Source organism: Ixodes scapularis, unplaced genomic scaffold, assembly GCF_016920785.2.
Source record: "Ixodes scapularis isolate PalLabHiFi unplaced genomic scaffold, ASM1692078v2 PGA_scaffold44__24_contigs__length_19508400, whole genome shotgun sequence".
In the NCBI taxonomy this organism is placed as follows: domain Eukaryota; kingdom Metazoa; phylum Arthropoda; class Arachnida; order Ixodida; family Ixodidae; genus Ixodes; species Ixodes scapularis.
Window position 1 is genome coordinate 675,791 of NW_024609873.1, and position 71,485 is coordinate 747,275.

Sequence of the window (71,485 nt, forward strand, 5' to 3'; positions counted from 1 at the left end):
ACACAGACCTGGTGCTACGGATGAGCCTATATGCATATTCCTTTCTTCTGGGTAAATGCGTTGTTTTTGAACGTTACTACAGTGGAGGTAATGTAGAACTTCAAAAGCTCCAAAAATGACTCCACGGAAATACCACACTGGTTTTGAAAGGACACAGTTCCATGATTTTTGAAGCATGCCCTGGCGGCCGCAAACATTTCTTTGTGTGGGACTGAATAAAACAAGTCTTCCACGTCAAGCGAAAACCCAAACACTGTCGTGCCATTTTGCTTAAGGTGATCTATCAATGTCTGTGAGTTTGAAATAAAAAAAGGACTGTTCAATTCGAGGGTTTTGAGGTGGAGTAGAAGGAATATAGCTTCCTGCAAAGGTCCTTTTTCTGTTACAATACTCGAAATGAGGCAACTTTCCTTATAAGTTTTCGTCGTAAAAGCACAATTCAAATCGGACACCTTTTGCTGCAGTAATCTGTTTTGTGAGTTGAGTCAAGTCCAATCTATTGCAAAGTTGGAGAGCCTTTGCTGCTATCACTTTGGGTTTAAACCCATCCAAGCAGTTAAAATTCTCGTCAATGACCAACCAAGCTATCTTAAGATAGACTTTTCTAGATGCCTCGACAAAACCTCCTTCCTTGTCTGAGATCAGCAGGTTTAAATTGTTTTCTCGGAAATGATCAACAATACGAGATATGTTCAATTTCCTTTCGCATGGAGGGCCTGCTCTCAACAATACGTCCACGCAGTCTGCTACGCAACTCCATCTATCATTTTCTTAGGATTTTAAAGCGATGTTGTGGATGTTAGACAACATAAAAAGTTAAAAACTCCTTGCTGTTTTGGTTCTGAGCAAAATTCTGGGCATTTTCATGCACCTTGCGTATATCTTCTGGGAGAAGTTCTCCACCCACCAGTGTGACAGACTCACCCTTCCGCTGTGTCTTAGGTGAGCGTACGCTTTTCAGATGAGGGACGTAAGATCCTCACAGGAATTCAGTGATCTGTCCGGTCGTATTCAAGAAGGTCCGGTATCTGGATCCGACATCTTTGTCGTTAGAGTTTCCACACCCGGCAAAAACGCTGCAAAAACGCTGCAAAAACCGCACTTGTCGTCACATTTCAGATCTTATAGGATCTTGCATATCCTCTTGTTATGTTGCACTGATGGTCTTGCATATCCGAAAAGGGCATTTATTTGTTGTGGCGACACATTATGTCTGATCGCGAAACAATAGAACCCTCTTTGCATGTAGAGATGGTGATGAAATTTACATAAAAAGAAACAGTCTACTGATGAAACATACGGAAAAACGGCCCATTGTAGCAGAAAGATACTGACTTAAATTTATTGTTGGGCAAGTTGGGTAAACATCTTAATTACAAAAGCGCAAACGACGTGGACAGCACAAAGATGTGAACAGGACAAGCGGCTACTATCAACTGATTGTTTGATGTATGATAAGAGACACACGAAAATGAGAAGATAAATACTGAATTAAAATTTTTATTGCATTCGCACGAAAAAATGTCTAAAATTATTTCATAAAAAATTAACAAAATTTAATTGAAAAATGAGACCCAAAGAAAAATAAAAGCCGCCAGATTGAGAAAAAAACAAAAAAAAAAAAAAAAAAAAAAACGATGAGGTGCTCTATCTCTTTCCCGGACAGTGAAATTGATGGAGTGCTAATGCACGTGCCTCCTTTTTCTATTCTAGTTTTTGCATCAAAAATTTCTCTGGCTCCCTTGCTCCAACAGCGATTGAGGAATTTTTCTTTGATTACATAGAGGAGTGCATTTACTGTCTCTGACATGTATGGCCAGGTGTCCTGAAGGTGACGAATGTAGGAAAAGATCATGCTGTCGTAGTCGTACCTTTACGCAGCGCCCAGAATGACCGATGTACACTCTCCCACATGTGCACGGAATTTCGCATACGATGCTGACGTTGCAGTTGACTTATCTATGTGCGTGCTGGACTGAGCATTTTTCTTGGCGTTCGTTCTGGGAGTTGATTTTCGGACGCAGTTCTTTTTTTACTTAATCAGGAGCTGATGCTACAACCTGTATGTGATATTTAGACGCTATTTGTTTCAAGTTGTGTGAGACTTTATGTTGGTAACGTATCACTGGCGGTCGGCGTGTCTTATCTCTTCTTCTTTCCTTATGAGTGGTCAGACTGTCTGCTACGTCGAAACTGATAATTGGACACCCATAAAACTTTAAAAAGAAAAATTAATTTGTCGACTGAGTGGGGACGTTTATCCATATCAAAGAACTGTTAGGTCGATCTATTTTTGTCCTAAAACCTTGCATTTATCATGCCACTTCAGCACACTCACTCGACATTTTGCAAGCGCACACACAACACGAACAAAGGGGAAAGTCACACTCTTAACTTCTTGACAATCCACGGTCCACCACTCGTCAAACGCTGGTAACAGCGACCTCTGAGAGATGGCAGCACGTTCCCCTGCGTCCTTCGGAATCCTTTTGATATTTGTTGTAGCAGGTTTCTCTCGTTCTCTCTTGTGGCCCCTGCGCAAATTGCGGTTGAAACAGGGCGTCCCTATTACGGTAGCTGCTCTGTATATTTTTGCTTTTAGCCCTCATTTTCTTTTCTCTTTTTGTGTGCGGCAATTGCATTTCCTCCTTTCCCACCGGCGGCGGTTCTGTATATCTCCGGTTTCTACGTGACCTGAACAAATATAGATCGACGCACAGAGCTCAGTACAGTGGCGGCACCCTGCGGCGGGTGTTGAAACAACTTTCAGGAGGACGGAGTAGCCGACAAGGAAGTGCTGTTCTGTTTGTAGCTAATGGATACAAATATCGTTTTTCGTTTCCGGCGATTTCGTTCCCAGCCGCACACATACGCCGGGCGCTGAATTGCGTATAAAGGTTTTTTTAATCGCGTTATCCCGCGTAGGTCCTGCTCCCCGAAAGCGGGCACCCGAGTCATCGGTTGCTGCTTCACTACTCTTTTCGCTCGGAAGACGTGATTCAGGCATTGCGGAAATCGGCTTGCTGCCTACAGGACAGACTTGTGAAGTAAACCGTTACAAGTGACAGATTACTTACAATCCGCTATTTCTCCAAGTGGTTCTTTCATTGAGACATTACTGTTTTGCGGCAGTAATCTGTAATGTAATTTTATTACAAACACTGGTAATGGGTTACTTTAATCACTCGTTACTTTTTAAAAAAAATGTAATCACAATAGAGAGACTGGAGCGATACGGGCAGGCACTCCTGGAGCGCAAGGATAGCACGTCCAACAAGATAGAAAAGCGTTGTGAAGAGGAGAATACCGGGAAAGGGAAACATAATTTTTGGTTTGACTAGTTACTAGAACCATTGGAAAAAAACGTGCAAGGCATGAACAAATATGCGAGAGAAAAAAATATCAAGAATACTACGCCGAATAGGCGTTGTCCTCTTGATCTCCTATCGGAGCTAGACGCTGCTTCTGAGCATGGGCACCGCTAGCTTTGTCTGCACAATTCCAGGGATCTTTTCTGGCCGCCGAAAGCTAGCAGGATGGCGGATGTGGTTGCGGCAAGGTGAACGGCGAGCACCTGCATTATTTCTCTTAAATGGCTGGGCGTCGGTGAAAAGTTTTAACCCAATTAATCGCCATCATTTAATCGATAAATTCATCAATTGGTTTCTTTCCTTCCCATCAAAACAGTTTAAAAAATCGAAATTACAATACTTTTTTTTTGTGCTGAATTTGTGATAAACGGCGCCATTTATGTACAATTTAGGATTTGAAATCAACCTTGAAGTGTGGTTAAGAACAGTCGAACAACACCCACATTCGTAAAATTTTTCCTTCAGCCACAGAAGCAAATGGCTCGATAATATCCGGCAATAGCGAATTCCCTTAAAATACCGGAGCGGCCAGGTAAGGTCTTTTTCTTTTTTTGTCTTATATATGTTCTCGGGTGTCGGTGAGAACTTGTAGCACCAAGCATGGCCGGATTAAGGAATTTGGGGGCCCTGGGCTAAGGCTGTTCATAAGGCCCTTAATGATGTTGATAATACTGATTATGATGACGATGGTGGTGGGGGTAAAGACAATGACCGCGCTTTATGAAATACAAATATCGTTCCTTTTGGGAGTTTTCTGTTTCGGCAGATTCGATGACTAGGAAATTAAGGTTTCACTGAGTGGAAAAGAAGCAAATGCGATTCTAGATTAGACACTGTTTCGTAAATAGCAAATCGCTCACCAAAAGGTGCGAAACGCAAAGAAATGAACGATTAGAGAAGACGTTAAGAAGTGTCGCTCACATTGAGCAGCTCCATAGGGCCTCGCAAGCTTCCATTGAAAAGTTGAAAATGATGACTCCGCGTTCCTATGAGCTTGTTTGACCAATGTATATATATATATATATATATATATATATATATATATATATATATATATATATTGGTATACCCCATATATATATATATATATATATATTGGTATACCCAATATATATATATATATATTTATATATATATATTGCTTATTGTGGATTTGCCGCCTTTTTGGAAGAAACTTTCATATGGAAGCGGTGCTAAAAATGTAAAAAAAAAGAACAAAAATAGTGTGCAGCATGTATGGTGCTCGTGTAGCCTTCGGCAACTATTGCTCAACTTCCAACCCACCATTCTCCGTAAAACGCGTCGATGGGGCCCCAGTACTATAGAGAACTCCAAGGCCGTCCTTGCGTCCGATTTCAGTTAGAAGAGACTTCAACGGGACAAGAAAGCTGGGATGCAACACTTACATTTTGTTGCTCTAGCACTGCCTTTTGCAACGAGCTCACAAGCAACTGCTCGTCTCAAGAAGGGAACTTCATGGCATCCCTGCTTCCCTGTTAAAAAAAAAAAAAAAGAAAAAAAGGCGGGGGGCACAACGCCAGAAAGCCAGGGCCCTGAGGTTCCTCTGACTAATGCTCAACCTTTAGGTCTGAGCCGTTTTAAACTAAATTTGCCTAGCATTTCTTTTTTCTTCAAATTTTCTGACGCCAGAACGGCGCCCCGTGGCAGCCTGGGGCCCTGAACTGCAGACCCCTTACACTCTAAAAAAAGCCCGTGGGTTCACTTTCCCGCAAAACACTCCGAGAGCCAATCACCGCAACTTACGGAGGCAGCTCAGAGAATGACGATGCTGAAACATATGTTTAGACCAAAAAACGCAGTCTGAGTTGTGACATTAAGCAATGCAAAACGTCACGCTTGCAATGCTTAATGTCACAACTCAGACTGTGTTTTTTGGTCTAAACATATGTTTCAGCATCGTCATTCGCTGAGCTGCCTCCGTAAGTTGCGGTGATTGGATCTCCGAGTGTTGTGCGGGAAAGTAGTCTCACGGACTTTTTTTTAGAGTTTACCCCGTATATTAAAGGGGCCCTCCGGAGCGTTCTGCGATGGTCTATTTATGGCGGTAACTCAGTCTACAGGCCCTAAGGATCCTAAAAATCATAAAATTACCGTCATGCGCGGCGGATTTCCCAATCAAAATTGCTATCAAAGTTCCCGGCACGCCCCCCTTTCTGAGATGACCCCGGAAAACGGGAGGGGCATCTCTTTACGCGTCAGCCAATAGCAAGCGAAGGATTCCGGCGTCACTGTGCGTCACCAACGCGGCCGATTGCCGACGCGCGAGGGAATCTCTCAAACACGCGCGGACCGTCGTCAAGGGGCCCGGACTTCGTGCTCGGCAGTCGTCGTTCATCGCACCGCACCGTCGCGCTGCTACTGCAATACGCATTCGCATTCCACAGATGACGAAAAAAAGTTTGACTCGTTGACGTGGAAGGATCGCAAAGCTGGCTTCGGAGTCGGGATCCACGGGAAGAAGGAACACGTGTCCCGCAAACGCACACCTGCAGACGCCCCGGGAAGCAGACGAGCCGACGCGCCGACGCGTCACCCCCTAGCAACAAGCTTGCGGGGAGAAAACATAGTTCGCTGGTTTTGGAGCGATAATTGCGGACTATGTTTCCCGCACCACACTCCCAGTTCACGTTTTTCTTAAACTCTAATTTACAGCAAGCTTAAAAAGTGTTGGAATAATAACGTTCGCATTCACCGCGAGATGCAGCAATTCCATTGGTCAAGTTTTAGCGATGGGCAGGGAATGGGGGATTGTCTTCCAAGAGAAAATAGTCCCGATATATTTCTACTGGCATCTGCTTAATAAACGGTTTTGTAATCTAAAACTTCGTATACATATTAACATGCATCTACAACGCAAGATAACAACATAAACAGACGATCGCAGAAAGCTCCGGAGGGCCCCTTTAATCCGTCCCTGGCACCAAGTGTGGTCACGAGCCGCAGCGGTCAACCAGCCGCGGCGGCTTGTCACCGCACCGTGACGCGCATAGAAGGTGGGTTAGGAAATGTCTTAAAGCTTACCGGGAGCGTATAGGAAAGGAAAAAGGTTGAGGACGATGAATACTGACTAGTGACAAGATCAAGTGGACGACAAAGAGCAGTAACAGAACAGCACCATGTGGACGGACGCAGAACGCCTCGTGTGTTTACGTTTTATTAGGGAGTTTTCGTTAACCATTTCCCCGCCTCCGCATGCTCTCCGGAACGGAGACATTGGGGAATTGTAGTAGACCGTTTCCGCAGTCCGCTAAGCACCCGGATAGCGCTCCGTAATCCGCCACAAGATCTTGAACTACGTAGACAGGGCTGGCGGCGCGCATGCGTAGCTGCGGCGTTTTTTTTGGGGATACCGTAGACGAGGAAAAAACGGTCTAATACAATCCCCTACTATTAGGGAGTTATAAGGGAATTGTAGTAGACCGTTTTTCTCCTCCGCTACGGTATCCCTGAAGAAAACGACGCAGCTGCGCAGGCGCGCCGCCAGCCTTCTCTGCATAGTTCAAGGTCTTGTGGCGGATTACGGAGCACTATCCGGGTGCTTAGCGGGCTGCGGAAACGGTCTACTACAATTCCCCATAATAGACCGTGTTTCTCCCTCCGCTATGCCCTCTGCAACGAAGAAACCGCCACTGCGCCTGCGTGCCGGTGGCGTTGGCTGTAGAGTTCCGGGTAGCTGAGGGGCTTAGCAGTGGGGGACACACGCTCTACTAAAACTTCCTAGTATGCATGCGCGGCACTAGCGTTGCCTGCAGAGTCCTGGATCTCGTAGCGAGTAGCAGAGGACGTTGCGGGACAGCGGAAACAACCCACAAAAACTCCCAATTCCTTAACAGATTACCCAAAACCTTAACGGGCAACACAGACGCAACAGATCCAGACGTATCGAAGCAGGTTGACACAAACACACGACGCATATTGTGCCTCAGTCGGCTTTATGAAAATTATCGAGGCAAGTTACACTTTTGCTTGTTTTTTTTTTTTATTTTCGTACGAGCGGCTGATTTTACCTTTAATAAATATGAATGTAGATTTTTTTCCTTTTATCAGTGGGACTTGTCGGCTCCGCCTATTTATGCACCTGGCCGGACCCTATTGCCGGACCACAATACAGTGCTGGTTTTTTCTTATCTTTTTATTTCCCCTTTGTTTTATCACAGTACTCTGATATATTTCTTTTATTTTGCCTAATTGCGGCCGACCTGGAAGGCCTAATGTTCTATAGAAAACACAATCGTTAAAAACAGGAGACAACTTGATCGGTAACATTTTCCCCGTGAAACTTGTCATATGTTGTTTAAAGCATACCAAGCTTTATTGTTGCGTCATATGGCTCCGCATGAAGGTCACTGTGTGTCAACTAAACGCGAGCGAAGTTCATCCATTTAGATCTAGAAATGTTCTACAAACGTTTTAAACAGAGGGCAAAGAACACTATGAATTAACGTTACTCACTTTTCTTGAACAAGTTGGCTCAACCGTGAATAAGGACATCTGCAGTTTCTTTTTACGAACCGTGAAGGGAAATGAGTGGACAAGGTCACCGCTGCTGCAGTGGTGTCCTTGTCTACTGCTTTACTTTTTTGTACTTGAAATTCAGGTGTCCACATTCACTATAAATTAACCCTGTAAACGTTTGAGTATAAGAGTTCTTCAGTTCTTATAAGTGTGTATCACTGTGAAATTCGAAGCAACTAAACTAACGCGAAAGTAACGTCCTTTAGTTTCAGAAAGTAAGAGTAACGGTATTTCGTGACATTTGGAGGACGGTCAGTAATATTTAGTAACGCATTTGTAGCTCTTGCCGATCTAACGAATAACGCTATTTTGTTACTTACTTTAGGTGTCTCATACAACAATGGATGGAACCGAGCAACCAGGTTCGGCTAGACCGAAATGGAGTCTTATTTGGGAGGTTACTGAAAACGCCGACATTGATACTTTTTTGTTATTCTCCCGAACAGCTTAGCATTTGCACCGCAAAAAAAAAAAAAAAAATTGAAGGGCGCGATTACATCCGCAGGTCTTCTTCCCCCCAGCTGGGTTCATTCTCGCTTTGTTTTTTGCGATGTCGTCGATTGCGAAAATATGTTTTAGGAAGTTTTAGGTTTCGCAAGTTTCTTGTTTTTAAGTGGAATTAGTGGCATTCATTAAACATATTTTTGCGACAATTTCAGAGGGACTACGCCGGTGACTTGGAAATAAAAGGAAAATCAGAGCCCGGAAGGGGTAGAGCGAGCCAGGGATGGGCAAAATGCGAAAATCTCTTAAAATATAATTCAAAAATAATTCTTCAAAATGGATTGAAATGATTATTCAATTACACTTTTGAGAATGGTGTTTAAATACTCGATACAAATAAAACAAAGGGTATTTGATCATCTTCCTATAAATTTTACACATACTTTTTATTCCCATAGTTAGATATCTTAGACGTATTTAACTTTTAAGCAAAAATGTTCAAAAAGCCGGGACTCCTAATGATAAAGCAAACTACATCGACTTGACAAAAAAGTACTAAGATTTAATGGGACGTTTCCTCTCTCAGCAGGGGACATCACCATTGAGTGTTCAGGGACACGCACTGATGATGTCTCCCGCATGATAGACGAAACGTCCGACTAAACGGATAATATTTGCATGTCAAGTCGATGTAGTTTGCTTTATCATAAAACTTTTAATTCCGGGTAAGAAAAACCCGGCCTATCAAGCTCCTAAAAAAGAAAAAGGTTTCAGCTTTAGTATTAAAAGTTTTTTGGAGAACGGTACAACACCAGGAAGAGCAATCTGCTCTGTGCGAGTTTAATTTCCCTGGATTAATTGAAGCAACAATCAAAAAGTCCATATTTCTATCCACCCTTGTTCTTCTCTTCCTTATTTTTTCGGTATTTATTGGCACAACAAAGAGAGCCAGAACCGTATTTGATTGCGAAGAAGAGTGGTCAGAATTCTATTTGGGCAATATTTTAAATACTATTTTTTATATTTAAATAAAATCGAGAAATGTATTTTCTAACGTGTAATTAAATATGAAATACAAATAGGTCAAAGTAGTTTAAATACGTATTTGAAGTACTTGTATTTGAAATACTGCCCATCCCTGGGGACGATCAAACATAAAAGTAACGCGTTACAAGTAATGAAATTACTCTTAATCCGTAACTTTTTTATGATTTTGGAAGTAATACACAAGTTCAAAATAGAATTGTGGCGTAATTTTATTTCTTTTAGTTACTATTAAGCTCCAGGTTATTCATTATTTGTACCACCTCAGGAAGGGAAAAGATAGAGTGGGAGACGATGCAACCCGTGCTTCTATAGCGGAGTGATGCAAGACGCGGGTCCGCTATGGTGTTTGAAATCCGTCTCCGACTGGTGTGTTCACCGCGTCCGAAAATGTGGTCCTTCAATTACATCTGTTACAAAAGTACCACCGCAAGCATCAGAAATATATTTTGAGAGATAGAAAAAAAAATTGAAATACAAACAGAGGAATAGATTTTACCAGTGCAGAAATACTTTTTAAAGCCATATTAGATGTCAACTCTCGTATTGTCACTAGGAAGGTACAAATTACAAAACAGAGATAAAGTGTTATTCCGCTACATATTTTTCCTTTTTTACGGGCGCGATAAAAATAAATAAGTAAACATACGACTGTATTGTTACGATCAAATATATTTGAGGAGTGGTAGCTTTCAAACAGACATGTACAAACTACTCAAAAAAGGTAGTTAAGTTAAGTTACTGAGTATCGACGCCAAAAGTAATTGGAGTAGAGTAGAAATTACGCATTTGTAATAGTAATTGAGTAAACTACTAACTACTCTAAAAAGTAGCGAGTTACTTTGAAGTTACTTTCGAAGTTACTTTTTTATATTTTTGTGGTAGCAAAATGAACAGCAGTTTTGATCAATGAAAAACCCTGCGAGCCTAAAATAAATACAGTCTATTTTTAGCTTGCGTTTTCGCCAAAATAGTTTATTCGCTCCCAGAAGCAATTGACTTTCAAAGTTCTTGATAGGAGAGTTTTCCCCTTTTCCTTTTAAAGACGTCCCCAGCCGAGGTAAAAAGACGTTCCACCGTGGCACTGAATAGAACGGCAGCGTTGTATTCGAGAAACAGGCTGTGCAGGGTCGGGTAAGCGAGTGTCGGAATCTTAGGTGTCCATGACGAAATATGTGAGGTTTGAGTCGGGTAGAGGGTCTTTTATAACAAACTTTCCTCCTTTTTCCTTTTTTCTTCGTCAAGTTAAGATTGTTGTGACTGGCCCCTCTTTATTCCGACGTCGTTCTGAGAGTACGCTGAGCGAGTGCACCAGACCGTCAAGGGTTCAAGTCTCGAGCCACGATGATGAGATCATCCGGACGACTGCGCGTCCAGTTGTAGTGCTAGTGCTACGCTACTGAAAAAAGAAATGTTTTGGTTTAACAGAAGATGAACCGAAGTATACTTCGCCGCTGACGCCGAGTCCAACAAAAGGATCTCCCAAGGGTAACTCGCAACCCTCGCCGGCGACTACAATATTCTGACGCTCCTGACACGCCTGAGAAGTAAATCGTTTTTAAGAAAGAGGAGGTCTCCCAGGCATGGATGGTCGGAAGGACACGAAGGATTACGTGAACAAGCATCGTCGCTCGTATACAGTTACAGCTGGAAGCGGGAACGTGCTCCCATGAACGGATTATCCGTGCCAGGGTTTGTGAGTCCGGCTTTGCAAAGGCGTATGCGCTGACGACAAGGCGACCATGGGAACACGCGCCCAGCTGCGAGGTCATTCCAGTGGCGCCTCCCGTGGAACCTACCGCTTGAGTCAGAACTCTCTAAAGACAGACTACAACTTTCGGAGTGTCCCCGTCTTTCACGGTTGCAGCTGGAAACGCGGTGCCTGCGATCATTACCGGATTAGGTCAATACCCGACCAAGGCTTGTTAAGCATCTCTTCCTGCGTTCTTGCGTGCCGGTGTTATGTTTTGGCTGCTCGTCGCCACCTTGACCCAAGGACGCCTTCCCGAACAAGGGGGCCCCTTGTTAGGGAATGCCACTTCATCTGCCGGCGTCTTATTCATGTCTGCGCTCAAACTTTCGTGATGGGCAAAATTAGCACTATATAATTTCGAAAGTAGTTAGTAATTTGAGTAGAAGTTACCTGAAAAAAGTAGTTAAATTAAACTACTAATTACCCAAATCAAGTTGTAATTGAAAGTTACCAAGTTACTCGAAAAACTAGTTAAACTACAGTAGTTTGAGTAGAGTAGTTGAACTACGTCCAAGTCTGCTTTCAAATAGCTTGTCGGCCAACAGTTGCCCATTTGGGCAAAGCTTCATATCAGCGAAAGACAGTATGCTTCAACGTGTGCCAACGAGCCCAGGTTCGTACTAAAATAAACGTAGGCCTCCTTCGCGCTGGGAAAGTTTTATTGGAGCGTGGAAATATAATTTCTTTAGTCTTCTAGGTAGATTAACGCCTCGACTTGGAGGTGGTGATTGGTAGGCGTCGTTCACGGGGTTGGCACTTCTAATGAAAAAAAACAAGTCCACAAGTGCATAATGATTAGACAAACAAATTCACTAATAACGACGTGAAGCTTGCAATAAAAAATGGGCTCTCTCGAAGCCGAAATATTTCTGGGTTACGATTGGATTTTTTTCTTGTAACATCGAGCTGCGGGAAGAAAGCGGGCCTTCACTAGGTTGGAATTATCGTTCAGAATGTAGCGCAGTTCATTTTTAGACATCTTGCACACATTTGAAGAAAAGTCACATAAGCCTCTAATACATTTTATGATCATCCAAATCACTTCAACAGGTCAGCATCTTCCAGCCGAATCCCGGCGCCTTTTCAGTAGTCATTTCAAGACATCGCCTTGGAATGAACTAGTGTTAATTTATTTGCTAATATTAGGGTATAATTTTCATCCTCATCCAGTAATTGGAACACGGAATGCAACGTAGTCTTGCGAAGCTCGTGCCCAACAATGACTTTAACGTTTTTTTTTTTAGTCTACGGAGACTTGCCAACCAACTGATACATACTGAAATACATATCTGCTATCTTTGCAAAATAGGGAGGGGGGTCACCAATCTCAGGGACATGATGATCGAAACAAATCATGGTCAATACTGCAGATTGGGCGAGTTGGTAAGGCATAATTACGAACCAGCGCACAGGTAGACAGTTACTCAAAATCCAAACACACACCAAAAATACAACAAAGCATCAAGATCAAGTTCACCATACCCTACACCTCCCTAAAGCACAAAAGAAAAAAACAAAAAGAAGAAAACAATCGCTTGAGCCTTTGCTTGATGTTATATTTATTCCCAGAAATTTGGAACGAGAATATTAGATTGTGGATTGTATCGCGCCATACCAGTAACACACAAAAGATATTTATTCCGATGCTGAAATACAGAGACTCATTAAAAATTGTATCGCGACACGATTATGTAAATGGAAAAGAGTATTTGTAGAATACTATCGCGATGCAATTGTATCACGATACTGTTCAAGCCCGCCTCGCGACCACCTTTGATGCATGGGCGGGATAGGACGCTAAACAGGCTAGTCGGGGACGGGTTCCAGGCAGCATAGATCCTCTAGCGAACTGAGTGCTCGAAAAGCAAAGGAATACGCGGGAAACACTGAGGAATCCACGCCTCACGGGCTTCTTGAACGATCACTGAGAGTGGGAGGATTCGACTTTGTGTGCACCCATGAATTTTTTTAGACAGGATTCTTATGCTCTCTGTATGATGACCATTTTGCTCTTTTTAGCTTTCCTTTCCATATGCGACTACTTTGGACTCACGCCTGATGTTATATAAAAAATGTAAAACACCACCATACCACAGTACTGGCATTTTTCGAAAAAACGAGAGCAAGCGCATCATTCTTACCTTGTCGCACAATTCATTAGGCTAAACAGGCATAAACAATGTCGTATTTTCGCCCACAATGTGCGAAGAAACGAAAGCTATAGGTGTGGCACGGTCGCGCAATGCGGGTGGAATTGTGCCGTCACGTACCTGAGAACGGAGGTGCGACGAGGGTAATTCTCAAAACTGTCACTGCTGCGTTGTGGGTGCCACTGACGACCGTCACCAGTGCTCCGTGAAGCAAGTGGGTAAGAGCGGTGGACGTTTCGAAAACCATCCAGCACTACGCTTGATACTGCCAAAGTGGGATTTCGCATAACGCGAGTAATGTTGGAAAACAAGTATTTCAAGCAGACACCACGATGAATCTCCCTTCATTGCGCAATTCTTGACGGGACGCTAGGGCTGCCCTTGTCGCTCTCCGCGCGCTGCACGACGTACGGGAAGTCGTGACTTTTCTCGCGGCAAGAGAGGAGAACATTTTTTTTTCTTTTTTCATTTTTTACGCGCACGCCGCGACGACAAGGGACGAGGATCAAATCTCTACGAAGTGTCGTCCACAAAACTATCACTTTAAAAAATATCTCTTCATGAGGCAGTTCTGGCTTTTCTGACAATTTTTATAGCAGCATTATACGAATACTTTCGTTTTAAAGGTATTGTCCGACAGGTAGAAGGTATTGTCCGACAGCTTCATCTTCAGCCGTTGCTCCTGCTGTGTAAGAGTTCACGCACCCGAGATGCCTTTTTGATTAAAGATCTCGCACTTGTATACCCAGTAGTGGTATTTGCATTCGCGAAGAGAGGCGAAAAGCGAATTTTAGAAGAAAGAAATATGCTAGGTAATAAGAAAGAAAAAAGAAAGAATAGTACAAAATGCATGAATAGAGCAGAGCTCTTTTTCGAACGGAAATGACTCGGATATACAACTGTTATTTATGGCGCATGCGGCGCTCGAGGTCAAACTTTCTGTATTATGTTCCTATTTTTAAAAAGTAAGGTGTAATTAAAGTAATCCGTCACCATATTTTGCAATGAAATTACATTACAAACTACTGTCGCAAAAAAAAAAAAAAGAAACGTGGCAATTGCAAAATTACTTGAAAAAGTAACGAATTAACGGATTACTTGTAATACGTTACTTTTTCAAGTAATTTTGAAATTACCACGTTACTGTTTTGCGGCAGTAATTTGTAATGTAATTTTGTTACAAAATATGGCAACGGATTACTTCAAATACTTGTTTTTTTTTTTAATATGAACATAATACAGAAACTGGAGCAATATGAGCACACAATTCAGCAGCACAAAGATAGTAAATTTAACAAAATAACAAACATCGTAAACTGGAAAATAACCGAAAAATAAAACACGATTTTCTGTATGACAGGTCACGAACCGCTAGAAAGATGCACAAGGTATGTACAAATATGCGAAAACGACGATCAAGAAGACAACGCTGAGCAAACTCTGTCTCTTTCCATCGCCTCCCTGGTGCTTTCTTCTTCTGGGCAGGAGAAAGCTATTCGTGTTTATTTGACTTTTAGCTTTTACACCGTTTCGCCCTTTCCAACTTCCTCAACGTCTCCCGCCACCTGTACAGATATCAAACGCGGGTCCGTTCATGCATAACTGACAGCGCGTCAAAGCTACAGGCCCGAGACAGCAGCTTTGAGACGTTGCGTTCACGCTAGAAAGGCCATTTTTAAAAGGGAGCTTTCGTAGATCAGTTCCTTACCTCCGAATCTCCTAGTGAAGATAGGCGCTGCTACTGAGCCAGATGCCTTAGAGCACGCGGGGGATACGATGGGGTTTGTTTCTTGACTGCAACAATAAAGATTTTGTGTTGATTTCTAAAGTGATCGAAGTCAGGACTTATTTTCACTCTCAGAAGCACAGGATCATTGAGCATGCACTTTTCACATTGGGCCTATTTCTCAGGTTTTCAAGAACGTACTAGATGAATGGTTTTGATTTCGTAGAGCTGCTTTCTTATCATTTTGAATTTGGGTTGTTTTGTTATTTTATTATCTGTAACAATATGCGACCAGCGCTTAGTCGTACATTCAGAAACGGAGTTTCTAAATCTGCTAGAACGCCGTAAGCACATGAAAAGAAGATATCGCTTTCCAAATCGTCTGCTTCCCACAACAAAGTACCCCCAAAAAATCGCCAGGGGACCCCAACAAATTTTTCGAAGGCACTCCCCCCAGCTTGCTCCTCACCTTTCCTCCTCTCTCTCTAATCCTCCTCCCCTTCCTTCTGTCCTCTCCAATCCTGCTCTCCCTCTTTCTTTCCTCCTCATCCTCGAGCGTAGTGCGCCGCCAGTTGAATCTGTACCACCATAAAAGAATAATTTATATGTACTCGGTGCCGTTTTTTTAAAAATAAGAATTAATATGAATCGAACGTGAAACAACCCCGGCCATAACCGACTTTCAGTTTATGTTCTTCCCTTCGCTTCACTTCATCATTGCTGCAGCAGGAAAGGTTATTGCCATTTTGGGTGCTACTATGTCCTTGTTTCCAGCATAAGTCTGTGGAGGCTCTTCAACGCCCGCTCCAGTGGCTTGACATCTCGGTAAGATAGGAGAAGGTCGGCAATGTCGGCTCTAATCTGGCGCGTGTTTAAACCGCCTGTAGGATTTTTTTTGTGTGTGTTTTTTCGTCATCGCTGTGTAACAGCCAAGGGACTGAGGACGTCGAGGTTTTCGGGCAGCTCTTCTTTTTTAGCTTCCACCATACTTGGCTGGAAGATAAATCTACTATTTTTACACCAAGAACGTTGCACTTGAGACTGAACTGATTGGTAGATAACGTAGATGTTGTGAGGGACCGTGCGACGTCCCTTTTTACGGCATTCGCAAAAATAATTTTCAAGCGTCGTTATCAGGAAGGCCGTATTTCGTTGAGCAGTCAGTCTGCTTGGACGCTGTCGTAATTAGCTAATTACCTACCTTGAATTTGTCAGAACCCATTGTCGAGTAATCATCGTGCTCGGCAGTAATTACGAAGACAATACGAAGGCAGTAATTACGAAGAAAAAAAGCTAGTCAATCTTTTAACTCCAGGTGTCTTCTGAATCTTTATCACCACTGTCTCCTGTAACCAAGAAAGGTCTTACTCTTTAAGTAGAGTATTTATCCACTGTTTTATTTATTCATTTTCGCTCCCCAATTCCGTCGCAGCCCATGTCGCCACTCGGCATGCCCAGCGCGAGAAAGGCAGAACGTTAAAACATGAGGACGACAGCGGACATCCCTTTTCGTGTTTTGCTTTCCTCCCACGGGAAGACCGTCGGCTTCACCAGAACTTTCAAAAGGTCCATCTGTCCTTTCGGAATATAGTCTCGCAGTAGGAGACGCCATAACCGCTGGACCGGGACTGCCGGGGTCTTTAACGTGCATCCCTAAGTAGCGATGACGCAACAGCTCGTCACCCTGCGGGATATCAGACTAGTGAGGCGTAATATCTATGGGATCCACGCTGCGGTTCATACACTGAAGAAGACGACTATTTTATCGTGTATAAAACTATCAATGTCGACAAAGAGACCCCGGGTGACGCACAGAAGCTTTCCTTCCGTTAGAGTGATTCATTATATTGTTTTGTTTTTTCCGACCACGAAAAGATGCCTTTTTTTTTTGCTTCGTTACCTTAGACACTTGTCTTTCAATGTCTCGTTTATTGCGTTGAATGCGAACATAATAGCTTTCATGAATTTCTGGGTAATAATAGCGTCAAATCAGTTAATTGTGCTGCAGCACTTAACAAAGACTTTAGGCCAGTTCAGTCACTTGCGTTTGAGTGCGTTTGACTGCGTTGCGTCGCGAACCGAAGGCGAGTCACCGGCGTTCCTGTGCTTCGTATGAAGCGTGGAGTACAATTCAAGGAATCATCTTGGCACGCGATATGCGCAGCAGGAATGACCTGGTTTTTCCCAACCGCAACGCAATCAAACGCAGACAAACGCAACTGCCCGAACCAGATAAGGCATGCAGTTTCGAACATACTCAACAATGAGGGCATTCGTTTGTCGTCTTTCTTTATCTTTCTCTCTGGGCTCCACATACGAAGTACAGCAAAGGACATTACACCATTGCACAGAGAAAGGTTCATATTCCAGCGCGTCTTCGCTCGTTCCGGAAGAACTTCGGGAGAGAATCGACAAGAACGCGCGAGCCACTACTTGAGCCAACACGATCCTCGTGTTGGAGGCCGGATCTGTACTGTTTACATTGTAGGTCAGTTTCAAAGCAAAAAGTGACGCAATTCTGCATATTGGCATGCACATCGATGCCAACATCGTTAATGCAAAAGTTTTGGAGAAACGCGCAAGTTCCCAATACTTTCGTTTTCTAGCTAATCTAATATTAATATTTTCAGAACGTCGGTTTCCGAATAATCGTCGGTGTTGCAACTGTCTCGTCAACGATATCACCCGCCGCGATCGGGGAGAGTTGTTTTTGACACCTGATGCGTGTCTCCACCCCTACAAAAGGCGCGTTCTTTGGTGCCAAATAGCTAGTAAAATTTACAACTTTATTTCAATGCTCACATGTGTTTCAGTTAAAGCATGAGGCACCAAATTACGCGTCAACACAGTAATTCCTCCTATTTCAATTAAAAAGTATTCATTCAAGAATCGGTCAACGCCGCTCACAAACCTCCAAATCACCCTCCGTTGAAACAGATCACCGTACCCGTCACGTCGTTTTCCTGTGACGGTGACGCGACGAGTGAGACAGCAAACGCAGCTTTCCCGGAACTCGGAAGTCAGCATAGAGCGTCGCAATGGCGCCCACAACGCCTGGCGCGGCTCCTCTGCGTCTACTGCGCCCGGAATCGATCGTCATCTCGGGTTCACCCGTGGTTCGCTGCGCTGCGACGCGAGACCCCAGCCGGTGGTCCTGCGGCTTTCTGGCGCCGGCCATCCTCGCGTGAATATCGTCGATTTCCGTGTTGCATTTTCTATCCTGGTTGGAAGTATCCCATTGCCTTTATATATATATATATATATTTAAAGCGCATGTTTTGTAACAAATGAGGAGTCGTGAAATAGCAAGCTCAAATCCGCGTGAGCGACCGCAAAAGACGCAAACTTTGCGTTCCGCTGCACCAGGAGGGATATATCTTTGGCAGGACTTTATTTCAAGGGCGCTACGCAGAATTCGATATTACGGTTGGTCCCTGAAATTAGGGCTAGGTAAATTGGACGTCTTTCTTTATATCCGGTACATTATTTGCTACCATTTTATTTTGTAATGCTCAGCGTCCGTGGTGCCAGTGTTTGCAACGCCACACTGTCATAGCCGCAGGTCCCAATATTTTTTTCGTAGTTACGTAATTGTATAACCGCAAAATAAACATCGCCAAGGAAAAGGATGGAGAAGAGAACGAAATACACACACGGACGGAGACCGCTCGTGTGCAGCGCTTCGTATGTGCACTTCGCCCTCTACTCCTTCGTTTTCTTCTTTTCTTTTTTTCTTTGGGCGCTGTATATTCTACCGTTAACATGTCCCACATACTCGCCCAACTTTCCGCCGTATTACGGAAACTTACTTAACCACCGCCCCCCTCCCCCCCCCCCCCCCCCCAACCCCTCCCTGACCCCACAAGCCACCCCCGTCGCCTCCTCATTTCACAAACACTTCCGATATCACTACTCGCACAGCCTACGGTGCCGCCCTGCAGGGTTCTTGACGCCAGCGGGAGACGGGGTCGGAAGCCACGTCGAGAAATGTATGCTTCGCCTTGGGTCGGAAGCGACTTTTTCGGACTCAAAATACGCCTCCCGCAAAGTTGTGAAAGGACCTTTTGTCGTGCCCGATAACTCCCACGAGTGACAGGTGCGGCGACGGGAAAGCCCGGAGCATTGACATCTCGCCTAGGGACAATCCAGACTGCATCGACGACAAAGAGGCGCAAGATGTAGGGACAAGCGGTCGCAGCAACGCCGACGCAGACGTTCGATCGGAGAGGCGCGCGGTGTTTGTTGTTTGCGCGTACTTCCATGAATATCGCTACGAATTCGCGTCGCAGAAATCTCATGAAATTCGGGTTTTGAAGGCTGGAACACGTATACGCGATAAAACAGGCAAAACTGACACGAAACTCGGAGCTTTAAAAAATGTTCCATATCATCTTCTAAAGACAATAACAATTAACGGGCGGGCTATAAATTTACAGCAAAATATATGCCTGTAACAAAACAGACAATAAGTTTTTTTTATATCTAAAAGTGTTTTATAGTTTTCTTCTTTTGAAACCAAAACGAGGACCAACTGCGAGCACATCTCGCATTTGTTATAGGCATTCCTTATTTCATTTCCCACAATCGCCCGCTGTACTTTTGTATTTTTTATTGCCTGTCCTTAAAGTCCCAAATACCTCTTTTATAAAGGGACCGACTTGACCCCATCATTCCAAGCGGCCGCTAAGCTGTAAAAAGCCAATTGCGTATTTGTTCGCAGTGGAAAAGAGACGTAAGCGACGAACAACTCACGCGTCCAGTTCCTTTCAGAGAAGAGCTCAGTCGTTGGATTGCATTGGATTCTTGTCTGCTTACCCTGGTCTCCTAAACCTTCAGGAATCGGACAGACTGAAGGGAGACATCCCATTTTATAATCGGTCGTCCCCCAATCCGAAAGGACCCCCCCCCCCCCCCCCCCCCCCAATCCCCGTCGCCAACGGAGAAAACACCCGTCCATCGTCTCCGGCGTCAGTCGCAAATTCCTCTTCATTGCGGAAAAGTCGGCCGGTCCGAGGGGGGGGGGGGGGGGGGGGGGGGCAGAGACGGTGTATGCTTTAAAGCATGCTTTTAAACGCGCACCCTGCGGTCATGCTATCATCCGAACGCACGCTTAAAAGCTCGCTTCAAAGGCTCCGGTAGTGCGATGCGCGGAAGTTCCTAATATTTATTACGTGGCTAAATATTCCGCGTCCGGCAAGGTTTAGCGTGCGACTGGGATCCGATTCGTTTGTTTGCAGAGCTTCGTGAAAATGCTGTACCGGTGGCGCTCTGACTTGTTCAAGTTCTATTTTGCGCCCGTTACGTGGCCTGCATCCGGTCGTTCTTTTCAGAGCGGTTTCTGCTTCCCAAGCAGGTGCCATGGACAATGTTGAATTCTCCGAATCGCGCTCGCGAATAGACACGTGTATTTTTAACACGCGAGGTCTCGTGTGACATGAGCGCCTTAGTAGGCCTACTTCATTATGCGATCACATTTTCTACATGATATTTTTTTCTTTTTTCGTTTTTGCGATGGTCTCATTAAATAAAATGGCGGCCGCTTGACGTGGGCCGAACGCCGCCTTCCAAGCTTCTCGAGCGAATCAGATATACGCAGTATTTTGCGGTCTAAAAACACAGCCGTGAATGTGGGTTAAAAAAAAAAAAACAAAAAAAACAAACACGCGATCTAAATAGCTAGTACTCAGTTAAGCACTAAGCTGACAGTGCAGTGGAAGCTATGTATTTGTTGGATCAGTCAAACGTCTCCTTTTCATCATGTGAACGTGCTCCCTGCGTGGATGTATGATCTTCGGAAGCGCGATTAAGTGGTGCAAGAGGGACGTACCACCGATCCAAGGAGTGTGTGGCCTCCACCAGAATGCCGGCTTAGAGATAAACAGAGTATATAGGCATGCTTTGGCAAGTCATAAAAGGTAATCCCACGTGACGAGGTGAGCTGGGACGCCTAGGAGATATGCGGATGTGACCCCGATGCCTCGTCTACGAGCAGCGGCCATACAGCAGTCACTCTAACAACAAAAACCCCTGGCCGAACATTAAAGCAAACGGCACCTAGCAGGGACCAACTCGAAAGTATCGGGCAAAGATCGGCACCTTGGCTGGACGTCTAATAAGGACCTTATGTTGCTCACGTTGCGATGAATCTGCTTCAGACTCGCTGTGTTTAAAAAATCTCGCCGCAGTTTTGAGCTTCCGGACCAGTGGAAGTTCAGCAGGACTACAGCCCATCACCTAATGTGACACTGTTTTGTATCACAGTAGCAGTCTGGCTATCCATGAATGAAAGTCACCCAATGCAGCCATCTTCAACTTTTGTTGTGTCATCTGTTCCGCATGTTCGGCTGCCCTATTGAAAGTTTGGTGGTATGGGAGGTATAAGGCGTCCGCTGGATGCATTTCTTCCGCAAGGATGTTTTGAATTCCTCACCCACAAGAGTTGGACCGTTCTGTCACAACAATGTCAACGGTAACGGACGCTGAAGGAGTGGTCACTGGAAATACCTCGGTCCTCTATGAGGCTGGGCACTTTATTGTTTGTCTTGTCTGTCGAAACACCGAAGCAGTAAGAAATTTAAGTCGTTTGGTCATGAGCTATTAGGAAAATTTAGAATATCTTAGGAATTCACGTACCCTGTGAAACCGTACATGGCGTTTAAGTTGCGTTGTGGAAGCGACCAAAGTTCCCACTGCTGTGCCATATGTTTTATTATTTTAAAGGGCAACTCCGGTCCATACTTTCGATTTTGGGATTATGGCTGTTTTTAGTGCAGGCAGCGCCCCTGAATTGCAAGGTGTATTTTTTCTCTCGTTATTGTTCGTAGTTTTAAAGATATCGACGTCTCAAAGTTTTGTTTGGGGCGCGGCCGACAAAACCAAAACTAGCCGCTTGAGGTTCCGGCAACACTGGAAGTCAGCCGCTATGTGGACGTGACGTCAAGATCGTTCTCGTTCACCTACCTCTGTTGCGCTAGCCGTCTAAAGATAGGAGGTAAGCTGATTTTGTTTTAATTCTGTATACGTGGTAGTGATCCAGCATATGTAGCAAGAGTTAGTGCGTATACCCAAAAGCTAGCGACTGGAAAACCCGTCAACTCGTTCCGTGCCGTACACGGCGGACGCCGCCGCGCGTGCGCTATGCCGTGCCGTATTCGTTGCTTCTATACCCAAAAGCTAGCGACTGGAAAACGAGTGAACTCGTTCGGTACCGTACTCGGCAGCTGTCGGCGTGCGTGCGGTCTCCCGCACTCGTCGCTAGGCTTAAATTGTCATCGCGGCTCCGTGGATGGAGCGGCGTTGCTTTACGCCGCGCTGCCAGTGACGTACAGTACTGGGGGCCCTCTCGCTTTCGCGCTGCGGGTCAGTCCCAGCCTCAGGCACGAAGCTTTGAGGCTCTCCGGCGCGGGCCGCGACGCCCGAACAGACGTGTGTTAAAGGGATACTGAACCGAAAATTCGAGTTTACAAAACAAGGCCGGGCGGATAGGCGGGAAGCTGCAAAACCAAGAAATATAATTCATACGGCGATATATCTGACGGATCGCCGTATTTTTTGGAAAAGAAGTGCGGCGATTGAACCCGGCCGACGAGGCCGACGCGACAAGGCACGTCACGATTCCCATACTCTCTCCTCCTTGCTTCATCCCGTCAAGCTGGAGAACCGAAGCGAGGAGGAGAGAAGCGAGGCCGCTTCTCCTCATTCTCACATTCTCCCGGAGGACAGTTACGTCAAAGAACTCGCTTGATCGCGCCCTTCTTTTCGAAAAGTACGGCCATCCGTTTGAGATATCGATGTACGAGTGATGTTTTGGAGTTCATAGCGTCCCGTTCAACACTTCTGCAGCCTTACTTTGCGAAATCCAAATTTCGGTTCAGTATCCCTTTAAGCTGTAGAAGTCTGTTTTTTCGTTCTCTTCTCCTCAGGCGCGTAAAAGCCAAATTTGTAAGCTACGACACTAATTCACCCATAAGTTCGTCCAGGTAGTAAATCTTTGTAAACAAAAAACAAAAAAAAACTTGCCGCACTGAAAAAAAAAAAAAAAAAAGAAAGTTCTTTGGGCAGTTATTTTTTTCTCAAAGCTAGCAAAAGTTTTTGTGGGTGATAAAGGAATACAGAGGAAGTTAGCAATGTGAGAACACTTTCTTTCCCTTCCGCATTCCCACCCCCACCCACAACATTTTTTTTATTCTTTTATTCATTTATTCATATACCCTTAAAGGCCCTCGTGAGAGCATTACATTATTGGAATACATAGGATTTTAAGTTTTCCTTCGTAACTTTGACTAAAACAAGTTTTTTTTTTTTTTTTTTGCATTTTTAAATATTATATTTACCTCCAGCCGAACTCGAGTACATTAGAGAGATGTAACTTACAAATCCGAACTTTCGCGATTTCTCTAAAGTCCCTTGTGGAATTCACAAGCGCAATGTTAATTAATACTGTTCGAACAATTGGGATGCGAATGTTTATATCGCATGAGCTTCACGCGCCGGCTGTTCGCTAGTAGTCGTTACGAACCTGAATACTACGCACGAGATTGCGTAGTAAACAAGCAGTCACGCAAAGCAGAACATTGTTTTCCTTTTCATTATAAACTTCAGTTACTGGAGCTAGTTAGTGGTTGTACTCTACATGCCCACCATTTCCCATTCAACAGACATTCAATGGAGCGTGAATGCTCAATCTTCAACACTGCACTTGACAATGACTGTTTTATTTATTCATCTGGATACTTTTATCATGTTTATCTTTCCTGCACATGTACGATGGGCAAAGAGCGACGGCACGGCATCCTTTTTAAGCCTCGCGACCCCTTCGCTGACAAGCCACAAGCAACCAACACCTGTGGGTTTCGTTCGTAACTCTCCGGCGAACAATGATCGGAGCAGAGCTTCGATCTGGGGGTCGACGTCCAAGGCTTTTCAAAGTCCACTCGTCGAACAGCGTTCACCCACACCTTCTCCAATTTTCGATCCGTTGGAAACTTGTGAAAAAGCACCTCCGGGTTGCGCAGCGGGTTGTTTGAGCAGCCCACAGCGCTACAAGTTGTACACGGCATCTTTCGAGGAACAGCTGGGCAGTCTTGGGCGCACCGAGTTGCTCGCTAAAACGAGTCTTGGAGTCCTCCCAAGCAAATAAACAAAAGGCTATGCCGAAGCTACACGGGCTAAAGGTAAAAGCAACGGCTAAACACGCAATCACAAGCCGAAGTAGCGCTGGTAGCGGCACAAAGAAGCGCGCGCGACGGCTGCGCCGTGCGCTCGTTCGGAACGGAGGAAAAAAAGAGAACGATGTTGACATCACGGCCCAATGTTGCTTTAGCGATCGGTAACCCGCTGGCCGCCCACTAAGGAGCAGCGGCTCGCGGCGGGTCGCATTTTTATTATCGGCATTAGTTGAGAATGCGGCGTCCCACGGACGTGAAATTTTGGCTGGGGTCGTATTTTGTGTCACTGAAGCGATACCAGTAATTTAATTCATTTTGAGTTTTGGCCGGAGTTGCCCTTTAAGGTTTACGATATGAAGGGTTCGGGCACCGAGTTGAATTGAGCCGATGACTCAGTTCCGTAGCGAATAGTAAGAGTGAGGAAGAACCACGGTGCTCAAGGACAGAGGTATTGACTTGCCTTTGAGCGCGGTGCAGCGCGCCCGACGGCGCCCCGGGAGACGCCCCGCAAAAGGCTGCATATATATATGTAACAAGAGCCCGCGACGCTGACGTAATAGTACGCTGTCGCAGACTTGTACGTAACGCGTTACAAGTAATGGGTAATTTATATTTCATTCATCCCCAAAACAACAATCACGTGGAACTACCTTCGATCGTCAGTTGTGTCTGTAACAGATGTCATTATGTTTAAGCGTTGTTTAACCAATTTTCTAAGATAAAATTTCTTATGTTCGTGTTTCTATTCTTAGGTTGTCATTTAGTTTTTTAGTGATTTTCCTTTTGTAACCCACTCCCCTATGTAATGCCCTCGGGCCCTGAGGGTACAATAAATAAATAAATGGATTACTTGTAATCCATTACATTTTACTGTAATATTGTAACGGCTAAATTACTTTCGTTAAGGAGTAACGGTCTTTGTAATTGAATTGCTGTAATCGATTACAAAATTACCCGTTCTAATCTTCCTGAATTTCTTTGTTTCTTTTTTTTTTTTGGGGGGGGGGGGGGGGAGGGGGGGGGTGCTGGAATCATTTAACTCTAAGAAACAGTCTTTTTTTTTTTTCGAAACCACTAACCACGAGACCTCCAGGATTGGTAAGCCAGTTCACTGTGCTTCCTTTTCCTGAGTACTTTTTTTTTTTTTGTACACCAGAGATTACTTTCGGGTATGGAAAATGACCTTATCCAGCCTCTTGTGAATAATGTATTTAAACAGCGCTCTTTTTTATATCTTTATTTTTATTTATTTTTTTCACAACAGGGATTGGGTGTGTGACGTTACTCACTCAGTTTTAAGCAAAAACGGTAAAGGTTTTCTTCTTTTTTTTTTGAAGAACTGAGCGCGAGATTCCAAGGATTATGCTACCGTAATAAAAAAAAAGTTGAATGGAATGTAACGTGGGAAGTAATCGATTACTTTAGAGTAATTTTTCGATTACTTTTTTGAGGCTGTAATTGTAATTGCAGTCGGTTACTTATTACAGCGAAGTAATTGTAATCGGTTACTCTTTTTTAGTAACGTGTACAAGTCTGACGTTGCTGCGTGGCCGTCAGAGGGCGCCACAAAATAAGCCGTCGCCGCTATCTTCTCGATTAGCCGTTTTCCACCGTTTCAATCTAAAACCCGAAAAAGAAAGAAATTTATGTATTTCAGATACTATTAGTCCTGTGTTAAGGACTCTTATAGGAGTGGAAAAAAATACTGCATCAAAAATAGGCAGCGGTAAAACAACAAAGTCACTTGCATTTCGTACATACAGATCTAAATTTCAGGAAGCGCGCTCAATATAGAAAAAAAATTCTTCAGGTCGGCTGCAAGACACAACACTTCCGGGCAGTGCATTCCACTCGCGTGTGGTGCGAGAGAAAAAACAAATTTTAAAACACTCGGTATTGTATCTGTATTCTTGTAAATGCCGACTGTGTTTATTTCTTGAAATTCTGGACTGGTGAGTGTATCGGGGCTTATCATGTACAACGCCTCGCATGACAAAGCACTAGTCATGTGCAGTGCGCTCGGTGCTATCTGATAAATACTGCCGACGTCCATTAAACTATGTTCTTATTGCTCTGCACACGATACTGTCGACTGACTCTTTATCGTCAATGATACATGGTGTCAGAAGTGGCAGGTGCGGGCCCAAGCGTAGTTGGACGACGCAGTGACGACGATGGATCTGCTCAAAGCGCCGGAGCCCTTACAAATGTCGGCAACCTCTTCGAAAACTGGAAGCGCTTCAAGCAGAAGGTCGAGCTGTTCCTGAAGGCTACGGCATCGGAAGAACGTCCAAGAAGTGAGGCTGCAAAAGCTGCAGTCCTGCTGAGCGTTGCCGGCGACGAAGCACACGACGTCTTCAACAACTTCAAGTTTGAGGACGGGGAAGACCAGGACGACTACGCAACCCTCATCAGAGAGTTTGAAGCATACTTCGCCGAGGTGAGCAATGAAGTGCATAAACGCTACGTATTTCGCTCAACAGCGCCAGACGAGGGAGAACCCGTCGAAAAGTTTATTTGAGACTTGAAAAAGCTAGCCGCCCAGTGCAATTTCGGAGAACTGCATGACTCAATGATCAGAGACCAGATCGTGTTCGGCGCGAATGATTCGAAGCTTCGCGAGAAGGGTCTAACGTTGCTAAAGGCAGAAGAAATGTGCAAAGTAGCGGAAACTCTGGCGAAACGAAACCAATTCTGGAACAAAACGGCCAACCGTATTGATGCTATATCACAATTGTGGCACTCAGCTCCATGTTCGCAAGGTACGGCATCTCGCTCGAAGTCTGCACTGACAATGGACCGCAGTTTTCCAGCCACGAGTTCTCCGTCTTCTCGAAGAGGTATGACTTCAAACACGTCACGTCCAGCACCCACTACCCTCAGTTTAAGTCTAACGGACTCAGTCTAACGGACTCGCAGAAAAAGGTGTGCAGATTGTCAAGCGGATCCTGAGAAACCTGAAGAATCCAGGGGCGACTTCTGGTTAGGCCTGCTGGCCTACCGCTCCTCGCGCTAGAAGATGGCCGATCTCCGGGGGAACTTCAAGGCAGGCATCTTCGGACTAACATTCCGGATTTTGGCGAAGTAACAGGCACTACAGTAAAGAAACACGTTCAAATTCGAAAAGGGCAACCACTGCCACCGTTAGCTCAAGGGAACGTCGTGAGGATTAGAGACACTGCATGGTCGCGGAAAACCAAGGTGGTTGACACGGCCGCTCCCAGGTCTTACCGTGGCGTGTGTTGACAGAAGATCACCGAATGCTGAGACGTAACCGGCAGCACCTGCTATATACCAGAGAGCGCTATGCGGAAGCGAGTGACGACGACGCCGACTGGAGTACGCCCGGTCCAGACGAGAATGGCACTGAGCTTCCAGTCCAGACAGAGTCGAGCCCGAGCAACGAGGCGACGTCGCAGATCGAGGAAACTCCAAACGGCGGTGCAGCACCTACGGCCAACAGAAACCTGGCCACTGCAACAACGACGCAGCCCTTAGCACCGTCACGCCAACAGCAACCTACAGGCGATGGCGGGTCAGGGTCACAAGGCAAAAAGTCGACTCGCACGGTGAAGCCTCCATGAGCGTCTCCATTATGACTCTGACTTCAATCAAGTGGCATGAACTTGTACTTTGTCTTTTGTTACGCGTGAAGAGATGTATCGGGGCTTATCATGTACAACGCCTTGCATGACAAGGCACTAGTCATGCGCAGTGCGCCCGGCGCTATCTGATAAATACTGCCGACGTCCATTAAACTATGTTCTTGTTGCTCCGCACACGATCCTGTCGACTGCCTCTTTATCGTCAATGATACAGTGAGGTGTAACCGTGTAACATATGATGCTATGTCGATATGAATATAAAGAAGTTTTAGGCGCTTAGTTTTTCTCCTGTTGGTAAGCAACGGTAGACCGGCTTGGGAACAAAGCTGTGTGGGGGACTGAAGTCGATGGTATCTAGAAGATATAAAACGCACAGCAAGACGTTGAACACTTTCCAATTCCTGTTCAAGATAGATTACGTAAAGGTCCCATACCTCTGAAGCATATTCAAGTAAGGGTCTCACCAACGTTTTATACGCTAAAAGCCTCGTTTCAACGGACGCATGTCTAAGGGATCTGCGGAGAAAACCCAACCTACACACTCAGACAAAAGGGTGTATTATTACACCCTTTATCCCATATAATACACCCCAAAACTTCAATTCGACGTACAGCGCCCCATAATCGAACAAACGGCCCCAAATTTTACGAGGGGTGTGATAGCCGTGTAATACAACTTATTAAGATAGCTAATGTACGTTTTATTGACTACAAAAAAGATTATCGGAGTTTTCTTGTCCCTACTGCAGAAACTCTGTTTTCTTTCTTTGGTCTTTGATACGTACTTTAGCAATCTAATAAGTTATATCGCACGGTTATCAAGCCCCTCGTAAAATTTGGGCCCGTCTGTCTGTTCGACTATGTGCGCTGTACGTCGAAATGAAGTTTTCGGGTATATTATATGGGACAAACGGGTGTAAGGTGATACCCTTTTTCTGTAGAGTGTACTATTAGCATTTTTAACTATATTAAGGACGTGCGTGCTCCATCTAAGATCGTTGGCTTTAGTGACGCCTAGGTATTTATATCCTTCCACGCGGGTTAACAATGTACCATTAAAATTGCAGGGAAACACCAGCGGTTGACGTTTGTGAGTAATGGTCACGCACACTGTATTTTTAAGGTTCAAAGACATTTGCCATGTGGCACACCATTCACTTAGTTTGGCCAAAAAACAATTTAGTTTTTCTTGATCGGAGACTGTCTGGATTTCAGTAAATACTACACAATCGTTTGCAAACAATTTAGCGTGCACGTCTTCATCACATATTAAGTCGTTTATAATAGTAAAAACAGTAATGGCCCCAACACGGACCATTGGGGAACCCCTAATGTCACGTCACACACGTCAGAGTGGGCGTTCTGAATACTAACCAACTGTCTACGTTTCTTTAAAAAGGAATCAATCCACCCAGTGAAATAACGGACAGAGCGACACGAAATCTTAATTAAGTTTGCGATGCCTTGACTGTTCTTTTACTTCTTCGTATCTTACGGTTTACGTCAAGGGTTTTCAAACATTTTGGTTGAAGGGCCGGATTAGCAGACTGCCACAATCTCGGGAGCAGAAAAAAAAGGCCTTAGGAGTGAAATTTATGTTTGTAAGCATTACAAAAAAAAAGTAACGAAATACGTTATTTTGTTACTTGCAAATAGATGGAACATATAGTTACCGTCCTACGTTACCTCAAAATAAATGGAACGCGTTGAGGAAACACGCTCAGGCAACAGCCGTTTATGCCTCTTGACATCGCTCGAGAGACATCAAAAAGCTTCTCGTCACAGCCAAAAGAGACCAAAGAAGCCGTTGTATAAAACAAACGAAAGCACCGACGAACACGCACATGTACATAAATGGCTGAAACAAGGCACGATACGCTGCATAACGGAAGACTTTCGGAGGCAGTCTGCGTTGCATAACCGTCGTCGTGCTTGGGTTCGACGGTGGGTTTTATGCAGTGTTGTAGGCGTTACCGAAAAAAGTAACAAAATACGTTACTCGTCACTCGCAAAAAAAAGTAACGCGTTACCGACCTACGTTACCTCAACAAAAAAGGAACGCGTTATCGTAGCCGTTACCGACAAAAAGTAACGCACGTTTGTTTTGCGTTACTTTTTTAATTATGAATTAACACGTTTTACTGTTTTGGCAGTACAAGTAGGTACGTATAAGCGCCATATTTCAAGAAACGTCATGTTTATGCAGAAACTGAACATAATTGCTTTATCGTTCTTAGTTCCACCTAAATACTCGCAGCTAAAAACGCCAATAAAAAAAAACACATGAACTAAAAAAAATTACCTCACATAGACTTGTTTGTATGCCTGGTGTCAAGCAATGGCCGCCGGGGTGCCATCGTCAGGCTCCCGATGAGCGATCCAGTCTACTACAATCGAGATCAGCGGTCTAAGCACATGCTATTTCACCTTCACAGGCAATGGCGGCGATGTGACGACAGTCGGCCTCTGCTCAATAGGTGGTAGTGGCGTATCTTTCGGTGCAGTAATAATATTTGCAAACATACAACTAGATGATTTCACGTCTGTTCATGCAGTAATGGTTTCGATCATATTCTTTTATATTTCTACAAAACGTGTAAAAAAAGTCAAATTTGGGGGTTTTACGTGCCAAACCTACGACGGGCATCTGGCACGCCCCAGCGGAGGACTGAGGATTAATTTCGACCACCTGGGGATCTTTTGACGTGCAACCGAAAGCTCGGTTACACGGCGCCTTCTCCGCAATAAGCCTCCGTCATATTGCGGGCACCTCGGTCGGGATTTGAACCCGCCACCTGGGGATCCGTAGGCCGGCACTCTCGCCTCGGAGCCACCGAGGCGGCTTTACAAAACGTGTATATGTAAGCCATATCCTAGAAGGAATATTGCGCTATAGACCTTTTCTGTGTGCTCCCGTCCCCAGCCACCTAATAGGCGTATCCGGTATGGGCGACGAAAATATAAATCAACGCTTCAACCTGCAAATAGTAAAAAAATAAAAAAATAAATAAATAAAAAAAATAAAGGGGAGGCAAAACGAGAAAGTGTGACGGTTACGCTTATATCCTAAATGTGTTTTATTGGCGTGGCAAAGGCAAAACAATGTTTTCGCCCATACTGGAAGTGACGTCAATTCAAGATGGCGGCGCACTTGCAGAAAAGGTCTATAGGGTCCTTGCACATACGTCACACGTGTGACGTCAGAGCCCGGCTGTGAGTGGCGGCTGACATCTTGGTGGGGCAGGTCGAGGCGCCGTTGCACGCATCGTACCGGTAGGCCATGGTGAACTGCGCAGCATTTCGCTGCAATAATGAATCCCGGAAGAAAAATAATCGTGAAAACACACCACCGGTGGGATTTTTTCGATTCCCGGCTCTCAGACTGTCCGAGTGTTCGAAGACCACAAAACTATCGGCGGCGAGACGACGGGAGTGGCTCACAAGGATCAACAGATCCGACATTAGAGACGCGGCCTCACACCACCGCGTTTGCGGAGCTCAATTTGTGACTGGTAAGTGTTTTGATTCACTTCAAAAGCATAGCAGTAGAGTTTCCCCGTACTCAGGTCTGTGCGCGAACGCCGGTCTCCGCGTGTAATTGTACATATCGCGAACACGACATCGGCGCTTTTTCGCGTTTTGCTGAGACATGATTTAGACCAACACAGGTGTTGCTGCCCAAGTTAAAGACCCAAATGAGCACTTTCTATTGCTCCTGCCGTTTTTATTGAATACTTCGGAAAAATGAGGCAAAACCGACGGCGGCTTGTTCGCGCTATGATACTAGACGTGCGATAATGTTTGGATGAAGGAAATCCGAGTGAGCGCCGAGCACCGGTGCCAGCTCTTCCGCGTTATTTGTAGTCCGTGCCAAATACAATCGATATCTTGCTGTCTCTCATGCCTTCCTGCTTATTGTTTCCTGATTTGGTGAAATGCACCATTAAAATCCTTAGGCAAACCATCCGACCTTTTCGACGTTGACCATCCGGACTGGGCTCCCAGCTTGTCTCTTGGCCACAAGAAGAAGTATTCTAATAAAATGCACAGGTAAACAGACCTCTCCATCATTAGTTGTGAGAATATTTAGCAGAGCTTAGTGAATTATTGGTCTTGAGTGTAAAGTGCTCATCCCAAGTGCATGTTTGACGCAGGTACAATCGGCGTAAAGCCAGGCAGCAAAAAGCACGGTTTGGAAAGACACGAGACCAAAATGGTATGTGTCCTCTTTGAATAACTCTGCTCCTTCGCGCTAGAATATAGAATTCGAATTGTCGTCAGTTGCCTGCCGTCCTTCCATGCAACTCTGTCGAGTGATGTTACAACCAAATTCTTTCTTGTGTTGTCGCCAGATCTGCACGAAATGTCACAGCATTCTTGTTGTATTGTTGCTTTTAACCAAGGGCATCTGCCCAAACTGTTGCATCACTCTTGTCGCGTTGTGGTGATGTGATGTGAGATTGTCCGAGATGTCGGCCTACATGTTTTGGTCAACCTGTCCGTCGAATGAACCTCTACGCCTCCTTGACCGCACCCCTGAATAAGAAAGACAAGTTGAATCTTTCACCGTTAGCACGATTGACACTAGTGCTTCTGCACCATTACCCATCCTGAGAATGAGATTGATTTCTTGACCTCATAACTGACATAGCTGCGTGGTTACTCTTCACATTCCAGCTGTTAATGTAGTCTTCCCCGTCGAATCATTCAATCTTTTGAATCATCATTGGATTTACTTCTGGAGCCGTGATCACACGTGACCGGCTATCATTCCAGCCTAAGGAAAGAATGAACCAGGCATAGTTTCTACCAAAGTAAATCTAAAAACAGAGTTGCAGTGTTTAGGAGACGACTCGTTGATGCACTAACCTTGCATTCAATTGCATTATAATAACAAATTAATGTTTTATGCAGGCGTGCCAGTCCTCGAACCTGACTCGTGCAGCCAACCAGGAACGAGTTCTGTGGACACAGCCAGCTGCAGTGCAGGTAAATTGATTTTAGCGATCCGCAAAAATTAAAAAAGGGTCTGGCTCGTTACACAGGCCAGAAAGCTGTGGTGATCTCAGCATGGAACTCTTTCTCGAGTGGTGTTACGACCAAATTTTCGTTGTTTTGTCGCCAGATCTGCACGAAATGTCACAGCATTCTTGTCGTATTGTTGCTTTTAACCAAGGGCATCTGCCCAAACTGTTGCATCACTCGTGTCGTGTTGTTGTGATGTGATGTGAGATTGTCCGAGATGTCGGCCTACATGTTTTGGTCAACCTGTCCGTCGAATGAACCTCTACGCCTCCTTGACCGCACCCCTGAATAAGAAAGACAAGTTGAATCTTTCACCGTGAACACGACTGACACTAGTGTTTCTGCACCATTACCCATCCTAAGAATGAGATTGATTTCTTGACCTCATAACTGACATAGCTGCGTGGTTACTCTTCACATTCCAGCTGTTAATGTAGTCTTCCCCGTCGAATCATTCAATCTTTTGAATCATCATTGGATTTACTTCTGGAGCCGTGATCACACGTGACCGGCTATCATTCCAGCCTAAGGAAAGAATGAACCAGGCATAGTTTCTACCAAAGTAAATCTAAAAACAGAGTTGCAGTGTTTAGGAGACGACTCGTTGATGGCATGAATACATGTACTAACCTTGCATTCAATTGCATTATGATAACAAATTAATCTTTTATGCAGGCGTGCCAGTCCTCGAACCTGACTCGTGCAGCCAACCAGGATCGAGTTCTGTCGACACAGCCAGCTGCAGTGCAGGTAAATTGATTTTAGCGATCCGCAAAATTTAAAAAAGGGTCTGGCTCGTAACACAGGCCAGAAAGCTGTGGTGATCTCAGCATGGAACTCTCTCTCGAGTGGTGTTACGACCCAATTCTCATTGTGTTGTCGCCAGATCTGCACGAAATGTCACAGCATTCTTGTCGTATTGTTGCTTTTGACCAAGCGCATCTGCCCAAACTGTTGCATCACTCTTGTCGTGTTGTTGTGATGTGATGTGAGATTGTCCGAGATGTCGGCCTACATGTTTTGGTCAACCTGTCCGTCGAATGAACCTCTACGCCTCCTTGACCGCACCCCTGAATAAGAAAGACAAGTTGAATCTTTCACCGTGAACACGATTGACACTAGTGTTTCTGCACCATTACCCGTCCTAAGAACGAGATTGATTTCTTGACCTCATAACTGACATAGCTGCGTGGTTACTCTTCACATTCCAGCTGTTAATGTAGTCTTCCCCGTCGAATCATTCAATCTTTTGAATCATCATTGAATTTAGTTCTGGAGCCGTGATCACACATGACCGGCTCTCATTCCAGCCTAAGGAAAGAATGAACCAGGCATAGTTTCTGCCAAAGTAAATCTAAAAACAGAGTTGCAGTGTTTGGGAGACAACTCGTTGATGGCATGAATACATGTACTAACCTCAAATTGAAGGGCTAACAAATTAATGTTTTATGCAGGTGTGGCAGTCCTCGAAACTCACTCATACAGCCAACCAGGAACGAGTTCTGTCGACACAGCCAGCTGCAGTGCAGGTAAATTGATTTTAGCGATCCGCAAAATTTAAAAAAGGGTCTGGCTCGTTACGCTGGCCGGGAAGCTGTAGTGATCTCACCATGCGGCTCTTTGTCGAGTGATGTCACGAGCAAATTCTTGTTGTGTTGTCACCTGATCTGCCCGAAATATCGCAGCATTCTTGTCATAATATTGCTTTTAAGTGGTGATGGTACAAACTTTTCTTTGAGCCGAGATTCGGAAAGGTTATGATAAGTGACCGAATCTTGCATTTCGTGTCAACCTCTGGAGTAAATCTAGTCATAGAATAATCCTGGTCAGCACTTCTAGTATAGAGAGAGGGACATTTTTGTCTTAGAATTCTTCACCTTGGAATGTTTGTGTCTACATGCCACAGCCAGCAAACTGTCAAGCTTTTCCCATCGTTTCTATCGCTAATTAAGCTAAAATCACGTAATCAAGCTTGTTACGTAAAATTTGTATTTTTCAAACTAAGAACTAATAAGATAAAGATAGTTTAGAGGGGTACGGAAACGAAATTCCAACTCTCATTTTCTAGCTTAAATATGTTGCATGTTGCACCATAACCTCAAAAACAGCAGTCTTTCGTTGGAAGGCGTGAGAAAACTTAATTTAAAGCTAAGCCACCTTTCAATGTGCACCATGTGGATGCTTGTGAAGCTTAGTTGGGAGGTCATCTAGCAACGTTGGGAATATTGCTATGTAGTCAAGATGTAGGAGGAACCGTTACATAGCCGCACTAAACATTGAAGCAGCGCCACTCTTTGGAAGTATGTTCAACTGTTGCAAGTTACCTCTGCCTGCACACGATTGCGAAGTCCCTGCCCATGCTCTTTGCCCTTTTGCGAAGGAAGCCAACAAGTTGCCATGATGGACTTGTTGAGATGTCGCCGCGCTTCTGCATGGCTGAGAACTGTGGTAACGACTGCTCAACAGCATTATGCCGATGAACAAGTTTCCGAACAACGAGAAACTTCGTGCCCTGTGGATCTGGCTCGCACGTTTGTCATTTCCGACAAGGGTTCAGACGCCTGCTGCTCGCTTTCTTAAATGGATGCAGGGAGGACGGAGTCGGTGCCCTCGTCCTCACTCGTGTTGTTCAAGTTTATGTTCCCAAGGAAATCCTCCTGAAGCACCATTGGAGTGGGCCACACAAACACGACGCGCACGACTGGTCTCGCACGTGAAACGCTTGTCACCCCACGGGTACTTTGAACGGCTCGGTTGCAATGCGTTGACACTGTTGACGCCACCACAACGCTAACTACGTCAAAGCTCATAACCCCGCCAGCCTTGCTAATCAAAAATGCGGAAAATCTTTTTTTTTTTTTGTGCGTGTGCTTTTGTTTGCGGCGAATATCCCATGACGCATCACACTCTCCGTTCGCTTCTTTGAGTGCTTGCTCGAGTGCACCGTTTGGAACGAAAAATATAGCCAGTCATTCAAAATACAAACAAGCAATTATCATTTACTGTTATTATCCATCATGCTCAACTCATTGTTGAACGAGATTTGTATATTTTAGTTTGTGTGCACTTTTAAATATGTATTGCCTGGCTCGAATTCTTTCTTTGTATATTTTTTTTTTTCAGGAGTGCAGACCGATCTCACTTTTGGGCAAATTGAAGCAATCGAATCTACTAGCCTTGTGCAGACGGCCGAGATCCACACGCTAATGGTCAACCTTTCCGCACATAAGCTGGATGAGGAGGCATTAAAACAAAACCAGGGGCTGGTTCAGTTTTACACAGGCCTCCCCAACATCGAAGTGCTCCAGGCGGTGTTTGATCTGGCGAAGGGCTCCGTGTCACACACACCCCTCAATTGCCTGAGCCAGTTTGAAGAAATGATGGTGCTGTTCTTACGTCTCCGTCTCAACGCACAAATGCTGGACCTTGCTTACCGGTAAGGAAAGATTTGTCACCTTATACACATGGGGATTTGGATAGTTTTTTGCATAGTGGGACCTACAGAGGAGGCAGGAAAAGGCGCTGCATAATTTAAACGACTACTGCATGTCATATAACTTAATTACGTAACTCTGCCGAGAGCTGCCTCTTGATGGTTGTTTCTTTGGATGTAGGCAAAAATGTCTGGTTTCGAAAGTGAATTCAGTATTTCAACTGGGCGTCCACATTTTTTGCAATACCATTGACTAAGTGAGTTGCAAAGCCAAAATGTGCAGCAGTCAGAATAAACCAGAATGGGATCTCTCAATTCCTCATGTTCCAAGATCATGCCTCAATTAATTTGGTGTTGCCGGTTGAATGTTCTTAGTCATCAAACATAAAATAAATACTAATAAAGCATGAAACAAACGACGGGGACGGGAAAAACAGAACTACTTACATTTAGGTTTACAAACATTTTTTTGCTTTCCTTCAAGGTTTCATGTCTCGGAATCTACTATCTCGAGAATTGTTCACCGTTGGCTGGACGCTCTGTACCAGTGTCTCCAGCCCTTCATCTCCTGGCCCTCGAAGAAAGAACTTCAGGAAACAATGCCTATGGGGTTCCGAATGTCGTTTGGCGTGGATGTCGTCGTTGTAATGGATTGTTTTGAACTATTCATAGACAGAGCCACGTCAATGAATCCACGCTCATTGACGTGGTCTCAGTACAAGCACCACAACACCGTTAAATATCTGATAGGCATCGCACCCCAAGGTGTAGTGACCTTTGTTTCACGTGGTTGGTGCGGGAGAACAAGTGACAAGGCTGTAATTGAGTCATGCGGCATACTAGACAACCTTGTTCCAGGCGACTCAGTGTTGGCAGACAGGGGGTTTACGACCGCGGAGTCTGTTGGCCTGCGTGGTGCCCGCCTCCACCTCCCTGCCTTTACCAGGGGGCAGGCACAACTGGCCCCCTGGGAGGTGGAGCGGACGAGAAAAATTGCAAATGCCCGCATACATGTGGAAAGGGTGATTGGACTTGTGAGAAACAAGTACCCAATCCTGAAGGCAACCCAATCCTTCGACATGCTGCTGCTGCGAGACGAAGACTTGACTGTGCTGGACCAAACGGTCTTTCTCTGTGCGGCACTGACTAATCTGTGCGACTCTGTTGTTCCCTCAGACTAGTGCAGCATTGGGACCAGGTTTGGTAATCATGATAAACTTATTGCTCCAACTCCACATGACAAGATTAACATTTTGCAATTTCACCAAACCATTTTTTTTGTAGGGATGTAAGAATATTCAGTTTTCAAGTAATGAATTGAACATATTTCACCATGCGATTTGTTATCAGTCTAGTCCAGTAGTCGTTTCTCAAAGTTTTGAATATTTTTCACATAATTTCTGACAAGTCTGCGGTTTAGTGCCATGAACGTTTTCTACAAAAGCACCTATCATGGGCCTCCCATATGCACCGTAAAATATAACCGAGCTCTTTTGTTGTTTTATGCATCCACTATCTCTGTGTGAAGTACAGGAACAGATGCAACTAAAAGTAGCATTATTTTTTGTGTTGCAAAGCACTGGGCAAACTGTGATAACATGTTATCTCATTTTTTGTTCGACATTCATTTTCCCCGTTTCACTTACACACTTTGTAATCGGACTCTAGTAGTCTACCCGAGCGGTTTTCTGTGATTGCAATGCTTCAGCAGTTTGTGTTCTGCTAAAATCCAGCTGTAGTCGACAAACTTGCACATTCTCCTAGTTTATGTCTATTTAGTTTCATCTCCAATGTGTCAGTTTCACCTAGCCTTGCATTCTTACAAAGGTTTCCAGGAAACCATGAGCTGTACTTTTGTAGACTGTGTAGCCCTTTATAAAATGCATGAACCATTCAATTCGAAAGATCTCTCTTTACACGCCTGTCATTTTTTTGTGTTGTGTGAAGTCTGAGTAATAATCACTGAAATTCGAGTAGGGCTGGTTTTTCTTTTTTTAGTGTTCACATTTTTTCTTTGATTCTCTTCCACTCAGTTGAACATGTGCTGGAAGGTAGTCAATTTTTAGTTTCCAGACGCGATTTCTGCCTGCGACCAGAACATGTACAGCAGCTCCGGCAGTACCACCTTTACAAAAAAAGTCTTGCACTTATTCACAACCTCGTCATGAAGGGCAGCGTCGGCATACACCCTCTCAATAAACATTGCCTCGATGGTCCAGAGGGCAAAGTCACAGTGGTTCTTCTTTGCAACAAGCATCTGGGTTTGTACCTGGTAGTAGTATGTGTGGGTGGTCTTCAGTGACACCACACCAGTGCTCTCTTCCCGCTCCAAGCACTCTGGGAGAGATAGTAGCAGCTCGTCTAGTGTGCAGTGCCTTTGGAGGTAGGGGCACTTCACCTCCACGAGCCCTAGGCCACAGCAGCTGCACTCTGTTGCCCCATCTGGAGTGGCTGCGATAAAAGGCAAGTCTGGGCAGATTAACAGTCCACTGTTCACACAGGTGAAGCTTGGATGCGACAGTCCCATCACTTCGGTGTATAGCTGTGGAGCTTCATCCTCGTGTTCGATTCCCCAGGTTGTCGCAGGACTCCGAAATACACACTTCTCCGGGTGGCATATTTTCTTTAGGAGGCTCAGTGTTGGCGCATCCATTGACGTGTGGCACACAGCTCTCGCGGTGCACGCCGTCGTTCTACCCGATCTGAAGGCGAACCACTTGGCTGATCGGTGCTGTGTCCGTGTGGTTTCCTCAATCTTGTCTGCAACCTGCAAGAAAAATTGGGGAACATTGAAGGAGAGTTATATCAGAACATAAATCGGGGTAAGATGCAGATTTTGTGCACAAAAATTAACATAGAGTGTAAAGGGCACCCATGTTATACAATGACAGTAAGTGCACTTTGTCTACACCAGAGTACCCGCACTTCGTCTTAACCAAATGAAGCCAGCAACCGAGTAATGACTACAAGTCTGGCAGCGACATGCGTGTAATTTTTCCCAAGGTAGCATAAATTCACTGATCAAAACTTTGTTCTATTGTTCAGAGCTAAAGACCGTGGCCACTTTGGTCTCAATTCAGCTGAAGCTTGGTGTAGTAATGGCTACATATGCTGCAGACAGGAAAAGGGGGGGGGGGAGGGGGGGGGAGAGACTCTTTATTACAAAGTGTTGTAGATGGGGAGTGGGGAGAGCAGGTTCCAGCAAAACAGAGCTTGGGGAGGGCACCGGACCAACCCTCTGACTACGTCCCTGGCTGTGGAGTTGTGTAATGACGAGGTTTTTATGCAAAAAAGTTTATGCAATTTAGAAACTAGGCCAGTTGCGAACAGGGTGATTAATGAATGCTGTTGGAATAGCAAAGTAATAAATGACCTGCCTACCTCTTGGTCAACCTTCAAAGAGCTTGCGAATGCCTCGCAGTCGTCCTCAATGTCCTCCCATGGAGGTAGAGGACCTCCCTTGAAGAGGTTGCAAAGGAGTACCTCCTTGTATCTCCCTTCTGCTGGGACGTATGGAGCAGAATACCCTGGTACCAGTGCTAACAGCGCTGGCTTGAAAGGAGCTTCCTTCAGCTTGTCGTAGAAGGCACTTATCATGGCCTGACTGGGCCTGGGCACATGCTTCCTGAGCTTTTGTGGTGGTCTGGCAGCTTGCTCGTCCAGCTGCCTCTTCTTCATGGATGCCGAACCAAAGTCTATCTCGGCTACAGTCTTGCAGACCAGCTTGTTGACTGTTGGTGGCAGCCACGCATTTTCCCCATCTGTGCAGGCCTGACTATCCATGCGCCTCACCACCACCTCCATGTAGAAAAGGATAGCCGCAACATGGGAACAGGCTTCAGCCAAGCCGGCCATGCAGGTGCAGTGTGCGGTGAGGACCTCGCCGTCTGGTCGTAGGAGGACCCATGGGAGCAGGGGCTTTGTGCTGAATGTCTGGGAGTGCTTTACCTGAAATATATAAGGGTACATCATTTCTGTGCACGCAATACATCGAACACAAAATGGCCAATGGTATAACTGGCCGAAAACGGTTTGGGTTGGGCAAAAATTTACAGAACTAAGTATAAGCTCGGTAACTTTTCCCCCACATCAGGGGACAACGTAGACGCGTGGCCACGTGGCTGAGTAGGATCATTTTGTTGTTAACTCGAGCAAACTCTCGAGGGGTTAAGGCGACTTTCGGGGTTAGATGCTTGTGCTCGCACACTCATGAACACGACTGGGTGGAATGCGGTGGGCGATTTCCGCTCGCGGTGAGGCCACTTAAAAGCAAAAGCTGGTCAAGCAACTTGACGCTGACATTTAAACGCACCAATAATTTTTATTCAAAACCCGCGTCCCGCTCAAGCGAAATGTTGGAGGCGCAGACCGACAACTCCCGAGTAAAGCTGCTCCGCGGTAAACCACGTCCCACGATGTAACGCAGCGCTTTTACGCTAATTACGCGAGTCTAAATCGTGCTACACAAGTTCAGAATACTACTATTTTTATGAATACCGGACCCATGCCACACAAACCCAAAAATGCATTGCGGTTACTGATTCACTTACCTTCGCGACACAGACGACATTCTTGTCCGGCAGGACTTCAAGCCTGGGTTGGCTCACCCATCCGCTTGTTAAGTAATTATGCGCTTCCAGGGACTTGGAAGCTTTGAACTGTTCTCTAGAGTAGAAACTTGTTCCCTTCACGAGATAGTCCTTGATGTCCGTCGTTTCCACTCGTGGACACAAGTTGACATCCACGAGAGTGTCCCCATCGTCGAGTAGAAGCGGATCGACGGATCCACACATCGCCACTTTCTGCTCGTACCGCGCCCGAACTCGTCCGGTGAGACTCGCGGCATATGCGCCTAAGATTAACATTGCTAGGCAGCACAGAACAAGACACTCCGAAATGCGGAGATGGCGGCGCTGCTACAGCGAACTGACGCCGAAGACCCGCCAATATGGCGTACTGGGCGAAATCAGCCGGAAGTGACGTCTTATGCAAGAAGCGTATAGACCCTTTTCGTTCGCTCTCATCGCTAGCCACCTGGCAAGCATATCCGGTATGGGCGACGAAAAAAAATAAATAAAAATAAAACATTTCAACCGGCAAATGGTAAAAAATGGAGGTGAGGCAAAACGAGAACGGGTGACGGTTACGCTGTCATCCTGAATGCCTTCTCTCGGCGTAGCAACGGCCAGACAATGTTTTCGCGCATACTGGAAATCACAACATTCAAGATGGCGGCCCTCTTGTGCAAAAGGTGTATACAGAAAGGCCGTGGCTAATTTTTTCGCAGAGATACAAAATTGAGATGCCCGAGGCGTGGAAAATGACGAGATATAATTGCTCCACCGTTAATTTTTTTTAGTTACTTACGGTGTTATAAATTGTCATGTCTATATACAGACGTTTCACAACACGTGCCGAAAAGATAAATTAAATTCTATATTTTTATGAACAGTAAATTAGGCAAAACGGCAGTAAAATCCAAGTGACACAAACACGCAAAAATTATTTTAGATCTAAGGACTTTTGCAAATACTTAGTACACTATACCAAAATCTGCATAGTTATATGGAGCTTAGAACCGTATAAAAAGTAGTTTTATACCATTTGTTGTAGTTTTTGTGTCAATTAGAACTGATTTCACACACTGCGTCATAATGGCGCGTAAATATTAAAAACCCTATTGCTTCTTTTTCTTAAAAAAATCCTAACCTGTTCTCAATAAGGTCTATTAAGTTGTGACGCCAACATATCGAACCACATTTGTAGGTGCTCCGCCGCGTAGCACCAAGCGTTCTGGGTGCTATTCGGTGTGGTCATACTAGATATGAAAAGCGTTTTATTCAAACCTGGCTGTCTGCAGCTCTATCAAAAAATAACCTGCGGCGCAATATCATTATTTAGTTCACAAATCACAGCGAAATGATGAACACATTGTTCTTGCGCCTTAGCTACGTCTACAAAATCTTGAAGTTTTGAGTCCCACAACTGGCCATGTAAGTACACTTTCTGTTTTTTGGCATGTGAGGTCTTCCAGAGACGAAAAGTCTGGATGCCTTTGATACGTTTCACCGTAGCCCATTCTGCTTGTTTCACCGCACGTAAATCTCCAACCCGCTTCACGGACAGGTGCGTATATACATTTGGCACTTTTCCCGTAGCAGCTCCACTAAGTCTTTAGCGGTGACAACCGCTGAATCAGTCTAGAATCCTAAGTTTGTGAGCGTCCCGTGGTGTTTAAGAGCGCCACCTGTACCCCGTCACAGGTACTTTTCCCGTGTCCAGCCATGCAGTGGCTGTAACGATCGTCCTTGCCGAAATGTAAGGTTTCTTACTCATTTCGTGTAATTGGAAGCGGTTCTAGAAATGTGTCACCGGTCCGCTTGGGATAAAAATCACTAAGCGTAAATAGGGTAAATGTTCGTCAATGCACTCGCTATTGTCTCTGTGGTTACAAAATCGTGAGCCGTTTCGTGTATCATGTCATCGCTTAAAAGGGTAAAACTTTGCGTGCCTTATGTACACGCAATCGCACATGTGCAAAGATACGCTTTATTTAATAATGTTTTTATGCAAACTACGAAGTGCTTTAGGGTAGATAATCAAATAAAAAATAGCTGTCTTTGGTACTAAAGCTTTTCTTATGCCACGTATGAGACTTCATTGAACATAGCAGATATAAAAATGTTTCACACAGTTCTCGTTCCATGGTTTCAAGCCCTGCAGGATGTCCGAAGTGTTCATGACCTTTTTTGACGAGTTCGCCTGCGTCCCAATAATGCGAAACAGATCTCCTCATCATCATCAAGAAGCGGCTCCAACGAGATGTTCAGGCACTTTTGGCACTGGCGTAATATATATACCGGGTGTTTTTCTTAAGCTTAACAGATTAGTTTCAAAGAAGCCGTAAACGTTACACTTATGCCGCTTGTGGAGGTGAGTTATACAGCCAGGGGGACATATTATAGGGGTCCAATCGTAACGATCAGTCAGCTAATTAATTAAAATTCGTTAATTAACTTTTTGATGAATGAAAATAGACATATGGTTCCAATTAGAAACTTGCTCAGCGTCATTGAAAACCACTAAATCAGTCATTTCCAGAATGACTTTCGGCGCGTGAGAAGCGTAGTATTGTACTAAAGTTGCTACTCGTGGAGCAGGTACAAGGCTGGGGCTAGATAAGAGACGGAAAAATCGCGCGGGCGCCTTACCGCAACCGCTAGTTTTGTCCCTGCTCCACGAGTGGTAACTTTAGTGCACCACTACGCTTCCCACGCGCTCAAAGTCTCTCTGAAAATTACTGGTTTAGTGGTTTTCGATGATGCTGAGCAAGTTCCTAATTTGAACCATATGTATACTTTCATTAATTAAAAAGTTAATTCACAAATTTTATTTAATTACCCGACTGATCGTTGCGATTAGCCCCCTATCATAAGTCCCCCTGGCCGTTTAACTCACCTCCACAAGCGGCGTAAGTGTAACTTTCAAGGCTTTTTTTAAACAAATCTGTTAAGCTTAAAAAAAAAACACCCTCTATATATATACAGGTATATCGTGTTGCCGAGTGCTGTAGGGGTAAAGGCGCTTGACGCCCTTTTCAGTAAATACATTCCTAGGCGTATTTCATACGGCTGTGAGCAGCAATCGTAAATTTACTCGATAAATGCATACACACACCCCATGCTCGGGACTTTTTTTTTAAACCAGGTTTTGGTCGTCCAGACTTCAGTGACGTCCGCAACGTTCCCATGCATGTGGGCGGTACAGAGGCACGCACTCTCAAGAAAAAAGTAAGGAAAAGGACGTGTATTGTTACACCGTTTGTCGCATATAATGTACCCCAAAACTTCATTTCTACGTACAGCGCCCTATAGTCGAACAGACGGCCCCGAATTTTACGAGGGGCTTGATAACGGTGCGATATAACTTTTTTAAATAGCTAAAGTACGTATCAAAGACCACATAAAAGAAACACCGAGTTTTTACAGCAGGACCAAGAAAACCCCGATCATTATTTTTTTTTATTCACTAAAACGTACATGAGCTACTTTAACAAGTTGTGCCACACGACTATCAAGCCGCTCTCAAATTTTGAGGCCGTCTTTTCGACTGTAGGGCGCTGTACGTCGAATTGAAATAATGGGGTGTATTATACTGGACAAAGGGGACAAAGGTCCATTTTACACCCTTTTTTCTCGAGAGTGCGGCGTCTGGTAACGAGGATTGAAGAGGACGAAACACCGCGAGCACGATTGTGAAAGTAAAGAAGAAAAAAAGGCGGGGGGGGGGGGGGGGGGGGGGATAAACACAAAGCTAAAATTAGGCTACGGAAGAGCAATGAGCATCGTCTTCAACTGCCATATATGGTAGAAATGGGCTTTGTAGCCTCTGTCGACTCCAAGAGCCTCATCCTTGAAGGCGACGTTCGGCGGCTTAGGCAAAGATGATTTTATTTTTTTTAAGGTCAAATGTGATTTATTATTTTGAAGTCACAACTTAGTCGACGTTACTGAGAATAGGTTATAATTTCGTAAAGATGGTAAACGATGGCGTTTTGAAAATGTCTACACGCAGTTATGACATATTTTAGAAAACCAGCTGGAGTATCTAATTTAAAAAAATGGTATAAAAAGAAACTTTTATGTCATTGTAAGCTAAATGTAAATACACATATTTTGGTATATTTTACTAAGTATTTACAAAAATCCTTCTATATAAAATAAATTCTGAAAATGCCTAAATTGAACATTCCAGGCCTTTTTTTTCATAGCTTATAGCAATTTTAAATATAATTTTTTAATCTTTTCTACGCGCCTTTTGAAACGTTTGCGTAATGAACAGAATATAAGGCCGTGTTTGTTGAAGAAATTAGCGGTGGTGCGAACATGTCAAATATTCTAATTTTCCAGGCCTCGAGCTTGTCAATTTTGTATCTGCAAAAGAATCAGCTACGCCGTTGCGGAATATTCTTAACAAGGACATAGCTTACATTTTTTTATATATATATGAAAAATATTATCCAAGCCATCGTTCCATGAACGGACGTGAAATTATGAAAGACGGAAACGTTCACAAACCATAATCAATTGCATTTTCATTATTCCAAAGGCAGGACATAATTAGTGGTAATGCTGAGCGCGCCTGATGGTTTGCCTGTTTTCTGGTGCGCCTGATGCTGATCTTCTATTCGTGTGGCACGAGAACACGCTGCTCTCGGTGGCTTATGGTATGCTATAGTATGCTAGTCGTGACGCCGAAACTCACCCCTCTCAACCTCAGAAATGCATTACAGATATATTGTTTTAACTGCAAAAAAAGCGAAAAAAAAAAACGCCCCACACCGAATTATACATACGGGTGGCAAAGAAAAGACATACTCGAGAGCTGCGATGAATCCCCACACCGACTGAAGGCGCGTTACTTACTTATTTTAGGTTTCTGAAATAAGGAGTGCAGGACGCACGGGAAAAATGTGACGGTTTCAGTACGTAGGAGTGATTTGCATGCTCACAAAACGTTCACCATCCTCAAAAAGCCAGGGCCTGTTATCGGGCCCTTGTTTGCGTGCAGCACGTACAAATTATTGTGTGCCTAACTCGCAGGAAATATTGGCCAACGAAATGTGGATTAAATTTATGTTTAGACATTCCAACAACCACCTAAGGTAAAAGGGCAGCAAGGGTGAGTGTCGGTATTAGAACGTATTAGTGGATCGCTTTTAGCTCTCCGGTAACCGTTCCCCGGATGATATATAACCTATACTTGCTGCGAGCATTCTTTATAGAGTAAGGCTATCGGAGCGGAAAACACAATATTCATACCCTATTGGGGGGTTCAGCGTGTCGTATTACTCTTCAACGCTACTTGTATCGATACAACAGCACGGGTTGCCACTTCGAAGTATTATTTGGAGTCTTCAAAAGCAGCCCATTTTTGTTTACATGACAAAGGACTGTAACTTGATATTTTAAAACCAAGTACACTGCGCCACGAAGTTAGCACGAACAATCGCCGATTTTTTCCATTTTTGTTTTCTTAGAATTTAAAGATGTTTAGAAAACTGTTCATCCGAGTATCCAACCTAAGCGGTAGATCTCAGTGCTAGACAATGCCATATTGATGGGGGAAAAATAGCAAAATGCGACGATGTCGTGTTCTCCCTAACATTTATTGTCACGTAGTGCACGCATCTCGCTACACGACCATTGCAATCAGGGTGTGTCAATAAGTTAATTGGACAAAAATATAATTAAAAGTTTTTGTCATTTCCTTTTTTTTTTTGTAGCTTCATCCTTATACAACCGATTCGGCAAAGAGTGCTTCTATTGTGCATCAACTAACGTGGCATTAGTTTTTTCTTGGTACAATAAAATCTGCATGGAACTGGCGTAAAAACATGTCAATTTTCTCTTCGTGCTCGCTGTGTTACGTATAGAGTAAGAAGACTCGTTCATTTCTCGAACATTTTAACGAAACCTCTGTTACTCCAGACACACATTTCGCAAGTACGCTCTATTCATTGTGGCTTAAAGTATTATCAATGTCAAGCCATTCGTCACTCTCTGCCGAATCGCTTGTATAGAAATAGCAACGTTCGAGCTTTAAACACACACAGACACACACAAACACGCGCGCGCGCGCACGCAGGCACGCACGCACACACACACACACACACACACCAAAAAAAATTTTTTTAATAAACCAATTGATTTAATTCTGATCGTGTTTACGGTATGCGCACATTGCGCGGACACAACATGGGCGCTTTTTCTATTTTTCTACAGCAAAGTATTGTCCAGCACTAAGATCTATCGCTTAGGTTGGAAACTCGCAATAACACTTTTCTAAACTAAATTCACTTCTAAGAAAACAAAAATGGGAAAATGTCGGCGATAGTTGGTTCATGCTAACTTCATGGTGCAGTGTTCCTACAATGTTTTTAACTAGTCAAATTACAACCCTGTGTCATGCTAACAATGTGCTGCTTTTGCTTTAGGTTTTTGAAGTGTCCAAAGAATATTACATTGAAGTGGCGGCCCGTGCTAATGTACGGATAAAAGCAACGTTGAACTATAAAAGGACACGCTGAACACTCGAGGCTTTAATATTGTGTTTTCCGCACTAACAGCCGTACTCGATTAAGAGTGCTTGCAGCAAGGCTAGCTAAATATATCATCTATCAACACTCCCCTTGGCTGCCCTTTCACATCATGTGGTTGCTTGGATCTGTGAAAATTTAGTCAATTTCATTGGCCATCATATCGTGCGAGTTAGGCACACAATATATTTGAGCGCGCTGTGCGAAAACAGAGACCCGCTAAGATGCCCGCGCCTGGAACATATATCTTTTTTTCCATCGTTCCCCATTTGAGCCAGGTTCCAGCGTTGCAGGCTGGCTTTTTGAAGATGTCGAATGTTTTGCGAACATGTAAGTCGTACTCACATATTGAAACCACCACATCTCGCGCATGCGTTCCGCACTCCTTATTTCAGAAACCGAGAATAAGTATGAAACGTACCTTCAATGATTGTGAGGATGCATCGCAGCTCTCCAGTAAGCGTTTACTTTTGTCTCAGGCAACAGCCGAAAAACTTTGGACACCTCAAATGGGTGACTGGGAGGGCGCAGCCTTGCAATTCCGTAAAGCTTCCTCTTGGAGGGCTAGGCGTGGCGAGGGGCAAAAAACCCCGAAGGGCTAGGCTTTTCTAGGCTTATCTTCACAGAAACCGCTACAAAAAAGGAGCCCCCCCCCCCCCCCCTCCTCGCAACTAGACAAAAGGGAAAGGGCAAAGATAGGGCGAGGAGGACTTTCTGCCAGGCGGAGGAATATTTCTCCAGGTCAGGCTTTAAAGGGACAATGAAGGCAATTTCGGAGATCTTTTTCGCGATTGAACTGGGTTCCAGGCACGTCTCAGGCCACGTTGCCCGAATTTCAGCCCAAAACACGCGCTTGTGGGCCGCGCAAATCAATTAAACAGTTGCGGTAATAATCGTACCGGAAACGACTGGGGCGACGCCCCGAGAGCTGCGGGAGAAGCCAGGAGAAGCGGAGCTCACGTGACCGATGCGGGGCCAAGGAGCGCGACGTCACAAGAGACGCGTCAGCGATTGGTCGAAACGAGAAACGTGCCCTCGGTCACGTTTTAGTTCGCAATTTTTAGAAATACTGTTCTAATTTCCGCTTGAATAACCATCAAAAGTATAAATCGGATCGGAAATGATTACTAAACCATAAATAAAGCAGCATCATTGTTTTTTTTTTCTTTGCTACGCTGGACGCGAAGCCGGCAACGAACAACTATGGGCCAACAAAATAAAATTAAAAAAGAACACGGTACTCGAACGATTTTGCAATGGTAGCTGTAGATGGCTGTTCTATCGGTCGACTGAAGACCAGTATTCGTTCGGGCGACGCTAGTTTTCACGTGTGGGTAGCTGTTCGTGTTCTTCGACGACAAAAAGAGGACGTCCGCGGAGGAACCGGATTCCAGAACGGCGGGATCGCTGCCGCTTTCCCTTCGGCATCTCCCCCGCGTCCGCCCTTCGGCATGCGGGCCGCTCGTTGCCGGCTGGGCGGTCTCCGTCGGGTGATGGCAGTGGCCGCCACACACGTACTCCCGTTCCGTTGGTGTTCGGTCACTGAACGTAAGCTCGAACTCGCTCGCGAGAGCGGCATTCGTCCATGTTGACAGAGTCGGCGCAACGCCCGCGCCACCGCGCTGCTATAACCCACCGCGGTAACCAGTCTCGATCTCCGAAATACTACCGATACCGACTATTCACACTTAACGTCACTGCCTATGTCACCTCCGTTGTCGGAGGCCCAGAAACGAGACTGGAGATGGTTCAGTTTCGGTTTCTTTACTTCTTTCGTCGGCACATAAATACGCGTCATAAATGTCTACAAAAAATTGAACGGCATGCTATGTTCCCAAGAAGCATTCAAACCCCATTAAAAAAAAATTAAATAAAATCGTCTTCATTGTCCCTTTAACGAGCGCCGCAGTAATACACCCGTCGTCCCAAACTGCGCGCCACCGAAATTGGCGAAGAGGTACGTCACCGGCGATCTTCGGTTGCTAGGTGTTACGTCACGGCGTCGCTCCCTACTACCAGCCAATCCAGTGCGGCCTCTGTTGCTACGCGTCCTATCGCCGAGCCTCTCGTAATAGGGACTCCGCCGGCATCTGTCGGCGCTTGCATGTGTTTCCAAGCCAGTTTCCACGGCCAGTGGGGCTGTGGCGCCATTCAGTGGCAACATTGCAAACTTTAGATAGGTGTGCCCCAAATCAGTCCAAGGTCAGCATATGTACCAAGGCACTAACGCGAACGCATAAAAAAAGAACGTAATAAAATAACTTATGTAAGGTAGATGTTGTTTGACTTGATCGCTTCTATGCACAGAATGATGTCCATTGTATGATCTTACTCTTGCAAGGTCTGTCTCCATACCTGCCAACGTACACCTCCATCGTTCCAACCTTTAGTGCAATATTTGGTGGCAGTTCAAAGCTTCTGCATGCGAACAAATTCACATGCTTCAAGAAAGTTATATTTTTAATAGAGGTAACTGACTCTTCCGACATCGCTTGGAACTTCCAGTAACATCGGCGTATACCAACCGGGGGAGGGGGGGGGGGGGCAACGGGGGCGCTTGCCCACGCCAGTTTTCAGAGTGAGGGGGCAAGGCATGTGTTCCCCCCCCCCCCCCCCCCCCCCGCTTAAACAACCGCCACTGGGCAGGGAAAAGAGTGGCCGGCGGCGCCCAAGAAATACCAAGGGCACTGCACCCCGGCCCAGAAAGGGGGGAGGGGGGGGAGGTCTGGTTTGCCCCCCTCCTTTCAAAATTTTACTATCAGTGCTGAATCATGTTCTATATGTCCCTGCATAAGTGTATTTTGCTGCTATAGTTATTCTTTTTTTTTATTTATCTCGAATTGTTAGAGTTGAATTTGCGCCGTGCTACAATGTCATGTTTTGAATTGCTGGCCCGATTCATTTTGTTCTTTGTGTTTTGACCAAAATGAACGCATCTCCACGTGGTGAATGATGTTGATTGGGGCGAAGCTGTGGTGGTGCTTTTCTGCGTAGACGCTGAGCCGCAGCATGCCGAGCGTTTCGTTCGTTTTCATCCATGTCAGAAAGAGAATGGGTAGTATGGAACGTGGTTATATACGCATTTGACCGCAGCGCCCTCTCGTCTATAAGCGTTGAGCCAATGCATGCAAAGTTTAACGCGATTATATACGCATTTGACCGCAGCGCCCTCTCCTGTATAGACGTTGAGTGGCTACATGCAACGTTTCATCCATGACATCCCCAGCTCTTGAGTTACTACCACATCTCAGAACCCCCTACTTGTCCCGCACTCGTGGCCGAGTGGTTAAGGTGATGGACTAGAAATCCATTGGGGTCTCCCCGCACAGGTTCGAATCCTCTCCACTGCGCAAACATTTTCTTTTCTTGCTTTACACGAGCACGTGAGCTCACGAGCACAAGCACCAGCAAGATCGGTGTGAGCACGGACGCCGGACGGACGAGGCTAGACCCTAAGGAGCTTCGCCCCTAAAACAAGTTGGTACACCCCTGTCCAGTAACCAGTCTCGAAGTTTAGAATCCTATAGACCCTATGTTTTCTTTATTATGGTGCATATAGTTCACTGGGTTAAGTTCACCCGGATGGCTTTGAAAACAATTTCTAAGATTCACTCCCAAATAACGTGAAGGCGCGTTACAAGGCTTGCCACATCGATATATCAATGGCGTAGAAAGCGTTACTCTCACTGACGACAATTTTGGTGGGAATAAGCAAAGAGGATAACCCTGTGACTTTAATTTGTCACAAACATTAAGACCGTCAGAAAAACAAAAAACACCGCTAACATGATTTGAAAACGTCTAGAAATCCCGCCACCCGCAAAACGGCAATTTCCTTCAGACAGCTCAGAAAACCGCCGAATCTTGCGGGAAAACGGACGAATTGGCAACACTGCCCCCAGACGCTCCGCTCCCAGCCAGACCCAGAAAGCACATGACTGTGTTGTGCGTGCAACGCATCAGAAAGGGATGTATCTCGAAACGTGCCATTCGCATTTCGACCCATTCTTGTTCGAACCTTTTCAAAACATACATACCGTTGCATGTTTGTTTTTCGCACTGGGTCCCGTTCGCAGTACGACCGAATGGCACGTGGTACGTTCTCGGCCCCAGCTTGGCACCGGCAGCTGGTAACGCTCGGACGGCTCGTAGCGAGGAGGACGTACGAAGCCGCGCTTCAATACAAAGGAGCAGCTCGGCGTTTTATGGCCCAGCGCCTACGGCCACTTCCGGTCATCCCAACGATCGGTATTTGAAACTTCCCAAAGCCACAACCAAGCACAGCAAATCATCACGCACAAATAATGTGCACGAGGCACCATTCTGTACTCTCTCAATTTATCAGACCGATCGAGTCTATCCTCTTATCAGGAAAGGTGAAGACATGCGTGAGCACGCCTTCCATGTCTTGATGACAAAGAATTGTTTTTCTAGATGGTTGTATATAATTTCGTTGTCGCGCGGCTTATTTTTACCGTATTTTATCTTGCTTCAATATACCGTATTTTCCGGCGTATAGCTTGCAAGAACGAAGTCGGGGTCAAAAATGAGTTTTTGCTTACATAGTCCGCACCCGGTGCGTAGTCCGCAAGCGGCGCACAGTCCGCACGTAGTTCCCCTAATCCGAACGTAAACATTATCATACATAGCACACTCTGACAGATGCCTGCTGTACCTGACAACGCTTGTATCATATATGAATTGCAAATAATATACTCTGTAACTCATAAAAGTTTTTGCGTCTCCTTAGTCTTCGCTATGTTGAAGTGCTGCCTGGATGGGGACAACCTTTGGTTTTCGATTATACCCTAGAGGGGGCTGGAGTTATTATGTTGTTGGTTTCTTGGTCTCGCTTATCGACGCTAGCGAGGGCGTCGCCCTCAACCTGCTGCGTCAGCGGCGCGTATTGCCATTTTTGAACCGATAAAAGCGGCTGCGCCTAGCAGCTCGAGGTTCTTCGTTCTACGACCTAAATGCAATAAACGCAGCCAGACCCACTATAGCCTCCGTCTCGGTGGGCTGTCCGGAAACGTAACAGCTCTAGAACGAGCTAGAAAAATACAAAACATTGTATTGTCCGCACTTGTAGATAGTCCGCACCGGGTAAAATTTCAACTTTTAAACATGTATAATCCGCGGACTTTAGTCCGGAAAATACGATACGTGTTGGTTTGTAATATCACGTGCTTGAATAGGCCACTTTCAAAAATGCCTCCATGCAACGCTTCGCGCGTTGCAAGAGGAGAACCAGTTAACCACGGAACGGCGGGGCATGGTCTCGGTTTCGATCACAGCCACCGTCTGTACACCTGCGACCAAGCACGTGAACCACCAAGCCTGCATAACTCCACGCGCATGCGAACGAGCTTGCACGACAGGGGGACCAGCAGGGATGTTGCAATTCATCGTTCTACATTTGCTTACCTTTGCCCGAAATCCGGCCCCATTGGGAACCACAAAAACAAAGTTTTTTTTTTTGTTTGGTATCTTTCGGCTACGCCTACAGTATTGTACACTTGTAGGAAGCCGCAGCAATGGAAACGCAAGCAGCGTGTTCCGTCACGACACGATCGGGGGAATCGGTGGCCGAGTGGTCTAGCGCACACCAGCTCGGAGCACTTGGAGCGAAAGCTCGCGCTGCAGAACCCAGGGATCTTGGGTTCGAGCCCCACCCCTGCCCGTTTCGATCTGGATGAGCATCGTACCGGCGTGCGGTCGTGTATCACTACTGCGTGGTGCACGTTAAAGACCCCAGGCTAGCGGCTGTACTGCACTGGCTAAATTGCTCATCTACAGCTGGGAGGCTCGTCGCCCCTGTGAGGCAGACCAAGTTCTAGGCTGTATAAACACAACACAATTTTTTTTTTTTCACGACACGATCAGACAAAGTTTGAAACTGAAACCAAAACTGAGTGGCCACCTACTACCCAGAATTCATTTCGTGCCACCGTGCCACCAGGGACACTTCGATTCGGGAAAAGGTATATTGGTATAGCAATAAAACCAGTTAGAAGTTTGCGCCACTCCTTGTCATTTGTGCGCCTTATTTTTACGCCGTTGCCTCATTTGCGCTACTTTAATGTGCACTTTGTTTTTCTAAGATCACCAAGCTTTCCTCCCGATACAATGTCATAGCAAGACACGCGCTTCGTGTTCTCACACCTACATAATTGGGCAGGTTTGTTTGATATCTCCTGCCCCACAACGACGCCATTTCGCAGCCGAGCGTATACCAGGAAGTCAGGTTCAACACAAAAGGTAAACTTCCGTTCGGTTTTTGTTCGCTGTTGAAAGCAATTAATTGCATTTGCAGAAATGAACGGCTAACCTTCAGGACCCGTTCTTGCTAGTGTCTTGCGCGAAATCTAAGTGAAATACTTGTACTTGCATACGTTCCTCTGTATAATTTGTTCCATAGTGCTATAGTTCTCGCTGGACATATTATGGTGTTACGTGAAAATGTTAGTTTCGAATACCACTTACCTTTGTCTAACGTATGCTTTGTTTGGTGCAACTTTTCAGGCAACACATCTAGTTAATATATGCCTATTTTTGGGGGAATCATTATAGATACCAAAAAGGAAAAAGAGCAACTGTTCGGCCAAAAACGCGGAAGTTCATATAATAATATAAAATGCGTGCTCATCTATTATTTATCTGTGTATTATCTAAGAGAAAGTGCTCTACATTGAATTCCACCTGCACTGAACTCTCACACAAACCGCTTATGTGAAAGTTGAATGCAGGTGGAATCCAACGCAGAGCACTTTCTCCGGGTATCACCTTTTCAGATTTCGCTCTTTGGTGTACATTAAGCAAGACGTCACAAAGCGTTGGATGTTTGTGTAATGTTAAACTGCAAACAAAATGTTCGGTTAGCATTAGTTCCTCGGAGACAGATTCTGCTATTTATGAGGCCTGAGCTATGCCAATGCTCTGTCTCATCACCGCAAACGGTCGGTACATTTTCTCAGAAACAATTGCAATCAGTTGCCAGTTTCAAACATAAGGGGGCCCCCATCTTTCTAGAAACGCGCTGCGCTTACTGTCGCTTGTCCTTACCTTCTCCTGCGTTGTGGGGGAGAGCGGCGAGTATTGCCGAGCGCGGAACAACGCCGATGGCTGGACAGGGACGCATCCCCGACCCTGATCTATCATTCCTATATATCTTTCGAGTTCACAGCGTGAATTCGTGCATGTGATCACGTTATTTCAGAGGCCTTTTATTGTTCAGGCAAATAACAACACCATTAAAAATCCGACCAGACTACGCGCAGCTAATGACGTCGTGGATTCATTAACTTTCAACATTTCCTCGACGCAACTTTAGTAAAATGAGCTATATACGCAGTGCGGTCTACGTAAGCAATGTACAACGTACGCGTGGTGTCTCCTTTCGGAAACTGTTCGGTCTACAGGATTAATGCGTATCGGCAATATTGCACAATCTTGCCTCATCGCGGCTACTACACGTATAGGGGCGTTAGTGCGCCGTTCGGCGTGAAGGTTCCGTTCCCAGCCCGTCTCACGCTTAGAGTGCAACTGCTCTTCGACAAAGAGCACTTCGAAAGAACCAGGGAAAGAAGCCTTCCCAAGAGCACAGTCGAGCTTCACCAGGACCGCACGCCGTAATCCGAGGTAATGTGGCGTAATCCAGGTGTGCAGATATTCCTCGTGTGGAAGACACTCGCGCAACAGGTCGCACATTCGCACGCACTGAGATTCTCGGCGCCACACGGGAGGTCGCACACGAAGCATTCCTCGGAGACTGGCTTCGTATTGCGGGGCAAGAGAGGGTCTCGGCGGGTCACGATGAGAGAGAGGGAGAGCACAATGCACACAACGGCCGGCGAACACGGAGCACGCACTGCCGACGCACCTGGATGTATCCGACCGGCAGGGAGTGTGTTTATCCAGTTGTCTTCCAGCTGACGCCACGACGGCTTCCATCCACTCACATATTCCACTCGCACGCACAAACAAACGGCGCCGTCTCGCGCGACAGCTGCGCGTACGGGCCCAGTAGGAGAGACGCCCGGCAGGAGACTAGAAACGAGGCGCCCGCTATTATATAAAGGGCCATACGCGCATTCGCGTTTGAGCGCGTTCGAGTGTGCAATGGCGTCGTCCTTGTTGGCGAAAGCGGCTATTAACGGTGCGAAGCGCGTGAACCGTCCATCAGCGCGACGCATAGGAGCAAGACCGGTGCTAAACTTTGCATAGCGTTGCGTCGCGGTTGACCGTTCGGAAACCGAGAAACGAAGGGGGTGATCACGTGCTCGCTGGCACCCGTCGGCGAGGCGTATCCAGTTCTCAGCTCGGATCAGTTCGGATGCGGGACCTTGCCCTTTCGATTTGGGGAGCGGTGGGGGATTACGGGGGCACGTTTTTTTCTGAGGCTGCCATGGTTCGGGTTGAATAGAAATAGCGACAAAACAGCGGGATCCTCTCGAGATCGGCTGCTTCGACGCTGTCGCCGGCCGCCGCCATGTTGCCGTGGCCTTCGTGTACTACTGGTGAGCAGCTAGCGGAAATAGCGCGTTCTTATTGGCTATTGGGGAATTGTAGTAGACCGTTTCCGCAGCCCGCTAAGCACCCGGATAACGCTCCGTAATCCGCCACAAGACCTCGAACTGTGCAGACAAGGTTGGCGGCGCGCATGCGCAGCTGAGGCGTTTTCTTCAGGGATACCGTAGCGCAGGAGAAAAACGGTCTACTACAATTCCCTATTGACTGCAGTCGATTGCGCGTCAAGGGATATGTGCGTACAAGCTTGGCGCAACGCTCTTCGAGACGTTACGCGTCCGCCTTACGCTACTGAAACCTTCACGTTCGAACGCTAATGTACATGCCACGCCGTCCCCCTCGAGGGAAAGGGCGGCTCGGCGAAGCGGCCTCACATCTTGTTGAAGCGTACGCCGGAAGCGCGCGTTTGTAGGTTCTTGATGACGATGCGCGGGTGAAAGGCGTCCGGGTCCGGGTTGATGCACGTCAGGTTGGCGCCCTTGAGGAAGCCCCTGCTGCCGCTCCGGTGGTGGTTGTGGTGGTGGTGGTGCTGCTGCGACAGGGGCGAGGACGTGGCGGCTTGGCTGACCGCCACGGCCGGCTTCTGGTACAGCGACACCGCGGGGGACGACGCCGCCGCCCTGCGGTACGGGGAGGGCAAGGAGGTCCCCTTGGCGGTCCCCGATGGGCACGCCGTGGGCAGCACGAGGGGAGGCCTCCCAACAGGCCTGCGTACGGGCGCCGGTGCCGGCAGGCCCCGGTGGGACACCGAGAGGTCGAGGGGCCGCGTGTCTTCCTCGCCTTTCGAGGCGCTCGAGGCGAGCGGGGCGGCGGGAGGGGTCCTTGGGGTTTGAGGGTGGGCCTGGGGTGGAGGAGCGGGCAGCCCGGGGTTGCCGGCCTCCGAGCCGTTCCCGGTGGAACTCTGGCTCTTTTTGGCCGGCTCCGGGAGCGACGCGCACTCGGGAGGCAGTTTGCCGGGCGAAGCAGGGCGGGTCTCGCCGCGGCCTCGTGCGACGTCGACCTCGGCGAAATCGGCGCCGTCCAGCTTCCGGTTCTTGGCCGTCGTCGCTCCGTCCGGTCGCTCCGGAGAGCGGCTCCAGGGGCGCCCCTGACTGTCTGGAGGCCGTCCCTGGAGTCTGGCATGCTGCAGCGTCCGCTCGGCGTCCCGTTGCTCCTTGCGCCTGGACTTCCTGGACTGCGGGGAGCGGGGCGGGGACATGGCCTGCGCCACTGCCGGGGGCACCTCCTTCGTCTGGATGGTGATCTTGTTGCTGCTCCTGTCCAGGGTGCTGATGGTAATCTTGGACAGGGCGGGAGGACTTTCGGCGTGAGGCTCAGACGCCTTCTGCCGCTGTTCCTGCTGCGGGGAGGAGGACAGGACCGTTTCCGCGGCCTGGGCACTCCCGAAGCCAGCAGGCGTCTCTGCCGCCATCGACCTGCGAGGAGCATGCAGAATGACAGGCGCGAAATCTTTCGCATGCGCACTCAGAATGACCAGGGGGTCCCCGAGAAAAGAGAACTTTGTTTTTCGAGCCGGGTAAAGAAATTATGAATCACAGAAAGTTTAAAGTCCGTGATAATGTGACGCTAGCAGTTTGGAATAGAACGCAGAAGTTTGAGAACATGACGCGATCTGGATCGAAAGAAAATTAAGAAAAACAAAATTGCACTGTGAACCACGCGCCCACGTAAGCCTAATGTTGTCAAAACGAGAGATGACATTCTGGGTGCCTATAGCATCTATTTAAGTTAGAAGCACTCCTCAGCAAAAACGAAAACAATATCCTCTTTCTGGCTGACAAATGTTTTCCAGTGAAATATATTTCACAAGCGTCCGCAATGTCGAGTTCTGTTTTCACGATCTATACCAACCGCTAGCGTCACGTTTTCGCGGAGTTTCAGCTTTCTGCGATGCATAGTTGATTTACCCGGACCGAAAGACACGGTTTTCGTTTCTCGGGAACACCTTGTACATCCCTGCCTCCCTTTGCGCGAATATGCCCGGTAAGTACATTCTAAATCTATGCCACAGCATCATTTTTCGGGACTAAGGCCACACGCATAAACTCGCAATGCGCAAACACAAGTCTTAGCAAGAACAGGAATATAAAGGAGGAAATAGTCGTTCGGGAGAGTCACGTCTTCTTCATACAACGCAGACGATGCCATTTATACCGCTATGCCACCGGTTCCTCGATGAAACAATCATGCTTTTTGCGCGGCTAATCCGACTCAACTCTCCGAGCAGTCATGATACTTTCCCGATGGTTTCAGTCGATATTTATTTTAATAAACGTGCAAAGACCGCCAGTGTCGACCAACCCTGATCAAACCCGAGAAGTTTCCTAGAGCCGGATGACATGACCACCCTTCAGTCTTAGATTGAGTGCGCGCTGTATACGTGCCAGCTGGACTAACCACCGTCCACACGTCGCGTCGTGACCGCGTTCTTCGCGTGCCAATATTCGGAACGTGGTCAGTGGCCTCAACCAACGGTCAATTGCTTCATCCGGTACAGGGCACGGAGTCCGCCTATTGGACAACGGGATGTTTCGGTGCCGCCGTCCTACGGTTCATATCCCCGACGTCACAACCAAAGCTATTAAAAAAAAGAAAAAGCGGTGGAAGTTTAGTTATCACGTTCCGTCAGAGATGAGAAACTGACTTTGCACTTCTGTCCGTCGATGAGGGCAGAAATATCCCTACTCAAGACGTTAAAAATGAGCGCTTGGCCAATCGTGGAGGGCCGATCACAGCGCCGATCACAGCGCCGATCATAGCGCCGATCCCCTCTCGGAATTCGGGCACTCACGCGTCCCGTGTCTCCGGTAGGCGCGTCTCCGCAGCGGGAACGACGGGCAGGGTGTCAGCGCCCGCAGCCCCATTTGGCGGCTGCGTGTCCCTCGGCACCAGCGTCGCGGGAGGTCCTGCAGCGTCCGATTCCGGACTCGCGACGCTCTGGGCGACGCCTTCCTCCACTCCCGCTGAAGACTCCTCCGGCACCGGTGGACCGGGTGCCGTCGTCTCTTCCCGGGGACACTGCGGTTGTTGTCCGGCCGGGTTCCCGTCGCAGTGCCTCTCGTCGACGACCGCCTGGCCCCCAGCCGTGTCCGTCGAGGCAGGTCGATTTGCAGGTTGGGAGTACACCCGGAAAGCGAGGCGTAGGGGAGAATCCTGCGAACCCCGGATCACGTCCTCCGTCAGGGACTCCATCGTGGTCGTGTTTCCCGGCGTCTAAAAGCCTGTCAACCGAACTAACAATGAGAGCCTTCTCCGGGTTCAACGGGATGAACACCAGTAGATCGAATCGTTCTGGTAAGTAAGGAAGATGAGTCATGTCATATCATCACCCTACACGCCGTTCACGATCTTTTAGAACTGTAACGCCGTCGACTGGGCATCGGAAAGAACGCGCATCACTGCGTTACGCTCCACACCCTCATCGCATGCAGAAGCTGCGTTAATGGATAATGGAAGCATGTTGAGGACACCGCAAAATGAGGAAAAGCTGTCCTCAAAAACTTCAATTCGCTTACACTCGGCAGGAGTGCGTTCGTCGTTATGCTGAAGGCTCACCCTCTTCCAGGCGTAGATGTAGGCCACGTCCATGAGCGAGTAACCTTCGCAGAGAACGTCGTCCATGTGCAGGATGTCGATCTGCGGAGGAAAAACACTGATAAGTCTTGAAATGATCCCAGGCTTTGCGGTCTAACACTTTATTGTTTGCACATTTGTCAATCACTCGCTTGCATTACTTGTGTTAAACAATTATAATTTAACTCCGACGTGAGATGGGATGCGACTCGCACCCTTTAGGTGACTGGTGTGCAATCCGCCTGCTCCTGGTATTGATTCCAGCATCTCCTCAAGACTCGCAACTCACGCGTCGAAAACAGAAAAAAAGCAAAACAACGCTTATTTTTGAATGATAACGCAATTAATGCAAAGGTCCAAGCGAGCTGGACCAGTATGACAATAATTATCCCTGAAGAACGGGAACAAATAGGTACAAACGACAAACCCAAATCTCCAAACACAGCTAGGTAACTGGGGCGCAACCGAAAAAATTTGCCTGGTCCTGGTATCAAACCAGGGACCTCTCCATTTCCAGTAGAGCGCTCAACCAACTGAACTAACCAGGAGTTAGACGTTAAGAACAAACGGGTTTTACCTGCAGCTCCTACTAGTCTAACAGCAACGTGTGTGAACGGCCTGCATTTTAAGGTTATGACGATAATGCAAAGGTGCAATCGAACTGGACAAGTATGGCGATGTATATCCTTGGAGAAGGGGGACAAAGGACACACAAAAATTTCCAAACACAGCTAAGTGACTGCTGCGTGACCGAAAAGAAAATCCGCCTGGTCCTGGTATCGAACCAGGGACCCCTCCATTTCCAGTGGAGCACTTTACCAACTGTGCTAACCACGAGTTAGACGTCAGTAGAGAAAACGGGCTTTACCAGCTGCCACCATGAGAGGTCCCGATTATTTTGCAATAACCGTCGAAAAGTCAGCGTTAGCACCACGAAACCTAACCCGCAAAATTGATCTCAGCAGCGACACGCTTCGCAGGCCGGCTTATCGCACCTCCCCTTTGTGTTTCAGATGGACTCGAGCATCCATGCAAAGTTGGCGTCTTAAAAATATCCCCCGTCACATGACGACAAGAGAAAGACGCACGTGTTTCCCCTTGAAGGCCGACGTACCCTTCGCGCTTTCCACTTTTGTCCGCCTCCTCCTTTCCTTTATCCTCTCCACTTTTTACCTTGCCCCAGCTTGGCCAACACCTCCCAGAAAGAAGGCGGTAGCGCTCCATGTGGTTACGTCACAATGTCGGAGGAGGAAGGCCATGGTGCAATTACGTGATAAAATATCTGGTATCGACGTGAAAGAAAATGTTTCTTTTCAAGCGGTGTGGTGGTGTTCGCGAGCTTTTATCCGACGTTAATATACGTTTTAAAATTGCCAGTCTTGTACTATTTATTCTACATATAATATAAACGTAATATACAACGCGTTACCAAGGTTGAAAGTACCGAATTTCTATTTAGGAACATCCCCGTAACCGCGGGAGTATACATGCATTGCCGCAGCTCCCCACACCTTTCGAACAAACCGGCTCTCGTGTGACATTTTCTTCCCTCAAGCGGGCTCCGATTCTGGTAAATTTACGTTGTGTGTGAGCTGCTGACTGTCGGAAAAGGAACGCTGAGACATTTCAGAAGGGAAGGGAACGGAAAAAGTCTAGTCATCGCCGTAGGGAGCGCACACGAGAGAGAGATAAGTCGACAACGCTGAGCTTCTGTCTCTGTCTGACAAACTTTATTAAAGGTTCGTCCCACAATGCTGCCGCTGCAGTCGTGTGCGGTTCTTATGAGATTTCTTTCCTTCTTCCCCTCGTTTTTCTGTCGTCACCGCAGTCTCGAACAGTTTTATTTATTTATTTTTTTTTTTCGCTTGATATTGCGACATTTACGTGGATTCGAGGAACAAGTCCTGTTACGGTTTGAGTGATATGTGTGGCAACTAGTCAACTATGACACTGGTCGATTATCGATAGACCCCTTTCTCTCGACAGAGAGAGACTATTTGGAGTTCGTGTTCAAATGTTTTCGTGGCGGATAATGCGGGACGTATGAATACGATCGACAGGTGAGAAACAACTTATTTACAGGCTTTCTTGGTCATGTAGGACGCAAAGTGCTGCAGTCAGTCTTTTTTTTTTTTTTTAATTTCGTGATAGAGTGGAATTCTGCTCTTCGTTGTTATCCGTGTGCTGTTGTGTCGGCATGTCTAAATATGCGTGGCAATATTCTAGTTATTACTGTAAGGTGAATAACAAGTTTGTGTAATTACTGAAAGTGCGTTGTTCCTGCTGATATGTTTATGTGGACTAATGCTCCTTTCTTGCCTTCACCGCGTTTATACTAGAATCTTAACTCTATTAAGGTAATAGTATTATTTTATACAAAATAAGTTATATTTTGTTCTAAGGCAGCTGGGGCCGATAGGGAGAAACAAATTAGTTGACTGTAAATAGTAAGTTTAGTACCTCTGCCACACGAAAAAGTTTATATATTTTTGTGAAATGATATGGGATCTAATCAGCTCGCGGTCTTGAATGATTATACGAGCGTCGCAAGCTGATTTGTGGACCCCATAATGTCATTCGATCGAAATTACACTAATTTTGCCATGGGGCCTGGGTATGATGCAAGAATTCAGTGACTGCACGCGATAACATCGCTTACATGATCGTAAGTGAAACATGTCTAGCCGTGTCCGCGTCGACTACGTCTACCTGATTTTTAACTGTGATCTGTTTTGCTGTGTGCAATCACCGCGTGTCTCGCCATTTTGTCGAAGTATATCTGTATAAAATATGCATTCCTACAGCAATAATCGCATGACCTAATGTTTTCCATTTAAAACAATCACAGTTTTCTATAGACGTCTTATACGTATTCTCGTGACACTTCGTACCGATTATTTCGCGGTGTAATGTTTTTCCCGTGTAATAAAATGTTTTCTAGACCCGTTGGAATCTGCAGCTTTCATTTTAGCTAATAAGACACGCGTATGTGACTAAAAGCCCGTTACGACGATCGATCCACGGGCGTTGCCTTCGCTTCGATGCGTGCCCCTGAAGGCCTTCCTTTGCGACGTCACGAGAAGAGCGCTACGGCCTTAGTTTCTAGGAGGTGTTGGCTTGGTTCCCCTCGCAGCTTAGGAGAGGGGAGCCTTTTAGGGTTGTCTTCCCTAAAGGAGGCTGTACATCGGCCTTTAGTACTCCCGACTAAAAACTAAAAAAAGATATCCCAAAATGCAGTGCCAGTGCTGGCGATCTGTTTATAATGGTGCTAAATACCCCGAGACTGGAGCAAGAAAAACCGCCTTCTCAGTTTACGCCGGGATGTTCACGGCGGCCGCCGTAGCTTCCCCGATGAGTATAGATGAGTGAATTCGTCCTTGCCCTCCTTGCCCCTCCAGTTTACCGCAAACGCCTCCAAAAGCAGCTCCACACGCTAATGCGAGAGGAGGTTTCCTGACTTCCTGCTCCATACTTCTGGACCCATCGACCTGGCGTCATGAGCCCTCCCCTGCAAGGCACCGACCTCTCGCGTTTCACTTCGGTTCCGCTCCCAGACACGCATTCCTATAATGCAGGTTTGAGAGCCGACCTGTTTGTGATAGCACGAATGGCTCGTTAAAATGTTCACATGACAAGAAGCCCGTGCGTGAGGGGAGTCATACGTTCATGTCTCAGTCGGCAACGGCAAGCGGCCCGTGCACCTGGGGCGCGGTAGCAGGAGTTTTGTCGCGTTCCGACCTCCGTCTCCCTCATTCAATGAAGTGGGCCATATAGTTTGCCAAGATATCTCCAAGCGGAGCCTAAATCGCGTTTACATCGACGCGACTTCAGCACATCGACTCCAATCGTCCTTCAAATGAAAGCCGACAAGGCAATGTTTACACCAGAGATGGGAAGTAATCCGTTACAAGTAATGGAGTAGTTCTAATTCGTTACGCAGGTTAGCTAAATTCCACTCGCTTATGATGGCAATGAAAGCCTACCTTTCTACTCTGAAGAAAACTGCTTGCGACCACACGGGACCGCTCCCTGCCGCCGCCGACGAGGACAACCGCCGCCATGTTCTTTCAGCTATTCACTCGCTCCCGCAGCCAGCGCCTTCTCATAATCCTCCCCGTTCCAAAATGCGATGCGACCTCCGTTTACATGGGCCGACTGAATGCGCATTCGCCGTCTCGACCCACCTTCGTCTAGCGACTTGAATGCGATGCGCTTCCCTAGCGCAATATGCCGTATGCATGACCGCATTGAATCCGACAGCTGGATTCGATACGACTAAGTCGCATTCATGTAAACGCGCTACGTTTACATGGATGCGTCCGTAGCGAATCGAATCGAGATTTGCCGCCCATGATTGGGTAGAACGGCAAGGGAAAGGAGGATCGGGGGCGCGTGACTGCTCACAGCTCGATTCGATGCGCCACGGTCGCATCCATGTAAACGTCAGCGTCGCGTAGTGCGGCCGACTCGACCTTTTGCCTCCACAGCACGTCTCGCGCCGGTTCCCTTCGGGTGGCGAGGTGACGTCCGGACTCCATCGCTCATTGATTCACGGGGAGGGGAAGGAGGACAGGCTTCCGCCGGGGAACACCGCGGAGCTTTTCGCTCTCGACCCACGGCGAACCGACGCACCCCGACCGTGTGCGTGGACTGGCCCGCTGCTGGAAGGTCAGCGGGCGAGCGCATCGGCGGCCACGGGAAAGGGGGGGAATGCTGCTCCGCGTGTAGTTACGTCCGCGCGAAAACCCTCTCCTCTTCCGTTCGACAAAAACCCGTCGCGCGGTTAAAACGAAGTAGGACAGACTTGTACATACCTAACGCGTTACATGCACCTACTTGCTTTTGAAGTCACTTTCGCTTTTGTATAAGTGTGAAAAAAGTCTTCTACCACGCTTCCAATGGGGGCGTTCTGTAGCAGCTCCCTCAGTTCCGAACAGGAAGTAACTCGAGTCGGGAGTACCCAAAACGCCTAGTAAACGGGGAAAAAAAAACTCGTGTTTTTAAGTTGTTTTTTGGCAGTTTCCACTTCCTCCCCTGTCGCAGACTGTCTCCGAATAAAGCGGAAGCTGACGACGCCAAGCACGATCGTTTCTTTTTGTTTGACGTTGCCGGTATTGAAGAAGTATCGACAAGGTTGTTAGAGAAAAAACGAGGGAGTGTACACATCAGCGCCGCTCTTCGAAGCGATCCAAAGTGATCGAGCCCTTCGCAGGGCGGTGCAAAGGCTGCTATTGTTATACAAACTGACAAAAACGTCAACACACGCAAAACATGGAGCTTAGTGAATCTACGCCGCCGGCTTAAGTACTTTTATACGGCCATACGTTTGTTCTGCACTTGTTTACGTACTTCCTATAGAATGTATTCGTATACGAATGGGAAGCCGGCCGCGCTAGGCGATCAAGGTTTAGTCTGCGGAAGCGAGCGACAGCAAATGCGATATACACCACGATGTAGCTACGCAAATAAATCATTAATCGGGATCATGTTCCGCGCAAGTGTCCAACCGCGCACCTAAGTCACGTTCATATATACTGCCTTGCTCTGTTCAGCACGGACTGGATTCTCGTCGAAAATCTCCGAGTTTCCGTGAAACGGCGATCCAAACACGGCGTCAAAGGAACGCTTACGCGGTTTATTCAGACATGGGAAGTAATCCATTACAAGTAACGGAGTACTTGTTATTCCTTACTTTTTCAAGTAATGTTGCAATTGTCATGTTACTTTTTTGCGGCACTAATTCGGTATGTAATTTCCTTACAAATATTCGTATTAATTACTTAATTTTTAAAAATATGAAGTGAATACAAAAATTGGAGCAATATGAGCAGGCGATTCTGCAGCATAAGGATACCAATTGTACAAGAAAATGAAGAACATGGTTGGGGAGGAGATTAACCGAACATAAATAAACCATCAGAAAAACATAAGAGACAAATATGAAGACGAAAAATTGAAATTTATACAAATTTATTTCATATTCAGAAATACGAATTCAAATTACAAGAAAAAATTAGAAATACAAATTAATTTCATATTCAAGGTGAAAATACAAAATCGTATTTAAGTGCAGATATGAAGAAAAAAAAAATCAAGACAACGGATGCAGCCTATGCATTGTTTAGCCCACGCATTTTTCAGTACTGCACACAAAAATGCTCCGTTCATGTGTAAGCTCGTGATGCGTCAAAGGTGCAGGAACGAGACCGCAGTTTTGAGACGTTACGCTCACTACTGTAAGGTCCGTTTCGAAAGCGAGCTTTCGTACATCGGTTCCTACTCCGAATCTCGTAGTTAAGGTAGACGCTGCTGCTGAGCATGCGCACCCCTGGCTTTCTCTGCGGAATTTTAGAAATCATTTCCAGTCGCCGTAAGCTAGCGGGATGGCGGGTCTGGTTGCAGCTTTCGGTGTCTTGTCAGCGTACAGGTGAAGGGAGTGCACCTAAACCCCTTCTCTTAAATAAAATATTTTATTTTTACAAGGACTGCCATAATACGGGGGGTATAATAAATGATAAGTACTGTTCCGGAACATTTTTGAAAAATATCAAAATTGTTTCTATTGTTTTCTGAATAAGTGTACGGATAAAAGCTAACGTGAACGTAATTTGTAACGTAACGAGTAAAGTAATCCGTTACTTTTCAGCGAAAGTAAATGCAACAGTAATGCGTTACGTTTGATGACCGATAATTTGTAGCTGTAATGAATTTCATTTTTCGAGTAACGGGCACAACCCTGGTGTTTATTAGCGTGTCCAAAACATACGAAATACGCTCCAAGGCATTTTCGGATAAGAGCCCAAGCTGGAACCGAAATTCGAAGGCGTTATTCGCCTCACCTTGAGCACTTTTCATTAACAAAAGCGAGCAAAGAGCAGACCCACGCTGCAGCCGACGCAGTTTCTCCCGCTCCCCTCCCCCCCCCCCCTCCCCAGCCCTTTTTTCCTTTGTTTCGATTTTATCACCGGAACTTCGTCAGCGATACGGAAATCCGTCATACCGCGTTCTTTTCACTCCTCGCGCACCGTCGCTGGTCTCGGTGCACAAAAGAGCGACTCCTTTCCTTGCACCGCGGAAGCCGCGCAAGACCGAATGGACTTTTGAAGCCGCTACTGAACGCGCCCAATGACGCGCCGCTATTCACGCGCACTCCCATAAAAGCTGTGGTGGCTCGACCCACTCCACTACTATCCCTATCCCCACACACCCCCCCACGTTTCTCCCCTCTCCCTAACCCCCCCCCCCCCCCCCCCCGAGAGTCGGGGACATAAGCGCCTCGTGCCCATACAGAATTGACTCCCCCCCCCCCCCCCCCTCTCCTTTTTTTTAAAAACTTTAACGCATATTATTACTGCGGGGGCTCCTCCACCCGAAAGCACCGACGCCCGGGGACCGAATTAACAGACTGGCTCCCCGAAGAGAACAAACTCCTTACACGTCGCGACAGCGGCGATTTCGGCATCATTTTGTTCTTATTGCTCAAGAGGACAAACCAGGAAAGCATTTCGTTATTTCCTGATAGACGAACGAGTAACGGTATTGGTTACTTTTTTTTAGTAAGGTGCGCTCTCAGACGCACCGGCGCGCTCACATACTCAAACTCACAAGCATGAACACGCACGCACACACACGCACGCCCCCACGGGCTAACGCGCACCCACACACTTAAGGCCCGTTCACACTCTTGAGACCGGGTGAGACCGAGAGAGACCAGACCGGTTTTTAAGCCTCTTGCGATCTCTTAGGACCGGATACGCTGCAGCAGAGCTGGTCCTAAGACACCGCAAGAGGCTTCAAAATCGGTCCGGTCTCTCTCGGTCTTAAGCGCGATCCAAACCAACGCTTCTTTTCGCGCCTGTAGGTCGTGCGGCTGCGCATGTGACGCATTTCGTGAAATTTTTGCTGTTTCCGGGCGCGCTTTCTGAGTCAGAACCGTGCGCTTCGGTTTGGACGGGCCAGCTTCGGACGAGCGCGCACGCGCGCAACAGACTGGCCGGACAGGCCAGTCTGTCGCACCCAGAAGGTGGCGAGAGAGAGGGAGAGATCGCTTCGTTATGTTGGAAGGGAATAAAAGTGGGGGAGGAGAGGGCCAATTGTGGATGCGCACCGGGCGCTTTTGTCACTTTGTTCTGAGAAGGCGGCGAAGAAACGCGGAGCCGGAACTAGCTTGCCCTCCACCAATTGGCCGGGACACAGGAGCGCCCTACTACGTCACTGCGCGATTTTGTGCGCGTTGAGAAAGAAGTTGAAATTATCCAACTTTTTTAGGCGCGCCCGGAAGGAGCGAAGAACCGGCGTGACGTCACGAAATACGTCACATCCGGGGCGCGCACGACCTACAGCCGCAAAAAGAAGCCTTGGTTTGGATCGCGCTTTACTCGGTCGCAAGAGTGTGAACGGACCTTAACGCACACGCCCACGCGCACACATGCACGAAAACGCGTACACACGCGCGCACGTACGCATTTTGCGGGAAAGGACTGCTAACAGCTATCACTGTAGAACAGCAGGATCAGAGCGAACGCGAACAAATCACGTATACACTGAAGCCCGCTCTTCCGCGCACACCCCCCCCCCCCTCAACCCCCCTCCCCCCCACACACACACACACAAAACAAAAAAAAATGAATTTTTCACCGTTCACTTTCGCGCAAGCAAAGGCCGCGCGGGTGCATTGTCCTCCGAAGCCGCGAGAGCCGCTGAGGGCATTTAAAGCGCGCGGCGTCTCTACCGCCGAGCCCACCGCACGAGGCGAGCGCAGACAGCCAACAGGCGACCGAGCGGTACGGCCGTACGGGCAGGAAAATCATTGGTAGCAACTTTTATTTTCCAGGTTCTATTACAAGGAACTGGTGCCCTCAGAAAAAAGGGAGCATTCTTACACCCTTTGTCCCATATAAGACACCTTAAAACTTCGGTTCGACGGACAGCACACTCACGTCGAACAGACGGTACCAACTTTCACGAGGGACTTTATAGCCGTGCGGTACAACATTTTAAAACAGGTAGTGCACGCGTTACTGACTAAAAAAACAACAACAAAGATTTGGAATTTTCTTGGCCCTAGTGCGAAACTTCAGTGTTTTCTTTCTGTGGTCTTTGATACGTAGTTTAGCTGTTTAACAAGTTATACAGGACCGCTATCAGGCCCGTCGTAAGATTTGGGGCCGTGTGGTCGACTATGTGCGCTGTCCGTCGAACTCAAGTTTTGGGGTGCATTATATAAAATAAAAATAAAAAAAATGTAAGACGATATCCTTTTCTTTGTTTTTTAGTGTGTGTTTGAATCGGTGTTTTACGTAACGTATATCTTCACGCTAAATTTAGCAGGGAAAAAGAATGGTTGTATAGGTCACGTGGCGTCGATTTCCCCCCTTCATTTAGTGGGGAAACTAGATCAGTGTCGTCGCCACAAGACGTGAATTTTCCCGCTAAATTTAGCGGGTAACTGAATTGGTGTAAGGTCACGTGACGTCAATTTTCCGCTGCATTTAGCGGGGAAACTAGATTGATGTTTGGGACACTGTCGGGCCGAACTTTCCCGCTAAATGTAGCGGCGGAATTGAGTTGGCGTATCCCGTATGGAAATCTTATATCTGGGCCATATCAAACATTATATGATTATATACGGCCTATATACAGACTTATCTGAAGTATATACAGACTTATCTGGCTTATATACAGCCTGATATGGCATATATACAGACTTATCTGGTGTATATACAGACTTATCTGGCATATATACACCCTGATATGGCGTATATACAGACCTATCTGGCGTATATACAGACTTATCTGGCGGTCGGTTTTCAATATATTAAAAAGATGAAAAAGTAATAAAAAATTCTTTGTTATCAAATTCTGAATGACTCATTATTCACGAGCTAAATATTAGCATTAATAATCCCAAACTTCAGCTTTGACTAGCTTAAGTTTGAGATTATTTGCGTTAGTTTTCACGAGGATTTCAATGTAGCTTAATTATTTCAAAATATTAACATTACGCCCGCATAGACAATTTGCTAAATCCCCCAAATACCTCGACCCGTACTCGAGGAATCATGGGGACGGTGTTTCTTCAGGCCTAGTGATCGAAAATTTCGAGCAATTCTATGGTTACACAGATTTGAATGTAATTCGGAGTCACCTTGAACACGTGCCTTACAGAACCCAAATACCTGCCACACCGCTTTTAAAATGTCCCGCATATGTCAGTACTGCGCATTCCGTCCAACCTTCAACCTGGATGAGCTGCAGACATATCTCTTACATTATTATCCTTCTCGTACAGCTTCAAAAACGGTGATATTAAGTTAGAACCGCTAAAAATGTCTTAAACAGCTTCGCTGAATGGCTGAATCCGAGCTAAATCCCGGTTTTGGTTGTGTGATTTCTCGACGTTTAAGTAATTCCTGCTAAAACAACAATCACGAGAATTATTATATGGTAAGAGATCTCGGCTGCTCAGCTTGGCTGAAGGTTGGACAGAATGCACAGTATCATAAACGCAGCAATTGACGAGAAAATTTAAAAGTGATATGACAGGTACTTGAGCCCTGTGGGACGCTTGTTCAGGATGACTCCGAATTACACTCGAAACTGTGTAAACATGGAATCGGTCAAAACTAGCGATCATTAATCACCGTTTCCATAACTCCTCGAGTGCGGGCCGGGCAGTTGGTGGAATTGTAGACAATAAAAATATATTAAGTGCCGATTTCAGGCTTGTGTCCTTTTGAAATGCCTGGCCAGATCTGGAATTTCCTTATTTAGCCAGATCTGAGATTTCCATATATCAGGCTATATCTGGAATTATGAGGCTATATCTGGCAGATATATCATATCAGGTTATATGTGGCCAATTTTTGATATGGCCATATCTGATATCTTCGGATCTGGCCAGATATAAATTTTTTATAAGGGATGGGTCACGTGCCGTCAATTTTCCCAACGTACATGGGTCACGTTACGCCTCTTTCCCCAGTAAATTTAGCGCAAAATGCACGGAGGGACAGAATTTTGGGATTGTGCGGCAGCACGAAAAAACATTTCGGGCTTTAAACCAAACCAAACAAGCGAACGTCGAGCGTAGTCCTCCTCCTCACCCGAAAACCCTAGACACCTCCATACCCTCGTCTCACGGCAGTGACGGCACACAACCCGTGGACGGGGTTCCTAATTTTCATGCAAAGCATGTTTTTAACCAATCAACCAAGCTGCGCAAAAAGCAAACTTGCAGCAGCCTGCCATGCGGTGGCCATCATCGCGGTCCCTGCAAAGCCTCCGACATGACGCCCTTGGGAAGGAAAATGCCGCCCTCTAAAAGCCGACGTACAACCTCGATTTTCTGCAGGGAAGATAACCCTGTTAGCGCTCCTCTCCTAAGCTGCGAGGGGACCCAAGCTGGGGCAAGGTAAAACGTGCACAGGATATAGGAAAGGAGGTGGCGGGCAAGAGTGGAAAGCGCGAACTGTACATCGTCCTTCAAGCTAAAACGAAAAAGAAAGTAAAGAAGCAAAACAAACGGCATCCGCGTCGCTACGGAGCCTTGGCGGGCCACTCCACTGAGTCTGTCTGCCATTGCTTCATTTCGGCTTTGAACACCACCGAAACCAACTCTGAACGACGGTGAGCAGCACAGTGAGGGGAACCATGCCTCATAGTTGTGAGTATGTGATATTTGTGAGTTCGTGACATTTCGTGATATCTTGTGAGTCGGTGATATTTCGTGATGTTCGTGGGCCGGTGATATTTCTTCATATTTGTGAGTCGATGACATTTCGTGATATTTTGTCAGTCGGTGATATTTCGTTATATGTAAGGTCGGTGATATTTTGTGATATTTTTGAGTCGCGTTATTTCATGATATTTGTGAGTCAATGATATTTCGTGATAATTCTGAGTTTGTGATATTTTGTGGAATATCTGCGTTTAACTTCGGTGATATCAATGGGATTGTTCAAGATGAAAGTCGTCGGTAACATGAGCGGTTGTTAATTATTTTTTTTTTTAAATCTTGATTAGTTTTTTGATT

General features: G+C 46.2%; 3 protein-coding genes across 3 annotated transcripts; 1 reads left to right on the forward strand and 2 right to left on the reverse strand.

Annotated features, from left to right (window-relative positions):
* The first annotated feature begins 31,033 nt into the window (after positions 1–31,033).
* LOC121046961 lies at positions 31,034–37,471 on the forward strand. The gene is made up of 9 exons (XM_040501744.2): positions 31,034–31,069; positions 31,178–31,308; positions 31,753–31,846; positions 31,951–32,012; positions 32,711–32,785; positions 33,497–33,571; positions 34,276–34,350; positions 35,945–36,257; positions 36,739–37,471. Exons 3-9 carry the CDS (start codon positions 31,839–31,841, stop codon positions 37,433–37,435), a joined length of 1,305 nt encoding a protein of 434 aa, XP_040357678.2. The 5' UTR covers positions 31,034–31,069; positions 31,178–31,308; positions 31,753–31,838; the 3' UTR covers positions 37,436–37,471.
* Positions 37,472–38,234: 763 nt separating this feature from the next.
* Positions 38,235–41,119, reverse strand: LOC121837484. Its single transcript, XM_042293078.1, has 3 exons — positions 40,805–41,119; positions 39,636–40,202; positions 38,235–39,021 (listed from the first exon to the last, which is right to left on the reverse strand). The coding sequence occupies exons 1-3, from the start codon at positions 41,117–41,119 to the stop codon at positions 38,317–38,319; spliced, it is 1,587 nt and encodes a 528-aa protein (XP_042149012.1). The 3' UTR covers positions 38,235–38,316.
* Positions 41,120–56,010: 14,891 nt separating this feature from the next.
* On the reverse strand, positions 56,011–59,582 carry LOC121837507 (vegetative cell wall protein gp1-like). Its single transcript, XM_042293108.1, has 3 exons — positions 59,434–59,582; positions 58,670–59,031; positions 56,011–57,293 (listed from the first exon to the last, which is right to left on the reverse strand). The coding sequence occupies exons 1-3, from the start codon at positions 59,497–59,499 to the stop codon at positions 56,249–56,251; spliced, it is 1,473 nt and encodes a 490-aa protein (XP_042149042.1). The 5' UTR covers positions 59,500–59,582; the 3' UTR covers positions 56,011–56,248.
* Positions 59,583–71,485: the final 11,903 nt, after the last annotated feature.

Excerpts from the sequence above, each read along its gene's own strand:
- LOC121837484 (XM_042293078.1), bottom strand. The coding sequence starts at position 41,119 with ATGTTAATCTTAGGCGCATATGCCGCGAGTCTCACCGGACGAGTTCGG. Across the intron at positions 40,203-40,804 it reads ATGTCGTCTGTGTCGCGAAG|GTAAAGCACTCCCAGACATT; the intron begins GTAAGTGAATCA and ends TATATATTTCAG. Across the intron at positions 39,022-39,635 it reads CTTTGAAGGTTGACCAAGAG|GTTGCAGACAAGATTGAGGA; the intron begins GTAGGCAGGTCA and ends TTTTTCTTGCAG.
- LOC121046961 (XM_040501744.2), top strand. Across the intron at positions 32,786-33,496 it reads CACAGCCAGCTGCAGTGCAG|GCGTGCCAGTCCTCGAACCT; the intron begins GTAAATTGATTT and ends TCTTTTATGCAG. Across the intron at positions 34,351-35,944 it reads CACAGCCAGCTGCAGTGCAG|GAGTGCAGACCGATCTCACT; the intron begins GTAAATTGATTT and ends TTTTTTTTTCAG.
- LOC121837507 (XM_042293108.1), bottom strand. The coding sequence starts at position 59,499 with ATGGACGACGTTCTCTGCGAAGGTTACTCGCTCATGGACGTGGCCTAC. Across the intron at positions 59,032-59,433 it reads ACATCTACGCCTGGAAGAGG|GATTCTCCCCTACGCCTCGC; the intron begins GTGAGCCTTCAG and ends CGGGGTTCGCAG. Across the intron at positions 57,294-58,669 it reads CTACCGGAGACACGGGACGC|GTCGATGGCGGCAGAGACGC; the intron begins GTGAGTGCCCGA and ends TGCTCCTCGCAG.